This window comes from Muscardinus avellanarius, assembly GCF_963383645.1.
Source record: "Muscardinus avellanarius genome assembly, chromosome: 6".
Taxonomy (NCBI): domain Eukaryota; kingdom Metazoa; phylum Chordata; class Mammalia; order Rodentia; family Gliridae; genus Muscardinus; species Muscardinus avellanarius.
In genome coordinates, this window is record NC_137791.1 from 43638458 (window position 1) to 43710546 (window position 72089).

General features: G+C 41.1%; 2 protein-coding genes across 2 annotated transcripts; both read right to left on the reverse strand.

Annotated features, from left to right (window-relative positions):
- Window positions 1-27842: 27842 nt before the first annotated feature.
- Window positions 27843-34304, reverse strand: OSTC (oligosaccharyltransferase complex non-catalytic subunit; the record flags this gene model as incomplete). The annotated part of the gene is made up of 3 exons (XM_080698058.1): window positions 34157-34304; window positions 30250-30343; window positions 27843-28044 (listed from the first exon to the last, which is right to left on the reverse strand). Exons 1-3 carry the CDS (start codon window positions 34293-34295, stop codon window positions 27843-27845), a joined length of 435 nt encoding a protein of 144 aa, XP_080554184.1. The 5' UTR covers window positions 34296-34304.
- Window positions 34305-57164: 22860 nt separating this feature from the next.
- On the reverse strand, window positions 57165-60351 carry RPL34 (ribosomal protein L34). Its single transcript, XM_080697104.1, has 4 exons — window positions 60282-60351; window positions 60088-60187; window positions 58997-59100; window positions 57165-57347 (listed from the first exon to the last, which is right to left on the reverse strand). The coding sequence occupies exons 1-4, from the start codon at window positions 60344-60346 to the stop codon at window positions 57263-57265; spliced, it is 354 nt and encodes a 117-aa protein (XP_080553230.1). The 5' UTR covers window positions 60347-60351; the 3' UTR covers window positions 57165-57262.
- Between the last annotated feature and the right edge of the window lie 11738 nt (window positions 60352-72089).

A 72089-nucleotide genomic window follows, 5' to 3' on the forward strand; every position in this document is an offset into this window, starting at 1 on the left:
AAAAGGGAGACATGATGTTCTCTGCTCAATACTTCTCTTCCCTACTTGGCCATAAGTCCAAAGAGTAAATATTTACAGTCAGGTGTAGACCAGGATCATCTAGCGTAAACATTTGGCCCTTTCAGCTTCATGCTCAAGTTGCCTTGATTAATGTGCCAAAGAGAAAGGAGGAACCCCTCTCGGCAGTCAAACCAGTTGCTCAGGACACCATGGCAGACTGGTCTTCCAACAGCCTCTGGGGCTGGCTCATCCAGTTATCATACTTCATTACCTCTACTGTCTCCTCCCTTTCCCTTGCTTCTACAAGTGTCATTAATGCTCTACCTGTCTCTCCTGCTGCTGCTGCAAACCGCCATTAAAAAATGTAGGGCCAAGCAGGGTATGGTGACACAAGCCTGTTATCCCAGTACTTGGGAGGCTGAGACAGGAGGATCTCAGGTCTGAGGTCAGCCTCAGCAACTTAGTGACACCTTGTTTCAAAACAAAAAATAAAAAGGGTTTGGGATGTAGCTTAGATGTATAAATCCCCTCAGTTCAATCTTCAGTACTAAAAAAAAAAGGGAGAAGAGTATGTATGGTATATACGGTTACATTATTTTCAAAATTGAATATATTTCCTTTCTAGTAGTCTTAAGGTAAGCCACTAGGCAGTACCTGGGCCTTGGGTTCAGAGAGCCTCTGTGGACGGGCTAATATCGGAACAGCTGAGCCGCAGAATTTAGAACATGGAGGCCTGGACCTAAAGAACAGCCTGTAGCCATCTCTGTCTGAAGGGACCGTGTCAATGGCAGGCCAAATGACCTGTCCAGGACACACAGTTTCAACCTCTTAGCTTTCTTTCAGCCCTTCCATGAAAAACCACATCCTTCAGAAACATCAGGTGGAAGAAATTTCCAGAGCTGTGAGCATGCAGGAAGTAAGCAAAATTCCTGTCTTTTTCAGTTTATCTTCTTAAAACCCGAGCTTAAAATGTCCAACTTGTAGGATTCTCTGAAGGATTTAAAAGCGCTGTACATAGGACACCCGGTCTCAACTGACGCGACGTTCTTTCCCTTCCTGTGAGCGCACAGTCCCGAGGGCCAAGCCTGAAGGCAGGTCGGCCCCTCCTCCGCTAAGCCGCAGCGCGGCCACAACTAGGCCTCGATGAAGAGGGGCCACAGTGATGAGAATTTTGTTGAAAGCTTTACCTGTATTAATCCCTTTGATTACCATTTCCTTACCCCAAATCATCTTCCTTCCTTCATAAGTGTTACCTACCTGACGGTTTACTGTATTTGTTTGTTCAGCTATGTCCCCACCTGGAATAGAATCCCTATCAGGATGAAATTATATTGTTGATTGTTGTATCAACGTTTCTGAAAGAATACTTGGCAATTAGTAGCATTCATTAAACACTCGCTGAATAAATCTACCCCCTAGACAACGCACACACACACACACACACACACACCTATGCTATAGGTATTAGGATTACTCCTTTCTGGGGGGAGGGAAACCACACAAGTAGTCAAGTGAATTGCCTGATTCACAAAGCAAGTCAGTGTTGGACAAACTCAGACTCAGACTGACCCCGGTTGGCATCCCTGGGCTCTGCAGCTGTGCTCTGCGGCCTCTCGGCAGTTGCTGAATACTCTGGGAAGAAAGGCTTTCTTTCAGCCACTATTTCAGTCATATTCAGACCGGTTTAAAAGACAAAAAAAGAACTATTCTCACCAGGGGTAGTGGTACATGCTTGTAGTCTCAATGGGTTGGGAAGCTGAGACAGGAGGATCACGGGTTTGAGGCCAGCCTCAGCAATTTAGGGAGGCCCTGTTTCTTTTTTCTTTTTTCTTTTTTGAGGTACTGGGACCCAGGGGCATTCTACCTCCAAGTGACACCGCCAGCCCTACTTTTTATTCTTTATTTTGAAACAGGGTCTCACTAAGTTGCAGAATGTCTCACTAAATAGCTAGGGTTGGCCGTGAACCTGGATCCTCCTGTCTCAGCCTCCCAAATGCTGGGATTACAAACGTGCGCCACCACATTCAGCCGTGAGGCCCTGTTTCGAAGTAAAAACCAGAAAGGGCCAGGAGTGGTGGCGCACGCTTGTAATCCCAGCGGTTGGGAGGCTGAGACAGGAAGATCGCACAGGTTCAAAGCCAGCCTCAGCTACTGAGTGAGGCTCTCAGCAATTTATTAAGACCCTGTTTCAAAAAAAAGTATAAAATAGGGCTGGGGGTATAACCCAGAGGTAGAAAAGCCCCTGGGTTCCACCCACAGTACCACCAAAAACACCAAACCAAAAAAACAAAAAAACAAAAAGGGCTGGGGCATATCTCAGAGGTAGAATGCCCCTAGGTTCAATCCTCAGTACAAAAACAAAAACAAAAACAGAACAGAACTTTGGAACTGATCTGGAACGCATGCTGTCTGTGATCAGCAGCAGCACAATTTTTACCCCTTAAGCCCCTAACAGTAAGGAAAGTCACAAGGCAATCATGATAGCCCCAAACTGACTTGGTCAGAGACCACTGTCAGGTCCAATGGTCAGCCCTGGAACCTCAGCTAAGGTGAGATATAACAACGTCTCGAAACATTCGAGTAGATAGTCCTTCACAGAAGTTGCCTGTTGGTGCTAGGATCTGGAATAGTTCAGAAAAAGGGCCTTCTTGACAGCTGATCCATATTTTTCCAAAAGGTGAGCCACCAGTTCTTCATAAACAATAGGAAGAATGTGCCTCCTTGGTGTGTCCTGAGTGAGGAGGGCCAGGGCCATTTCATGTGCAGCCTGTTAAAAATTATCATGCCAAGCTTGTTTCAGAGGAAGATCCTTCAGCCAGTTCTAGGCCAACAGAAATCCTTCAAAGAACACAAGTGGCGTGTCCAACACAAGGACATGTTAGAATTGTGCAGTGACACTTTTGGTCACAGTAAATGTAGCCAGAGAAGGATAGTGGGACTGGGTGGCGCAGGAGGTAGTGAAGGAGAATACAAAAACTCTATACTTCTAACCCAATTTTTCTCTAAACCTAAAACTGCTCTTTTAGAAATCAAGTCTAGGCCGGGTGTGGTGGTGCACGCTTTTAATCCCCGTGCTTGGGAGGCGGAGACAGAAGGATCGCGCAGGTTCGAAGCCAGCCATGCTGGCTTAAGAGACCCTGTTTCCAAATAAAATATAAAATAGGCCTGGGAGTATAGCCTGGCGGTAGAAGGGTTTCCAGAAACCCCAGTTCCACCAAAAAAAATAAAAAAATAAAGAAAGAGAGAAAGAAAGAAAGAAAGAAAGAAAGAAAGAAAGAAAGAAAGAAAGAAAGAAAGAAGGAAGGAAAGAAGGAAAGAAGGAAAGAAAGAAAGAAAGAAAAAGAAAAAATAAAGAAAATAAAAATAATGTACTACTAAGGAACAACATGGATAATAAAAAAGATTTAATTAGGATCAGAATTATAGCATTTGAGCTAGACTTATATGGCTTCCCTTTCATGACAATTTGTGAAACATGATTGATATTGAAGGAATGTTAAGTGAATATTTTAGTTCTGGACCAATATCTATATTCTAACAAATTTATCTATCAAAACAATGTATTTATTTACAAATAAGTACATATCTCATTATCTAAGACTTACTACAGACTAATCTGGTATGAGAGATGAGGGAGTGGGAGTGTGCATTAACTAAACATGATTAGACATAAATTAAAGCATTGAGTGAGAAAAGGCTTATTGTCTATTCATCCTACTTTTGCCTGCATTTAGAACTACAGAAAAAGTGAGGAATAAGCAAATAATAAAACCAACCTTTAAACAAAATACTGAACCCCTCAGTGTATGCACAGTGTAAAAACAGGTTTTACCCTCAAAGAGTTTAACAAGGATTGAAGGGAAGATGGAGGCAGCCACGGTTGCACTGGCAACCGCAGCCACTGAAAAGGACATGCATTCCTTAGAGAAGCCCTGGACACCAGATTTTGGTTTAATATCTGAGTGGGATGACTTAAGGAGACATTTCCAGCCATGACTTCCTATCTAGAATACAGGAGAAAGTGGATAATGGCGGAATTAGAAGCAAGATGACGAGGAGGCACCCGCCATGCAAGAAAAGTGATTTTTGGAAAAACATCACAAAAGAGATTAGAAAAAAAGATCACTTCAGCCACACATGCTGGGGAACTCTTAACAACATACCTTGTAAGAAAAATGAACCGGATGTGGTAGAGGGAGCCCAGCAGTGCAAGCCCAGCTGTGTGTCCCGGGGAGCTCAGCGAACCTGGCTGTCATGCTCCTCTATGCTGCGCTGGGGGCCGTGGTGAGCTCGGAACAGCAGATCCTACTCTATGCGGTGAGGCTGTGGGTCTCCACTCTTGGAGGGGAGATAAAATTCATTGCTGCTGAAACCTCGATCTCACAACCTCTTCAAAGCACACATACTGTCTCCTCTTGTTAAAAAATATTGGAGAGGGGCCAAGATGGTGGCAGCGGCAGCCAGGATTCAGGAGATGCCGACAAATCCTATCCAATCCACCTTGAACTTTTGTAAAAAAAAAAAAAAATCTCTGCGAAGGGGGACTGCTCCTGCCACACATGCTTATTCTGGACATCATACCATTTAAGGAAGAAGCTCAGTGGAGAACCAGGAGGAAGGCGGCAGCAGCAGGGGCAGCGGAGGCCAGTATTTAGGAGAGGCAGAGATCCGATCCAATCCACCTTGATCTTTCAAAGAAATTGCCCCACAGGTAGGCTGCTACAACTACACATGCTTAGGAATTCTGGACAACTTGCTATGTGGGAAAAGTGTTTGGGAGAGAACTGAGATGGTGGTAGAGGCGGCAGTGGTGGTGGCGCCATGGCAGTGGTGGTGGCTAGTATTTGGGAGAGGCAGAGATCTGATCCAATCCACCTTGATCTTTGGAAGAAATCACCCCAAAGGTAGAATGCTACCACTGCACATGCTCAGGAATTCTGAACAACATGCCGTGTGGGAAAAGTGTTTGGGAGAGAATTGAGATGGTGGAGGCAGCAGCAATGGCAGTGGCCAATATTCATGAGAGGCAGAGATCTGATTCAATCCCCCTTGATCTATTGAAGAAATCGCCCCACGGGTAGAATGCTACCGCCGCACATGCTTGGGAATTTGGGACAACATGCTGTGTGAAAAAGGTGCTCAGAAGAGAATTGAGATGGCTGTGGCAGCAGCAGTGGTTGTCAGTATTTGGTAGAGGCAGATCCAATCCAACCCACCTTAAAATTTTAAACAAATGTCCTCAAAGGTAGACTGCTACTGCCTCAGATGCTCGGGAATTCTGGAAAACATACTGTGTAGGAAAGGTGTTCAGGAGAGAACTGAGATGGAATGGTGGCAGCAGCAGTGGTGGTGACCAGTATTTGGAGGGGCAGACAGATCCAGTCCAATCCACCTTGAACTTTTGAGGAAATCTCCCCAAAAGTAGACTACTCCTGCCACACATGCTCGGGAATTCTGGACAACAGGCTAAGTGGTAAAAGGGTTTGGGGGTATCAGAGGGAGCCCCTCATAGCCGGGATGGGCCACCATGCTGCATGTTCTGAGAGACATCAGCCCTCATGGCCACCGTGCTCCTTGCACAGAGCAAGAGGCCAGGGTGCACGTGAAGCAGCAGAACCTGCTCTCTGAAGTAAAGCTATGGACCTTTGCCTTTGGAGGGAAGACAAAATTTATTGCCACTATGTATTTGGGGGTCCCAGTTTTTGCAAAAGATATGTACTCCTTTCTCATATTTAAAAAAAAAATGGAAGAACACTGGGTGTGGTGGCACACCCTTGTAATCCCTGCACTTGGTAGGTGGAGAGAAGGATCACACATGCTCTAAGTCAGCCTCGCTGGCTTAAGAGACCCTGTTTCTAAATAAAATATTTTTAAAAAATAGGTCTCTGGGAGTGTAGCCTGGAGGTAGAAGAGTTTCCAGGAACCCCAGTACCACCAAAAAAAAAATGGAAGAAAAAAGGGAACATCTGTAGACAACCTGCTCATAGTGACAAAGACCAGAGCCCAGTGCAGAGCAAGGCCAGTGCCCGAGCTTCTGAGGCCAGGATAGGAGCCTGCTTGGTGGCGAGGCTGGTGCCAGGGCCAGTGAGACCAGGATCGGAGCCTGCCATGCGGTAAGGCCTGGTGCTGGAGCCAGCAAGGTTGGGATAGGAGCCTGCCTTAAGGCAAGGCCAGTGCTGGGGCCTCCAAGGCCGGGATCAGAGTCTGCCGGGTGGCCAGGCCAGTGCCAGGGCTGTCAAGAGTGGGATTGTAACCTGCAATGCAGCAATACACAGAGAAATATCACAGAAAATAAAAAATTAGATGCTTTCCCTAATATGCAAAAACTAGAAAGAAATGGGTAATAGGAGGAAATCTAGTTGAAGAAAGGGCCCTATGGAAGAGCAATTACGGTGACCTATATGAGGGGATGGGATGGGGAAGATGGAATCTCTTTTAAAGCACATGAAGTACTTAAACAAATATATCAAAGTCAATCACTAAATAAAGCATAGGATCGAGGGAGGGGGAGGGAATGGGATGGGGATTGGATAAAGGCTAATTGGATCATGTGTGTTTGTATATCCTCACAAGTCTTGTATTCCATTGAGATGTTTGACTACAATGCACAATAAAAAAATATATTAAATAAAAAAATAAAATAAAAAATAGGGCTGGGGCTGCAGCTCAGAGGTAAAATGCTCCTGGGTTCTATCCCCAGTACCGCAAAGAAAAAAAGAAAGTAAAAGAAAGAAAGAAAGAAAGAAAGAAAGAAAGAAAGAAAGAAAGAAAGAAAGAAAGAAAGAAAGAAAGAAAGAAAGAAAAAAAAAAAAAAAAAAAAAAAAAGAAAGAAAGAAAGGAGGGCAGGTAGCAACAGCAAGATGAAGTTGCTCTGTCTTGACTGTGTCCTGGAGTAGCAGTTCTCCAAGTGTGATCTGCAGACTCCTAGCCCAGAGATGTCTATAGGGAGCCTGTGAATTCAAGACTAGTTCCACAATTATATTAAAATAAACTTTGCATTTTTGCTCTTATCCTTCCATTATAGAACAAGAGAGTTTTCCAGGAGTCACATAACATGAAATACCATGAATAATTTAATATAGAAGCAGATAGGAAACTCTGTCATCTATTAAGTTGAGATCTGTCCCACTGTTTTCATTAAGTTTTGTTTCAGAAAGTGTTCATTAACAATATTGTTTGTGGAAAAATAAATAAATAAATAAAACTCAGGTCCTTTATGATCTCAACCCTAACCAATACAAGTTATGTATTTTAATGGTTATTCTAATTAATCAAATTCCTGATATTTAACCAATAAAAATGTAAACAAAAAAAGAGTTTAACAAACCAAAATCTAAAGTCTGTGCTATGTGATTTTTTTAATGGGGCTTTAGTGTGTGTATAATCCTGACCTATATTCTCAGTTACTATTTATTAGTCAACTTGGTGCTAAATGAAGCAGCTAATGATTGAAAAAGAAGCTTCAAATAATACTTGTTATATTATGATTTAGTGAAATCACCAAAGATGGCGGAACAGCAATGAGATGTTTTGGGGACATTTTCCCAGAAGATCACCTGGCAGATCTGAGAAGCTCCAACTGACAAAATCACTTCTGTAGTTCTGTCCCTCAGCTTTGCAAGATCAGAAAGATCATTTTGAGCATTCTTTGAAGTAACCAGTCTCAAGAAGATGACCAATTTTATAAGATTCTATTTGTAAATCCCAATTCCAGTTTCTTTTCTTTCTTTTATTTATTTTTTGGTGGTACTGGGGGTGAAACCCAGGGGCATTTCTACCTATGGGCTATCCTTCTAGACCTGTTTTATAGTTTATTTGGAAACAGGGTCTCACTAAGTTGCTGAGAGCCTCACTAAGTAGCTGAGGCTGACATTGAACCTGTGTGATCCTCCTGTCTCAGCCTCCCAAGTGCTGGGATTTTAAGTGTGCGCCGGCACGCCCAGCCCAATTCTAGTTCCTTGAGCAGGTGTATAACAGTGTTGGTCACACTCAAGATGGCCTTCTGAGCACCCACTCTAGGTACAGTTGATTGGATCACCAGTGGGAGTCTAATGTGAGGGTAAACAAGACACAAGGCCTGGCTTGAGACTGGAAAGGTGAATTAGAGGTATCATTTTGAAAAGATTAGAAAAAGAAATTAGAAGTATTTGTAATATAAGAAAAATTAGAAGTATCAAGTGAAGCTGAAAACACATAGAAACTACAAGGAAATCAAGAACATAAGGTGTATAGATTACACTGGGGAAATGAGGAGTCAAAGTAAATTCAAGTTATAAAGAAAAAGAAACGATGAGCAAGAAAGTTATTAAACAGAGAAGATGTTTTGTAAGAAAAGTGGTGCCAAGTAGTCTGGGATGTTCATAACAAATTAGCAAACACTTCCATGTATTTTGCTGAGGGGTGATTACTCTCATGTACTTATTGTTTACTGAGCATGAAACGTACCCTAGACACTGGTCTACATCTTGTCTTCATGTAGCTTATATTTTAATATAGATGAACAAAATGAATGAGTCAATTATATTGATTATCAGAGAGTAGTAAATGCCACAAAGAAAAAAGTAAGAAGGGTGGAAGCTGTGGGGATTTGGGGGGATGTTTGTTTATGTTGCAGTACTAAGGATAGAATCCAGGGGCATTCTATCACTGAGTTTTACCTCCAGCACCACCCCCGACCCTTTCTTTCTAGACCGGTCTCACTAGGTTGCTGAGGCTGGCCTTAAACTTAAGATTCTCCTGCTTCATCCTCTGGAGTCACTGGGGTTACAGGCGCATGCCACTGCACTGGGCTGGAAGTCGTGGGGGTTTTTTAAGGAGAAAAGGTAAGGCCTCACTGAGAAATGACCTCTGAACAAAGACGTGAAGGAAGTAAGGGAATGCACCATCTGCAAAAAAGGAGAAAAAGGCAAAGGCCTGAGGCAGGGGGTGATGTATTTGATGAACTAGGAAGGCAGTGTGACAGACTGAAGGACACTAGGACCAGGAGATGAGATCAAGGAAGAAATGGGTGGAGGTGGGAGGAGGGCTGTGTGAGCCTTTTGAGCTGCTGTTAAGGCGTGCGTTCATGAGTGTGTATGCGTGCGTGCATGTGTAACTTGGGATTGAACCCAGGGGCATCCTACCTCTGAGCTATATTTCTAGTCATATTTTTTTATTTTGAAACAGGGTCCTGCTAGGTCGATGAGAGTCTCAGTACTTGCTGAGGCTGTCCTTGACTTATAACCCTTCTATCTCAGCCTCCCAAATACTGGGATTACAGGCATGTGCCACTTTGCCAGTGGGCTTGGGGTTCTTTATCCTGAGAATTTTATCTGAATGATTTTAATCAGAGAAGTAAAAATTTAGTCAAATTAGGAGGTGGTGTTGGTGAATCGAGCTCCAGTAATGGGAGTTAGAAGACCCTCAAAATGCCTCTCAAATAAGTCTGAGGCACTTTTCTCATTTATTAATATCATTTTGCCAAGCAAGTCTACTGGCTGGAGACTCCTTCTACTTGGACAGTGCCAGAGATACTTTAGTTTAAAGATTCCTTCTTATGACATAAGCAGATTCTCCTCTTCCCTCTGCGCTGCCCACCTGCAGACCATCCACACTCAAGAGAAGGGATCTCCTGGGCCAAGATGCCAGCTACCTTGACCAGTGTTGGATGTTCACAAACTTCTTGTTCTATATTAATCTAATCATAGATGACTAATTACTTCAACTATGGGGATCTTTTATTATTTAATAAGAGGGCTCTCATTCTCCTTTTGTCTAAGTTCATAGTAACTTAACTTCATTGCTGAAGACCTGAATTACCTCCAGGAGCAAATTCTCTGATTCATGCCTGAATTTATTAAAAGGAAATATAGAAGCCACATTATGAAAAGCAAGTAAGATATGTACATGTAATCTATATGCAATTTAGGTAGAATTAGACTAACATGGTTTCAACAGAAATTTATATAAAAACAGACTTTTCTAAATTTCAGTGAAATGAGGCTGTTATATATCTATAATTAATACTAAGTGTAGCAAAGTAAACGTACTCTGTAAACTTCAAGCACTCTCCAAAGTTTTATCCACTTAAGTCCCTAAAAATATATTAAGATTATATGTCATATGTATTTATATTTATATATATGTATTCTGTCATCGGGTGCATTTCTCATATCCAAAGTCAAGTAAGACTAAACTGATAAAATACATTAAGAGCTATAACATGTGAATATAAATACATAGCAAGGGTATGGATCAAAAATTTTTGTAAAGAATTAAAAAAAAAAATCCCAGGTGTGGTGGTGCACGCTTGTAATCCCAGCATTTGGGAGGCTGAGACTGGAGGATTGCGGTTCGCAGACAGCCTCAGCTCCTTAGTGAGGCCCTCTGCAACTTAGTGAGACCCTGTTTCAAAATAAAGAATAAAAAAAAGGGCAGAGGGTGTAGCTTGGAGGTCAAATACCCCTGGTTTCATCCCCAGACCCACAAAAATAAAAAAATTAAATTAAAAAACCGAGTGTGACGCTGAACTTAAGCATTTTCAATCCAGTTGACTCTTTTTTATAGATAAAAAATATTCCTATTCCTCTAAGGCTGAATAAAGGTGTGTTCCTGGAGGGTTCCACTGTGTGGTTAAAAGCTCTGCGTCCAAACTGTAGGCTTGCCATATAGTATCTGTGCAACCTTTGGCCAGTGACTTAACCTCTCTGATCCTCAGTTTCCTCATCTGTGAATTGGGCTTAATAGTACTATCTTATTTTTGTGAGGAGGCAGTGAGTTAAAATGAGATGTTCTTGTGGCAATGTCTGGTGTACAATATGCTCTCAATAAGTCTTAGCTGTTTTTTATTACCAATTCTTTTCTGAACAAAGCTTTTCAATAATAAAAGAAAATCCTCTCAAGGAGAAGAATGGCAGTTAAAGGTTTAAAAGTTCCACACCACTGAAAGAAGACTAATGACTCAGCACTTCCCCTCCCTTGTTTACCCCTGTCTATGCAGAAACACTGATTAATATACTCAGAGGAAGAGTCCAAAATGAATCTGAATGAGTATTTATCAAAGTTTTGTGTTTTTCTTTGTGGTACTGGGTACTGGGAACCCAGGGGCAGTCTACCTCCCAGCTACACCCCCAGCCCTATTTTTTATTCTTTATTTTGAAACAGGGTCTCACTAAGTTGCTGAGGCTGGCCTGTGAACCTGTGATCCTCCTGTCTCAGCCTGGGATTGCAAGAGTGTACCAACGTGCCCGGCTATTTATCAAAGTTTTGCTTTAGGAACAACCAGATTATGTGACATTGTCCCAGGGGGCTTGCTGGGTAGAGAAAGAGAAAATGAATGCCTGTACCTGCCATCCCCAAAAGTACAGAGGTGCACCTGCCAGCCTGCCAGCCAGCCTGCCTTGTCCAGAAGAGAGGAGTGGACAGGAAGCCACACAGCTCAGGCATGAGTGTGGTGATGACCTGAGCCATTGCTCAACTTCTGGCCACCTCTATGAAGAGACATTTACCCACAGGGGGGACTGTCACTTGTCCAAAGGGACACAAGTCCAAGTCCAGTATGTGGAAGAACTAGAAGTGCTTTCGCGGCCTACCTCTGAAGGGCTGTTTAGACGTTTGACTAGTCTTTACTTGGTTGCTGGAGCAGTTTAAGTGGTGTTGCCCAGTCAAGTGAAGCTCCGTGACACCTATTAGAAATGCTAGCCAGGCGTGGTGGCGCACGCTTGTAATCCCTGCTCTTGGGAGGCAGAGACAGGAGGATCGCGCAGGTTCGAAGCCAGCCGCGCGTGCTGGTTTAGGAGACCCTGTTTCCAAATAAAAATGTAAAAATAGGTCTGGGAGTGTAGCCCGGAGGTAGAAGGGCTTCCAGGAACCCCAGTACCACCAAAAAGAAAAAAGAAAAAAAAAGAAATGCTAGAAGCCAGGTGTGGTGGTGCGCGCTTTTAATTCCAATATTTGGGAGGCTGAGATAGAAGGATGGAGGTTCGCGGCCAGCCTCAGCTACTACTTAATGAGTCCTGCAACTAGTGAGACCCTGTTTCAAATTAAAGAATAAAAAATAGGACTGAGGGTGTAGCTTGGAGGTAGAATGCCCCTGGGTTCCATCCCCAGTACCAAAAAAAAAAAAAAAGAAAGAAAGAAAGAAATGCTAAAGTACAACACAGAACTACCTCCTTATAAATTTAATATGAAGCCGGGCGTGGTGGCTCACGCTTGTAATTCCCACGCTTGGAAGGCAGAGACAGGAGGATCGCACAGGTTCAAAGCCAGCCACGCTGGCTTAAGAGACCCTGTTTCTAAATAAAAATATAAAATTGGTCTGGGAGTGTAGCCCGGAGGCAGAAGGGCTTCCAGGAACCCCACTACCACCAAAATAAATAAATAAATTAATTAATTAATTATGAATATTTAAAAATAATAATAATTGACATTTGAGAACCATAAAATCATTAAGATATATAAGGAGAAAGCAAAGTTTCAGAAAAATCTGGCTTTATTTTCCTGCAGTACAGGATGGAACACAGGGGCATTATACCTCCAAGCTATACTCTCAGCCCTATTTTTTATTCTTTATTTTGAAACAGGGTCTTACTAAGATGCTGAGGGCTTCACTAAGTAGCTGAGATGGCTGTGAACCCATGATCCTCCTGTCTCAACCTCCCAAGTGATAGGTTTAGGAGTGTGTACCACCACACCTGGCAAACATCTGGCTTTTTCTCCTCTCTGTTTTGAAGCATCATCTAATTGGTACTTAGGGGGATAAAAAGATGGTATTAGTATCATTTATAGATTAAAAGATATAAGTATTATAAATGTATTATGTATAATTTTAAAATGTATTAAATGTTCCAGCTTTTGTGTTCTATTTATGATTGCAACAGCTTTATTAAGACAGTTTCCAGCTGGGCCTGGTGGCGCATGCTTGTAATCCCAGCTTTTGGGAGGCTGAGACAAGAGGGCATTTAAAGACCCTGTTTTAAAATAAAGAATGAAAAATTGGGCAGGGGGTGTAGCTTGGAGGTCAAGTGCCTCTGGGTTCCATCCCCAGACCCGAAAAAAAAAAAGGAAGAAAGAAAGAAAGAAAGAAAAGAAAAGATAGTTTCCAACTCCTGAGTTCCTAGAAGGCATTTGAAGACCACAGAAGGTCAGACATACCCGCTCCCTCACACAGGAGTCCTGAACTGTGAGGCTATTTAATCCCAAGTCTCAGTCAGGGCAATGGGAAACATCTCAGTCATCATGCAATTTGGTTTTCCACAGAAAAGCTTTTTTCTAGTGAAATGATGGGTTATTTTGAAACCTTTACCACATGCAAAAATTATGTTTGAGATGGGCTTAAGAACATAATTACATAAACGTGAAGTAGCAGCGGGATTATGCATAGGCCAATGCCCAATACCTTTCAGTAGCCAATCAATATTTGCTTCTTATGATAATTAAACAACTGACAATCATCATCCAAGTGGACTTCTTAACAGAAGCACTATTCTGTTATCAAGAGCCCCATCTGCTGGTCGAGAGGAATTTATCCTATATCTGCAAATAGTGATTAGAAAACCCAGGTATCAGAAAATTAGAGAAGACTAAAAGGAATATCAAAGATTAAAGAAACATTAGCTATCATGTGATCCCAACCACTTAATTTACAAATGAAGAAGCTTGTTTCAATACTAACATATTCACATCCAGAAGAAATGGGGAAAGTCAAATAATTTACTGAAATTATAGTTCTACTATAGAGTAAGTCTGAAAAATACTGACTGTGATATAGACAATGAGTATGAAATTTTATAAGAAGAAAGTAATCCACATAATTATTTCTGCTTTAAAATTGCTTGCACACTTCTTGAGATAAAAGATGACATGGACCTTCCCAGATCTTCAGCAGTCCTTTCTGCCAGGCCTTCTCCATCTCCTCCAGAGATGCCACCACTCGGTCCCAAAGCCGAAGCAGCATTTCAATCCCCATTATCTATGGCTACATAAACCCCGCCCCAAAATTCAGTATCTGAAAACAACGGTTCACTCTTAGCTCCCCAAACTCTGCAGGTTGGCGGCTCAGCCTGCAGTGATCCCATCATAAGGATCTCATGCAGTCAGATGGCAGCTGGGGCTAGGCGTCCACAAGGGCTCATGAGCAGGACCAGCAGCTGGTGCGGCGGCCACGAGCTCAGCTGGTGTTGACAAGAGCATCTCCATGTGGTTTCTCACGCGGTTTGGGATTCTTATGATCTTGAAGCTGGGTTTTAAGAGGGCACATCCCAAGAGCCAGTATTCTAAGAGGCAGGAAGCAGAAGCTGCCAGGTCAGTTAAAACTATCCAGCACTGGCCTCGCATCACTCTTACCATCTTCTACTGATTAAAACAGCCACAGGCCAGCCACATTTCACTGGCTAGAGAAATAATCCCTACCTCTTGGTCATTGAGGTCATTCTGTATAAAAGATGAAGGTAAAAGCTGTTGTTAAGACCACTTTTTTAAACTATAATTATCTCAATCAAAATGGTATAGACAGTGCTGGGACTGAATTATAGCCCATCCAACCTATAACCTGGTGAGACCTTGGGGCTTCTTTGTTTAGACTGGTGCACATGCTCTGCTACGAAAAGAAAACTTTTTCTAAAGCAGAGTAATTGCCAACAGAAGAACTTACTGGTGTGTGTGAAAAAGGTTCATCCTCCACCAGAGGCTTCTGAAGAAACAGACTTCATGAAGAGGAGAGCCCATCATTTTACCAAGGACTGGAGGCACCACACTGCTTAGAAACTATTTCCATCCTGCAACAAATACAATGTAAGTCCTGAACACACTTTTTAAAATGGATATAAAAATACAAGAAGACATTCCATGCTTCAACTATGTTCCTCACACATGCCCGCAAGTGCACATTTCTACTGCCCCATCCCCAGAGAAGACGTATAAAATGCTTTAAATAAAGGATGGATATGAAGGGGGAATGACTACAGATTAGCTCAGAACCAGTGTTGATGGAGCACCTAGTACATTTCACAGGCTGCGTGCCATCTCATTTAATTCTCAGAACATCCCCATGAGGTAAGTACTGTTATCTTCATTTTATTAAGAAGAAAAAAGGCTTAGAGAATCGAAATAACTTGGTGAAGGTGCCACTGCTCATAATCGGAAGAACTAGCATATAAATCCAAACATGAGTGCCTAAAAACTCAACTAAAACTTGTCTAAATCCAGTAATGGTTGCAGAAACACTGATGTGAACATGGTTCAGCAGAAGTATTTAGCCATTAAATTGGTCTGAATCCCCCCCTCCTCTCTCTCTCCTGCTGCTGCTGGGAGACTGAACCCAGGGGCATTCTACCTTGAAGCTACACTCCAGCCTTATTATTATTTTTTATTTCTAAACAGGGTCTCGCTAAGTTTCTAAGTGCCTTGCTAGATTGCAAAGCTGCCTTTGAACCTGCTATTCTCCTGTCTCAGCCTCCCAAGTACTGGGATGACAGGTATGGGCCACTATGCCTGACCAATATGTATTCTCTTCGGGGCCTTAATTTTAAATAAACAAAGTTGATTTAGAGTACTGTTAGACCAGAGTGATCATAAAAAATAAAATCAGACCTCATATTTTTGAGCCAAAAAACTAGAAAGGGTTAACCTGAAAAAATGGACAGGCTTTTAGTACTTAAAAAGCTGGCTGTCATTATATAGTGTCAGACATGTTCTGTACACACAGGAATGGAACTAAAGCCAATTTACTAAAACAAAAACAAAAAAGATTTCTAAAGACCAAGAGATCTAAAGACAGAATGGGCCACCCAAGAGGGAAGGATGTTCCCATAACTGGTAACCTCAAGAGAAGCTAGAGGAGATCATAATTGGATAGTGAATATAAGACTTGAATTTCTTCACATACTTTATAGCAAAATTATCTGAACCAAACTTCATAAATTTGGTAACAATTGGATCTTTTTTTGTGGTACTATGGATGGAACCCAGGGGCATTCTACCTCCGAGATACACCCCCAGCCCTATTTGTATTCTCTGTTTTAAAACAGGGTCTCACTAGGTTATAGAGGGCCTTACTAAGTAGCTGAGGCTGTCCGCAAACTGTGATCTTCCTGTTTCAGCCTCCCAAATGCTGGGATTACAAGCGTGTGTTACCATGCCTGGCTAATAATTGTATCTTATAAAGAGATAGGAGCCAGGCATGGTGGTGCACGCTTGTAATCCCAGCATTTGGGAGGCTGAGACAGGAAGATCACAGTTTGCAGACAGTCTCAGCTACTAAGTGAGGCCCTTTGCAACTCAATGAGACCCTGTTTCAAAAATAAAGAATTTTAAAAAATAGGGCTGCTGGTGTAGCTTGGAAGTAGACTGCCTCTGGTTCCACTCCCAGTAACAAACAAGCAAACAAGGTAGCTGGACCCCTGGTTGCAGCAGAGTTTGGGTATGGCCAAAGAGGAGGGAAGAGATAGAAGTTTACATTCAAGAAGGTGCCCCTTTAGCCGGATGTGGTGGCACACGCTTGTAATACCCTGTGCTTGGGAGGCGAAGACAGGAGGATCGCACAGGTTCAAAGCCAGCCTCTCTGGCTTAAGAGACCCTGTTTCCAAATAAAATATAAAATAGGTCTGGGAGGTAGAAGGGTTCCATCCCTAGTACCACCAAAAAAAAAAAAAAAAAAAAAAAAAAGGTGTTCCTTTAAAAAGAGAAAAGATTTTTTAACAGCATTACTGAAATAGAACTGATAGTTTAGTATATATATATATATATCGGTACTGGGGATGGAACCCAAGGGCATTCTACTTCCGAGCTACACCCCCAGTCCTATTTCTTATTCTGTGTGTGTGTGTGTGTGTGTGTGTGTGTGTGTGGTACTGAGGTTCCTGGAAGCCCTCCTACCCCTGGGCTACACTCCCAGACCTATTTTATTTTTGGAAACAGGGTCTCTTAAGCCAGAGAGGCTGGCTTTGAACCTGTGCGATCCTCCTGTCTTCGCCTCCCAAGCACAGGGTATTACAAGCGTGTGCCACCACATCCGGCTGTTCTTTACTTTTTTGAAACAGGGTCTCCCTAAGTTGCTGAGAGCCTCAGTAAGTAGCTGGGGCTGGCTTCGAACCTGCATGATCCTCCTGTCTCGGCCTCCCAACCGCAGGGATTACAAACTTGTGCCACCACGTCCGGCTGTTCTTTACTTTTTTGAAACAGGGTCTCCCTAAGTTGCTGAGAGCCTCAGTAAGTAGCTGGGGCTGGCTTCGAACCTGCGCGATCCTCCTGTCTCGGCCTCCCAAGCGCTGGGATTACAAGCGTGCACCACCATGTCCAGCAAGTATACATATTTAAAATGTACAATTTGAAGCCAGGCATGGTGGTGTACGCTTGTAATCCTGCACTTGTGAGGCCAAGACAGGAGGATCAGGCAGGTTTGAAGCCAGCCGCTGTCTTAAGACTTAAAAAAAAAAAAGTATAAAAATAGGTCTGGGAGTGTAGCCGGGAGGTAGAAGGGTTTCCAGAAACCCCAGTACCACAAAATAAAATGTACAATTTGAGTAGTGGTGCACACCTGTAATCCCAGCATTTTGGAAGACAAGAAAAGAGAATCCCAGTCCGAGGCCAGTATATGGTAACTTAGACCCTGATTCAGAATAAAATATAAAATAGGACTGGGGATGTAGCTCAGAGATAGAAGGTCCTGGTTTTCATTGTCTGGGTACCACACAGACAGAAGAAAAGTCCAATGTGATCAGTCCTGACCTATGTGTACACCCCAGAATCCTACTTTGATCAACACAATGAGCATATGATGTAGAATCTAGAAGTCATACTCAGCAAGAGGAGTGGGGCAACTGGGGAGATGTTGGTCAAGAACACAAAATTTCAGTTTGACAGGAATAATAATCTCAAGAGATCTATTGCATATATCATGGTTAATAACAATATATTGTATACTTAAAAACTGCTAGAAAGTAGATTTTTTGTTCTCATCACACAAAATAAAATATTTAATATATATGCATATATATTGCTTTCTTCAGCTATTCCACAATGTGTATGGATATACGTGTGTCTCTGTGTGTGTGTATAAACATCACTTTGAATAATGTAAACATGAACAATAAAAATATTGGGATATTTTATTTTGGGTACTAAGTCTTTAAAACCTAATGTACATTTTATACACACAAGCATATCTCAATTCAGATTAGGAACATTGGCTATCATGTTAGACGGCTATGGCATATTTGAGTTGTACTTCCTCTTCAGATTGTTAATACTTTAAATTTATCCAGTTCTAATTATTGGAATTATATTGACCATTCTAATTTAAATTATTTAAAATTATAATGATTTAAAAATAACATCTATATCATTTAACCAAAAATATGTCATATTAGCTGGACATGGTGGTGCACACTTGTAATCCCAGCATTTGGGAGGCTGAGACAGGAGGACTGCAGTTTGTGGACAGCCTCAGCTACTTAGTGAGGCCCTTTGCAACTCAGTGAGACCCTGTTTCAAAATGAAGAATAAAAACTAGGGCTTGGGGTGTAGCTCGAAGATAGAATGCCCCTGGGTTCCATCCCTAGTACCGAAAAAAAAAAAAAAAAAGATATGGCATATTTTTAAAAAAACTCAGCAAATTTACTAGTGTTATAAGAAAAAAAAAAAGTAGAGTGAAAAGCCAGTGATATCTTCCCCCACTACTTACTACATATTAATCCTTCTAATAGCCCTTCAAATACAAGCCAACAACCAAATCTTATTCTGTAAATGTGTTTTCCAAAATAAAACTCATTCTTAATGGCAAATCACGGTGCGGCACAGTGGCGCACACTTGTAATCCCAGCATTTGGGAGGCTGAGACAGGAGGATCGTGGTTCATGACAGCCTCAGCTACTTAGTGAGGCCCTTTGCAACTCAATGAGACCCTGTTTCAAAATAAAGAATAAAAAATAAGACTGGGGGTGTAACTCAGACATAGAATGTTCTGGGGTTCCATCCCCAGTACCACAAAAAAAGTGGTGGATCAGTCCTTTTCGGGGGGAGCTTCTGGACTTAGAATCTATGCTGGAATAAAGGAAACTTCCTCCACTGTGGCTGGAGGCGTCACATGTAATGATCAAGATAAGGTAGCAGCATTGATTCTAACTACTCTGAACTAAAAGTGACCAATCTTACAGAGAAAAGCATGGCATAGATCCATAGAGTAGGTCAGAAATGGACAGTGGAGTCCTTATGTAACACATCTATTATTCTAGTACTCCCAGAAGCACTGCTGCTTTTAGTACCAGGACATACTCCTGTATCCCGACATATGACTCTCTGCTTAAATAGCTCAAGTGTCTCCATTCCAGCCAAGAGCCTTATACACAATAAGAAAACCGAGTAAAAGATGTTGGCAAGTGTTAGTACTTGAAACTCGTAAGCAGATTCATAACCCACTGCTCCAGTGATCCACGGCCTTCCCTCGTCCCAAATCTGGTTTTAGGTGTTGCTCCCATAGCAAAAGGAAGTCACCGCTGCAGTGTCCTTGCAGCACCACTCTGATACAGCCCAGCATCCGGCACATGCCTTCTTTGAATAAATTTATAGTGTGGTCACTGTGATCAGACCGATCTCTGCACCAGAAAATTGCACACAATGGAAACAACTTCTCTGCTGTTCAATGACCTGAATCCCACTTCCAGCAAAATAGGAAAATTTTCTTCCAGCTCTACCACTTTTTCCAGTTGTACCATTTACCAAGCACTTGTTATTTCACATTTTGCAATTGAGTTAAACATTGACAACTATAGCACACTCTTCCTAAGCAAGATATATAGGACTTTCTCATTTAAATCTATAAATAGGATGTTTTCTTAAGTTGGGCAACTGAGACATGCTCTTCAGATCTCCCTCAGAGGACTGGCTTCCTAGCTGCAAGGAATGTGGCTAGGTGACATCCTCTAGTTGCTGTCAACGTTCACCTCAGCTTTCTATCCAAGGCCATGCTAGTCCTGAAGTGAGCCCCAGCCGGTGACCTGACAACACATGGTGCAGTGGCCCAGCCACCTCCACCTGCCATACTGTCCTGACAGGCAGGATGCTTGAGCTCCCTATTGGGTTGATGGCAACTGTCAGTCCTATGGGGCTTTACCTGCTCCCCTGCCTAATTCCACTCCTTTCCCCTTTTATTGGACTTCCACTTCACTAATCAAATTGCACTGCTTACTATATTTCAGTTTCTTCTTGGAGAACTCTATGACAGCAATCAGTCTAGTCTACAATTTACTCTACACCCACTTATTTATGTAACTAATGCTTAGCAGGCTTTCCCCTTGGGCTGTGGCATTATGGTTTCATGTTCCCCAAAAGCATTTTAAACCTGTACAGGTATAACTGTTTCCTCATATGAACACTATACTTTAATCAGCAATGTATTTTATTGATTTAAAATATTTTCCAGTATTTACTATTTACTTTAAGATGTTACTTAGATATTGCAGTGTATTAAGTAAAGATATGACTGTCCAAAAAAATAAAAATAAAAAGCCTTAATAGAAACTGGAAAACACACCAAACCTTATAGCACCATCTGGTGGTACTAACAGGAACTGTTCACAACTCTGAGGAAAAACTGACCAGGAGCCCTACTGTCTTTCTGCGGGCTTCTCTCCAACCTAATTTGAGTGTGTGTGTGTGTGTGTGTGTGTGTGTGTGTGTGTGTGTGTGTGTGTGTGTGTGTTAGGCTTCTGTCCACCTGTGTGTGTGTGTGTGTGTGTGTGTGTGTGTGTGTGTGTGTGTTAGGCTTCTGTCCACCTAATTTGAGGTGTGTTTGTTAGGGATTGAACCCAGGTGCATTCTCTGAGCTACAGCACAAGCAGCTTTATATTTTTTATTTTCAAACAGGCCTTAAATTGTTGAGGTCAAATAACCAAAAAATGTAATACTGAATCAAAGTTGACCAATGCATAAGGGCCTTGTTTCCTTTCTCAGAGCTTTTTAATCTCTTTTCTCCAAGCTTCCCATCACTGTTAGACTATTCACGTTCACTTTGCTCATTTTTCTTTGTTGCTGTATCTGACAGTTTATACACATACACATATGTATACATATACATACGTATGTATATATACTGGGGATGGAACCCAGAGACAGTCGACCTCCAAGCTACACCCACAGCCCTATTTTTTATTCTTTATTTTGAAAGAGGGCCTCACTGAGTTGCAAAGCTTATATTTTTAATTTACTGATTTGGGGAGGGTATTAGATATCAAACCCAAGGGCAATCTATCTCTGAGCAACACCCCTAGACCTACTTTTCTAAATTTGGAAACAGGTTCTTCCTAAATTGCTGAGGCTGGACTTGAACCTGCAATCTTACCATCTCAGCCTGCCAAGTGCTGGAATTTCAGGTATGCACCACCATGCCTGGCTTCTACTGGTTATTCAATGGGCTCTATAAGAGCAGAGCCCTTATTCACCAGAATATCCTTGGTGCTGCCTAGCAAAAAAAACAGATGCACAAAACTTATTGAATGAGCCAGGCATGGGCGTGGTGGCACATGCTTGTAATCCAAGCATTTGGGAGGCTGAGACAGAAGGATCACAATTCACTGCCAGTCTCAGCTACTTTAATGAGGCCCTTTGCAACTCAGTGAGACCGTTTCAAAATGAAGAATAAAAAATAGGGCTGGGGGTGTACCTCAGAGGTAGAATACCCCTGGGTTCCATTCCTAGTACTGCAAAAAAAAAAAAAAAAGAAAAAAAAACTTCTTGAATGAATGAATCTTTAATGAACAGCTACAATTAAATCATCCCTGAAATTGGCAAGAGTAGGGGTACTCATCCAAGAGAAAATTTTACAGTAAGCTTAAAAGATTTTAGGGTAAAAATGAATTGAACCATTAGAGAAGTAAATGTCACAGCCAGTCAGGGAGAACTGAAAGGCCTGTTTAGAAGACATTAGGACAAGTCCAGAAAGGCATAGAGATGTTTTTACATGTGTTCAAAAGATGCCATGCAACCAGGCATGGTGGCATTCAGCTGTGTGTGGTGGCACGCAGCTGAGTGTGGTGGCACACACCTAAAATCTCAGTATTTGAGAGGCTAAGACAGGAAGATCACAGGTTCAAGACCAGCTGCAGCAATGTAGCAAGCCCACTTCAAAATAAAAAGGGCTGGGAGTGTAATTGAGTAGAATGACTCTTGGTTCAACTTCAGTACCAAAAGAAAGCCATCAACTGAAAATGAATTGCTGGACAGAACTTTCATCTAGTACAATAACCTTGTTGTGTGTTTCAGTGTGTGGTACTGGGGATTGAACCTGGTGTTCTACCTCTGAGCTACACCTTCAGCCTTATTTATTTTTATTTTGAAGCAAGGTCTCACTAAGTTGATGACAGTCTCACTACTTGCTGAGGCTGTCGTCAAACCTGTTATCCTCCTGTCTCATCCTCTTAAGTACTGGAATTACAGGTGTGCACAACCACACCTGGTTCATAATAACCTTTAGAACTCTGACATACACACACACACACACACACACACACACACACACACACACATATAATCAGTTTTGTAAAAAACATATAAAAAGTGTTCATTAGAAAAATTATTTATTTCTGCTCCTTTCACACATATTATTCAGAAAAACAGTCTTGCATACATATGTGAGCTATCATACTACCACACACAGTATTTAAAGGCAAAGCACCGTGAGTGAGGTGACCAGCAGTCTGGAGTTCTCAGCTTTCGGATCTTGCTTCCTGATTTTACCTTATTTTCTGAAAATCAGAACTACCTCCAAAAAATGTTTAGGGGGTTGTAAAAATAATCACTTTATTCAATATTACAGTTTTAGAAAGTGTAGTACATTTAAGAAATGAAAAACTAAGAAGAAATGCCACTTAACATCACTGGTACAGAAGAATAAGTCAGCAGGAAAAAATACTGTGATACAATTGTCTTTGATACTAGGAGACTCTGGACCAAGCTTTAATATGCTTCCCATGGTTTCACTTGATACTTCGTTTACTGCTGCTCTTTATTCTTTTCCTTATTTCACAGTAGAGGATTGGTACAGCCTTTAAAACTTCATTAGCAGGAGCAAATCCAGTATCTACTGATTTCTTCTCAAAAGGCACTCTAACCCATCAAATAGCCCCTGCAGAAATAAAATTTATAAGTACAAAGTGAAAAGGAAGCAACATTTCAAAATGCCCCAAAAAACTGTATGATGAATCAAATAACCTAAAATTTTAACACACATGTGAATATCTAGCACTATCAATCTGGGAAATGGGAGAGGGAGGCACCAAGAGTGTGTGCACATATGTCACTGTCAACATGATTTACATTATAATGTGTGACCATAATGCACCAATAAAAGCACATAAAAAAATAAAAATTTGTATGAATTTTCCTTATGGTTCTTATCTTGCCCCTTATCCTAATAAATTATTAGGCCTTAGTTCTATAATTCTTCCTCTTCAAAGTATTAAGTTCCAAAGCAATATGCTAAACAACACAGAGTAAGAAAAAAGTAGCTGGGCATGGTGGCACATGCCTGTATCCCAATACCTAGGAGGCTGAGATAGGAAGATCACAGGTTCGAGGACAGCCTCAGCAACTTAGCAAGACCCCGTTTCAAAAAACCAAACATAAAAATAGCAATAAAAATAGCGGGGAATATAGTTCAGAGGTAGAATGCCCCTGGGTTCAACCTCTAGAAACACCACACACACACACACACACACACACACACTCTCTCTCTCTCTCTCTCTCTCTCTCTCTCTCTCTCTCTCCCCCCCCACCCCATTACAATAACTTTTTTTTTTTTTTTTGGCGAGTCTGGGGGTGGAACCCAGGGGCATTTGACCTCCAAGCTACAGCCCCTGCCCTATTTTTTTATTCTTTATTTTTGAAACCAGGTCTCACTGACTTGCAGAGGGCCTCACTAAGTAGCTGAGGCTGTCTACGAACAGCAATCCTCCGGTCTCAGCTTCCCGAATGCTGGGATTACAAGCGTGCGCCACCACGCCCAGCCCCACTTTTATATTCTTTATTTTCAAACAGGGTCTCACTAAGTTGCAGAGGGCCTCACTAAGTAACTGAGGCTATCCATGAACCTAGATCCTCTTGTCTCAGCCTCCCAAGTACTAGGATTACACACCCAGCTCATTACAATAACTTTAATACAACCCAACATATCTCATCTCCCCCACCCTTTCAAACTGAATAAAAATGAAAAATAAAAAATAAAGAGGCCTTTGGATATATATTGACTTGGAAGACCTCACATAAATTTGCTACCATAAAGCCACGCATGGTGCCCATGCCTGTAATCCCAGTAATTGGGAGGCTGAGACAGGAAGATTGCAGGTTTGAGGATAACCTCAGCAAGTAGTGAGATTCTCATCAACCTAGTGAGACCCTGTTTCAAAATAAAGATAAAATAGGGTTGGGATGTAGCTCAGAGGAATTAACGAGTTCAATACCCAGTACCACCAAAAAATGAAACTAATAAATTTGCTACCATAATACTCAAAGTTTCTCTCTCTCATACACACACACACACACACACACACACACACACACACACACACACACAAGATGCTTTTAGGACTTAAGCTTTAGCTGGGCATGGTGGTGCATGCTTGTAATCCCAGGGCTTGGGAGGTTAAGACAGGAGGATCGCACAGGTTTGAAGCCAGACTCAACTTCTTAGTGAGGCTCTGAGCAACTTAGTGAGACCCTGTTTCCAAATATAGTATAAAATAGGCCCAGAGGTAGAAAAGCCCCTGGGTTCCACCCCAGTACTACACAAAAAACAAAACAAACAAACAACAACAAAAAAAAATACTTAAGCTTCAAATACAAAAAAGGTTCAAGATTTTAAGTATACCACACAGAAGAAGTTATACTAGCTAAAGCCTCTTTAAGAATAGTTTTCCTGTCATCTGTATACATAGATATGTGAATATACATTCCTCTCTCTTTTCTTTTTTCTTTCTGAGATGGGGTCTCACTACGTTGCCCAGGTTGTACTAAACTTGAGATCCTCCAGCCTGTCTCCTAAACTAGGATTACAAATGTGCTACCAGGCCTGGCTGTTTGGACCTCAATGTCTTGATAGTTATATATTGTGATATTCTTCCATGTTACCAGTTTGTGTGTTATGCTTATTTACTATAATTTCACAGATTACTCTCAACCTATATTTAAATGGAAATAACATTTAAATGGATCTATCCTATTCAAAAGTGCCAAATTTACAGAGTCCTACCTTAAAGAAAATTAGGAAACACTAAGAAATATTATATTGCCATAAAGATAGCAGGTTAGAGAAGAAAAAGAAAAAAAGAAATCAACACCATATATTTCTGGGTAAGAAATAAAGATGTTGGAATACATTCACTGTGGTTTTTATTAGAATCATTTAATCTTCTTATAGCTCAGAAATTTTTCCAATTTTTATTATATTCAGGCCTATAAAGCTTTAATTATTATATTTTATTTATTTATTTATTTATTTATTTATTTATTTATTTATTTATTTTGGTGTACTGGGGATGGAACCCAGGGAGCAATCTACCTCCAAGCAATATACCCATCCCTATTTTTTATTCTTTATTTTAAAACAGGGTCTCACTGACTTGCAAAGGGCCTCAATTAAGTAGTTGCTGAGGCTGGCCACAAACCTGTGATCCTCCTGTCTCAGCCTCCCAAATGCTGTGATTACAAGCGTGCCACCACCATACCCAGCTAATTATTATATTTAGACCTGTAAGAATTCTATGTATATAAAATTTATAGATGAGTACAAGCTGGGCGAAGTAGTGACCACCTGTAATCCCAGCATTTTGAGGCCCTTTGCAACTCAGTGAGACCCTGTTTCATAATAAGAAATAAAAAATAGGGCAGGGAGTGTCACCTGGAGGCAGAATGCCCTTGGATTCCATCCCCAGTACTGCAAATAAATAAATAAAATAATAGATAAGTACAATCAAAATAAAAGAAGAACTCAAAACACTACAGATTGGAGAAGCCACCACCTTTAAGACATACATCCTTTCAATATTTTGGTGTGTGTGTGGTACAGCACACATTATTACATTTGGTGTTTGCAACCATCCTAAAAAGATGTGTAAGGGCTGAGAACATACAGTTCAATGGTAGAGCTCTTACCTAGCATGCACGTGGCCCTGGGTTCGATTCTCAGCACTGCAGTAAGAGACTATAAAAGCAGTTAAGGAGCCAGGTGGCTAAGACAGAGGATTGTAGGTTTGAGGCCAGCCTCAGCAATTTAGGAAGACCCTGTTTCAAAATAAAAAATAAAATAGGGCTGCAGGTGTAGCTCAGAGGTAGAATGCCCCTTGCTTTAATCCCCAGTACCAAAACAAGTGAAAGTTAAGTGGTTTGCTCAAAACCCCTAGGCCACAAAAAAAAAAAAGCACTAAAACACAAGTCTCCTATGCTTATTCCACAACCTTCTCCAATGTTCCTGAAAATAGGAATCTCATTTTTTCTGTCCATTAAAATAAATCTTTTTAAAACACAACCAAATATGTAGGCTATGTTTCCTCCTATCAAAGAATAATTAGCTAACTGAAGAGGAAGGAAAGGATGAAACTAAAATAGATATACAATGATGACCAACAGAAGCAGTAAGTTATACTGAAAAACATCATTAGGTTTAAGTATAAATGTAAAATGACCCTAAATCAAGCAGACACAAGTAATACATAATGCTCGCAGTTTCCAGCAAGAGGTGCAAGCAGAGCAAGCATCCATCAGTTCCAGACTTGTGGGCAACACTGAAAGACTGGTTCAAAAAAGGCAAAAAAAATAGAAATAAATATTTGCTAAATACAAATGTGAACATTAAAGTAGCAATACAACAAACACTTTAGAGAATGTAATACTTGTAAAGTTTCAGTTACAAGAAGAATCACATATATGATTTGTTATTCCCTAAACAATGTCAAGTATTATTATAGTCTATTATTATAGAATACGACTGCAGGGCAAGCAATTCCAACTTGCTAAGTGAAGCCTGCCCACTCTACCCCAGATATGTTACACACAAGTACAGTTGATGTTTAACAAAGTCCCTAAAAAATAAAGTTACTAAGAGTTATTCTGAGCTGGGCATGGTGACACATGCCTATAATCCTAGTACATGAGAGGCTGAGACAGCAGGATAGGTTCGAAGCCAGCCTCAGCAATTTAGTGAGGCTGTCAGCATATTAGCAAGACTGTTTCTGCAATGCCCTTGGGTTCAATCCCTAGTGTCTGTCTGTCTGTCTGTCTGTCTGTGTCTCTCTCTCTCTCTCTCACACACACACACACACACACACACACACACACACACACGAAGTAAAAGAGTTAATTTGTGTGTTGTGCTGTCTGGAATTCCTATAGTTACTAATGCATGCACAGTAATGATATCACAATATGTGAAAAAGTGATCAGATGTGCCCTCATTTCAAGTCAGTGTTCTTGAACAGAATGGAATGAAGTTTCCAAAAAGTAAATTTAATTCTCCTCAAAAGACATTTTATTTTCTGAATTAAAATATTTAAGCTGGCGTAGTTCCTCACACCTATAATCCTAGTTACTTAAGAGGCTGAGACAGAAGAATCGCAGGTTCAGCCCACCTCAGCAACTTAGCCAGATCCTGTTTCAAAATAAAAAATAAAACCAGACATGGTGGTGCACACTTATAATTCCAGTACTTGTGACACTGAGACAAGAGGATCTGGGTTCTCAGCCAGCCTCAGCTACTCATCTGTTTGAGTTTTAAATTAAACCTATAATTTTTATGTTGTCCAAGTAATTATTCTTTCCAATTTGTAGCAAAAGTTAAATTGCTGAGTACACAAAGTATTTAATAACTTATATTTAATAACTTACGGTAGTTTCATTCTCATGAATACTCTAGCCATGAAAAAACTCAATAGGACACAGACGAATCCAATGAATAGGAGAAGAAATCTATTGAGTTTTGGAATATTTGGTGCATTGGATCGGTCCAGGATTATGAAACCTAAACCTCCCATTGTAAACAGGAAGCTGGATGCAAGTCCTTCCATAATATATTGTCCATTTACTCTGAAAAAAAAAAAAAAAAAGAAAGGCTATAACAAAACAAATGAACATTTTCAGAAAAAATGAAATGTTTTCCCCTTGGACTGAAACTTCTACTACTGCTTTATGCTAGAACATTTTTGTGCTAATTGTTTCTTATCCTTACAACTACTTATTAAACCACTGGACAATCATATGCTCATTCATTCAGCAAATACTTATTGAGAGGCCATTACATATCAAGCACAGTTCTAGGAATACAACAATGAACAAAATAGACAAAATTTTTTTGTCTTCACACAGCTTATGTTAAAAAGTTTTAGAACATTCAGCTAACACAGCTTTCTATATAAAATTAATACTGTTTTTTAATTATGAGCTTAACCCATTCTGTTCCATTGCCCTATATATAGGACACCTATAAAAACTTAAGTTGAGCAATTTTATAGGTACCCTATAAAATTTTATAGGTTTTTATAGGTGTCCCATATATAGCACGATGGAACACAATGGGTTAAGAATCAATTATTTATTTTATTTATTTATTTATTTATTTTTGTGGTACTGGGGGTGGAACCCAGAGGCTTTCTACCTCTGAGCTATACTCTCAGCCCTATTTTATATTTTATTTTGAAACAGGGTCTAAGTTGCTGAAAGCCTCACTAAGTAGCTGAGGCTGGCTTCGAACCTGCACTATCCTCCTGTCTCAGCCTCCCAAGCGCGGTGATTACAAGTGTGCGCCACCACACCTGGCAGAATCAATTATTTATATGAACTCTTTACTTTTTAAAGACCCTTAACTTTTTAAAGTTATGCATTTAAGTTTAATTCTGAATTGATTAGCAATGTTCCTTGAATTTTTTATCATAATAGTAAACTTACTGTTCCAAAGGAAAATATTTAAAAGCAAGCATTCTTACCTAAGGCCTCAAGACCCCAGAAGACTTCAGAAATTAACAAACCCTTATAATTATATACAAGTCTGTGCTTATGTATGTAGCTGATTTTTCTAGAAATAGATTTTATCAAATTCTCAGAGTTCAGGGAACTCTAAAAGCATATATCTCTATGAAAGAGATGGTTATAATACCTAGGTATTACAAAGAAGGTATATATTTTCATTAACTAAATGTTTTCACTGAAAACACTATACATGAATCAGGTTCAAAATTCAAACAGCATAAAAGAGGATATTATGAAAGGTCTCCCTACTACCAAGATCTTTTTTCACTTACCTCCCCACTGCACAGAACCATAATCTTTCCAGAAATATTCTATGCATATAATAGTACTTCTAAAAATAAAAATATACAGCTACATTTAAGTAGATATGTATTAAGTGCACTTTAGAAAGCAGCGTGTTAAGCATTTTCCAGGTGAGTGAAATCACACTAGAATGGTGTTAATTGGTGAAATGAAGCCCTTAAGTTTCAAAATTATTTTTCTTATTTAATGGTAGAGTCCAGGGGTCTACATTTTTTTTTCCCGTAAATTCCCATATAATAAATATCTTAAAGGCTGAGGACGCAGCTCAGGGACAGAATGCTTTCCTGGCATGTCTTAGCAAGGTCCTCGATTCAATTCCCAGCACCACCACAGACATACAACAACAAACATAAATATCTTGGGCTTGTAGACCTTATGGTTTGTGTCAAAATTTAGCCACTTTAGCTTGAAAGCAGCCATAGTCAGCATATAAATGAATATTACTAATTCCAATAAAACTTTGTTTATAAAAAAATGTTGAGAGTTTGCTGACTTCCAGAATAGTGTATGTATTTTAAACTGGCAATTTATCAATCACTATGAAATTCTTTCTTTTTTTTTTTTTTTTGTGGTACTGGGGATGGAACCCAGTGTCACTCTACCTCCAAGGTACATCCCCAGCCCTATTTTTCATTCTTCATTTCGAAAGAGGGTCTCACTGAGTTGCAAAGGGCCTCACTAAGTAGCTGAGGCTGGCTTCGAACCTGCGAGCTCCTCCTGTCTCAGCCTCCCAAATGCTGGGATTACAAGTGTGAGCCACCAGGCCCGGCTCTCTTTATTTTCTTACAAATGAATATATGTCTACTCTTGTCCCACTTCCTGCCACTTTGGAATTCCACATTTTAAAGCTCCTATTATCTAAATGCAGATGGGCCCCACAGGCTTTATATTTTTAAAAAAGCAGCTTTGCCCCAGCAACCTTCTTTCCCATCAACAAATCATTCAAAAAAAGGTATCTTTTACCTGTAGGCCAAGAAAGCTACTGGCCTCTGATGCCCATGCTCATCAGTCATAGAGCCAACACTTGGAGGTTCAACAATAACATCATAAATTATTCCTATATAAAAGACAACAGTACAGATTAGACTTGATTCCTAATTCTTAAAAATAGGATTATAATTTTCATTGTCTCTAAATAAGACTGCTTTGATTATATTATTATAATCAAATGATAACAAGCTAATTTAACCTTCCAGTATGTTATTCAGATATTCAACTCAGTTTCAGAATGACTTCCAAAACAATTTATTAAAGAGCTATTAATTTCATAAAGAAAATTTAATCAATAACATTAGCTAATACTCAGCATTATAGGCTCAATTTTAGTTCACAAAAATGTTTCACATATCCTTTGTTTCTATAAACTGAGAGGCAACTCAAGAAATTTCCTTGCTTAAATGCAAATTAAATCACGCCACCTGGCTGACTGGCAACATTAGAAAGTCACAATTATTGTTTTTCACACATGAGTGTGTGTGTCTGTCTGTCTGTCTGGAGACTAAACCCAGGGTACCTCTACCTTTGAGCCACACCCAGCCCTTTTCATCTTTTTCAATTTTGAAACAGGGTCTCCCTATCCATCATTATGTCATAGTATTATCGTGGATCATACTATTAATGTCCATCAACATTACATTTTTCTCAACTCCCACTGTCAAAATCTACTATTTAACCTTCTCTACTGTTCTTATAACATTCTCACCTCCAGCTTTTCTTAAAACAAGACAGCATAGCAGGCAGGCCCGTCTTCCCAGCCTGACAAAACTCATGTAGGAATTCCCTAATCTCCTCCCCACCAAATCTACAAATCCCTGGCACCTGCATCCATCTTCACCATCTTCAGTTAGCACTAGAAGAAAAGTCCCTCCTCTACCAATGGGGGATCTGTCTTGCCTTCTCAGAGACTATTTCTTTGGATATATCCTCTCCTGTCTTTTCAAGTTCTCCTTCCAGGCATCAACACTCCCTTGACTTGCAAGCCTCCTAATAACTTATTTCTACTCTTCCTTTTTAAATTATTTCCTCATTGGTTTATCTGGTTACGGTAATGGGGGCTGAACTCAGGAGCACTCTACCATTAAGCCACAACCTTTTTAATTCTTTTTGAAAAAGAGTTTGGCTAAATTGCAGATGCTGGCCTCAGACTTATGATTTTTCTATCCCAGCCTCCTAAATCCTGGGATTACAGGTGTGTGCTTGGTATCTATTCTTCCTTTTTTAAAGGGAGTCAGATTTCCTTCTACAAAGAATTAAGCAAACCTGCTTTCATACAACTGACTCCAACCCATCTTCTGCTACCATTGATAGTGCTCTTGCTAAAGTAGCCAATGACATCCATGTTGACAAATTCAACGAACACTTCAGTTCTTAGGAGGCTTCCCAGCACCACTCAATCCACTGTTAGCCCTGGTTTCTTTTGTGACACTCCTCTGAACGTTTTCTTGCCACTTCTCTTGCTGGGCCTCCTCTTCCAATAAAACCATTAAATGTCAGAGTCCCTTAGGGCTCGGCCCACTGTCCTCTATATTCTCTCCCTAACTAAACTTCCAGGACTTTGAACTCTATGCGCTAATGATTCTCAATATGCCAAAGTACCTCAAATAATGTTAATATCACTAAATTAGATATAAGCTCCTTAAGAACAAGAAATGTGTATGCTTCTCAATATCTGACTTATGGGAGGTTCAGAAAAGATTCAAATGACCAACTTCAATACGTATCTCTTTTCTCACTTCTAGCCTCATATCACTTCACATATCCAACTAATTATAACACAGTGGCCTCTGGTTCATTATTTCCTACCAAAAACACTTTGTTTCTTCAGTCTTGGAAAACACATCCATCTGCTTTAGTGGTCAAACCTAAAAACCAGTAAGATTTCTCCTGCTTCACTTCTGCTTCAGTCTTCCCTCCATGCAAGAGAGCTATCAGATCAACTCAATCTACTTCCAACGCACCTTTCGTTATGTTATCCTCCATCTCTACTGCCACCCAATCCAGTAGGTGTCAACTACACAAGCCACTCAACTGATATCTTGGTCCCACAGTTATCATTACTTTTCCCTCTGCCTACTAACCCTGTTCCAATCCTTTATATTGGGGCATACATGTCACTTCTTCAGGAACTACATTCTAATCTAAAAAATGGCTCCCAACTCTCTTTTCTGGTAACCTCTTGTTCATTTCCTTCACTGTGTTTGTGACAAATGTGTAATGGAAAAAAACCTTATGTGATATTTAACATGTTTCAAATATAATATTATAAGCTTCAAATCGGCAGGATCTTGTTTTGTTTGCAATTATCTCAGAATATAGTTAAAAGATGCTCAGGTATATTTGCTTTTCTCAGATAAAATATTGTTTATTTACAAAGGTACACTCACAGTTTTTAGAAGACTTTTCCAGTGGTTAAACCTATTTCCTATACAAGGTACCTCATGCCCTTGACCACTAAAAGGTGCCTCCTTCACTTCCCCCAGTGATTGGGGCAGAGATCCTCGCACCCCCATTATAACCACTAACAAAGAAAAAGTAGCCACAATCAAAACTGAAGCTTCTGGCAAAGGCTCTGACTCCCAGGGAAGGAAGTGTTATAGGAAACAGGCTGGTGGGTAGAATCTATTATTTCCCCCCCACACCCTTTTTTAAGCCAAAAGTATTTTAAGTTTCATTTACTCAATTATGCCAGTGTTGATATACTGAGCAAATGTTAATGCTAATAATGCAATACTAGGGAGTATCTTACAGATTTAAAACTAAATGAGTCAGGTGTCGTTGCACACACCTGTAATCGTAGTACTTGGGAGGCTGAGACAGGAAGATCGCAGGTTCCAGGCCAGCCTCAGAAACTTAGGCCCTCCACAACTTAGTGAGACCCTGTTTCGAAAAAAAATAAGTAAGTGTAGCTCAGGTAGAATGCCCTGGGTTCAATCACACACACACACACACACACACACACACACACACACACACACACACACACACATTTATTTACGTGAACATAATTACTATTCCAGAAAAAGAGTGAGGAGTAAACTCAAAGGTACTATCTAGAATTAAACTCAGCTTTGTATTTCGCCCCCTTCAATGCCAAGTATTCTTACAAAAGTATGAAAATTATAGCAATCTATTCCCTTAAACGTACAACTAACTACTGCTGATAATATGCATAGCTTTAACTTTCGAATTAAATATGCCAATTCCCCCACACGTAAAAAAGACAGCACGGTCATCAGTAGATCTTGGAATTGTAGGTTGAAGCAGTGGGTGGTGTCTCTGAAGAGACTACAAATTGCCAACTCACCAAAAGACAAGGCAACGCCCCTTTGCCATTTCTATTTGAAAAGGACAGGATGACAGATAACTAAAATGTGTTTTCATTTAAAGAAAAAAAAACTTCTTTACAGCTTTTTGAAATACAGTAACTTCTGAAAATCTTATCTCTAATTTCAAATATTAACCAAAACCGTAGTTTCAGAAAAAACTCCCTTCAAGTTACTGTAGGTCAGGCAAAGGCAGCAGAAAGACCTTGAGGTTTGAACCAACAAATCTACAAACCTAAGGACTGTGCGGTCCCTTCCAAGACCCAGAGGAGACCGCAAAGGTCCACGTCCTCTTGACCAGGCATGGACACGGTCGGATCAACCTGGCTTTCCCAAAACGTTTTCCCAACAGTTTATGACAAGAAATAAAAGACTAACCACCTGAGCTAGAAAAGCATCCTCAACTCGGATCTCTAAGAGGCTAGGCGAGGTGAGGCACAGGCGTAAGAACGAGTTTCCTCGACACAGGACACGCGTGAGGGCGAATAAGCCTCTGGGCAGGGACGCGGCCCGGCACCGCCCTCCACCTCGGAAAACCGCGCAGTTACCTCCGGTGATGAGGAAGTAAGACACCACCACCAGGGCGTACACCGTCATGGCCGACGGCATGTGCACCCAGGGCGGCTTCTTCAGCTTCAGGTTGGGACATTCGAGCACTAAGAACGGGACCCGGTACAGGGTCTCCATGTCGGCGGCCGCGGGCGCACTCGGCCTCCGGTCCCCGCGCCGCCCGGAAACGGGCCCGCCCTCGCGACCACGCGCCCGCACTGGGACCGGCAGGTCCGGAAAGCTCGCGGATAGTTTTTATACCATAGGTGAAAAAAAGAAACTACAGAAACGATCAAATTATATGGCTTAAAGTGTAATATTTCTTAATTTTCTTAAATTTAAATAATTTAAATTGGAAAGAGGGGCTCGGCTTATTGCCAAGAGCTAGATAGGAAATTATGCACCTTCAAGGACCTGCAAGGGCTCGACGTGGCCGAGCCGGAGGAGCGGAGGGAACGAGCTCTGGCTTAGCCCCGCCCCCTGGTGACGCAGGGGGCCTGGACGCTGATTCGCCCACTGAGTGCTCTAGGTTGACAGACCTGGAGGATGAATGGGAACCTCTGAGAAAGTCGGCTTTTTCTTTGGACTCCGCCCTTCTGCCGCCTCCCTCTCCCCGGTTTTACCGCTAGAGAATGGAGAAAGCACTAACCTTCTGAGTTTTAAAATCTACCCTTTGAGAGCCGGGCGTGGTAGCACATGCTTTTAATCCCAGCATTTGGGAGTCTGAGACAGGAAGATCCCGGTTCGCGGACAGCCTCAGCTACTTAGGCCCTCTGCAATTCAGTGAGACCCTGTTTCAAAATAAGGAATAAAAAATAAGGGCTGCGGGTGTAGCATGGAGGCAGAATGTCCCTGGGTTCCATTCCCGGTACCGCAAATAATAACAACAACAACAATAATAATAACAACAACAACAACAACAATAGTAATTAAAAAGGATGGATTGGAGCTCAGAGGTAGAATGTACCTGGGTTCAATCCCCAGTACACCCCCCACCACCACCAGAAAAAAAAAGCACTTCTCCTTGTGTAAGAGTGGTAACAGTTGTTGATAATTGCTAAAATAACATTATCAATTTTTTTAAAAAAAAAGAATCCAGCCCAGAAGTACCACAAATATCAGAACTGTTCCACTGGGCACATGGTAGTGATACCATGCCATAACCAAAATACTATTCTAGAGTAACTTGTTCTCTCAACTCTCTTCCCTCAGTCATCTCTGTCTTAGCAAACAGTAAAATCATTAGGGAAAAATCTTGAAGTCTTCTTGATTTTTCTCAGTTCCCCACTGCATTCAAAATATCATAGGTCTGTATTACCAAAATATCTTCTTATACATCTTATTTTCTTATAATATCTTATCTTCTCTTTGTTCCATTGCTACTGCCCCAGCTGCGCTACATTTATTTCCCACATGGATAAAAATGCATGCTGGAAATAGCCTAAAGGTGTGCTTGCACGTTCGTTCTCTCTCTCTCTCTCTCTCTCTCTCTCTCTCTCTCTCTCTCTCTCTCTCTCTCTTTCCCTCCCTCCCTCCCTCCCTCCCTCCCTCCCTCCCTCCCTCCCTCTCTCTCTCTCTCTCTCTCTCTCTCTCTCTCTCTCTCTCTTTCTCTCTCTCTCTCTCTCCTCTCTTCATTTACTTACTTATTTATTTTGTGATACCAGGGATTGAACCTAGGGGCATTCTACCTCTGAACTATACCCCCAGCCCTACTTTTTATTCTTTATTTTGAAACAGGGTCTCACCAAGTTGCAGAGGGCCTCACTAAGTAGGTGAAGCTGATCTGGAACCTGTGATCCTCCTCTCTCAGCCTCCTAAGTACTGGGATTACAAGCATGTGCCACCACACCTACCTGTATTTTTTTAAGATTCTACACATATCAACTTATTTTTGGAATAAGAGTTTAAGATGGCTGATTATATAGCCAAAAAGACAAACACATTTTTGAGCCAATGTTTTTGGTTTTGTTTGCCTGTTAGTGAACCATAGTTTTTTTAACCTGATACCATAAAGTGCACCTGCACTTTTAATTAGTTAACCCAATTATTGAGAAATGATTTTATTACTGAGGAAACAAATAAACCTTCTAACTTCACTTGCTCTTAGTTGACTTAAAAATCACTAATGTGGGGAGATCACATTGTTGGACAATACAATATTATCTACAGCAATATATCTGCTGTAGATAATGCCTGTAACATGTATGGCTTATGATTACCATTGTCTAGCTTACTCTTCAGGAACCCAAGGGATGCTTCTGCTGAAAACACTGACTCTTTACTTGGACCTGCAAATGTCCCTTGCCTGGGTAGGCATCCAGGAGTGGGATGGAAACGCTTGGCACCTCTGGCTTCATGCTGGGGCTTTCTTCTTCATTGCCTTAACGTTTGGGTCAGATTCCACTCAGCTCTGGACAAATAACTTGAACATTTGAGAAATGTTTTGTCTAAAACTACAATATAGAGTTAACTTGATCTAGATTCGCCTAGTCTCTCCCCACTGCCACCACCCTACCACCCCTGATTTAGGGCAAAAACATCTGGAAGATCTTCACTTTTTCTGCAATATCTCAATCTCCTGGGGTTAAGAAGCTAATTTGTGAGCAGAGCCCCTTCTTCTCCATTTTTGGCTACTGAATAAAGCCTTCCTTTCTCCCTAGCATTTTTCTCCTGGACATAGGTTTCTCCATGGGGGATGGTGTTGGAGATTAAACCAGGGACATTCTATCTCTGAGCTAAACCCATGGCCCTATTTTATTTGGAAACAGGGTCTACTAAGTTACTGAGAGTCTCACTAAGCTGCTGAGGCTGACTTCAGACCTGCAATTCTCCTGTCTCACCCTCCAAAATTCTGGGATTACAGGCATGTACCACCACACCGGGCATAATAAAAATATTTTATACCCAAATATACAAGCACCAAAACCAAAAATTGACTAATGGTATTCTACATCATTTCTATAGGTCAATTCTCTAACATGTGAGGTATCCCTTCCAGATAAAGGGCAGTTGCTATGTCTGGTCTTTTGACCAAGAAAGTTGTGCAATGCTTGGGAACCATTTATGATTTCAAAGGCAACATATACCTCAGTTGGTCAGACTGCTTTGACCTATTTATTGAGTAAGCCAATAAGCTTCTAGTTTGTTTGTTTGTTTTGTTGTTTTTGTGTGGGTGTGTGTGGTACTGGGGTTCCTGGAAAACCTTCTACCTCTGGGCTACACTCCCAGACTTATTTCATATTCTATTTGGAAACAGGGTCTCTTAAGCCAGCAAAACTGGTTTCGAACCTGCGTGATCCTCCTGTGTCCGCCTCCCAAGAGCTGGAATTATAAGTGTGCACCACCATGTCCGGCAAGTGTCTAGTTTTGAATTGTACCCAGAATTAGCAAATTTCTTGGCCCTTGCACCAAGTGCCCCAACAGTGTCAATATTACATGTAATGCCTGTGTCTGTAGGGCTTTCAATTGCCCTTATAGATGAACCACAGCAGAGAGCCCTGGGTGTTTGGAGCAAACATACACCATCCTCTGTAGGGAAATATTATTCATTGAGATATATCATCTAACTTGGCACTAAGTGTAAGAGAAAATTATTGACCACAGGCAACAAATTATCAGAACTCTGATTTATCCATCACCAATTTGGCATTGTCTAGCCTATCAACCCATAAATGTTGATGTATGCAGCAGCATCCCCTCAGGAAAGTGTTATGTATAAGATCGAGCTCAAGCAGTCCTTGAAGATGCAAAAAAGCTGTATGAGAAATAGTCCAGGGGCACGTGGCTTCCATTTCCACCACATTGCCTCTTCCTTCCCAACCTATATATATACCATTATAGAGAATGCCTTATGGCCTGCTGACTGGTCTGTTTTCCAGATAGTTCTGCCCACTATCTGCCCACTATGCCATAACAACCTGAAAATAGATAGCACTAGCTAATCATTTGGCTGGCTAGTCAGGGAATTAGAAGAAACACTACTGAAAAACTGTTGAGCGGGTCTTGAGGAGTGGCCTGTGGATACAGGTACAAAGAGTGAAGATATGTGTGCCAAATTAAGTGCTCACCAAGAGCAACCTGTGCAGAGAATGTTCACAATCAGGCACATAAGATGCTCCACCCTCATCAGTCAGCCTCTTTCCCACCCATTTTGTCCTTGCCCAGTGGGCCCCACACAAAATGGTAATGGCAAGAATATGGCGGTCTGCTTTTCACTCACCAAGGCTAACATGGCTAGCGCCATTGCTGCATGCCCGCCCCATCTGCCAACAAAGAAACTGTCAATGATCGCACAACATGGCTCCTTTAAGAGCCAGCCGCCAATGATAGGTTAATTACACGGTCTGATAAACTGGGTTTTCAAAGAGCCATTCCACCATTCCAAAAGAGCTGTTTCAAACTGATGGGTATAAAAAAAGGATGATCATCTCAAAAAAGGGATGATTATCATCCAAAAATTGATAAAAGAAGTTTGTTTCCTCTTTTGGGGAAAGAGCAAAATTTCGGTTGCATGAAGGAACATTACAGATCTTACGGGAAGCAGGATGTTGACATTGCTCTCATTTGAAAATTATGGTAAACCAGGCGTGGTGGCGCACACTGTAATCCCCGCGCTTAGGAGGCTGAGACAGGAGGATCACACAGGTTCGAAGCCAGTTCCTGAGAGCCTCAGCTACTTAGTGAGGCTCTCAGCAACTCAGTGAGACCCTGTTTCCAAATAAAATATAAAAATAGGTCTGGGAGTCCAGCCCAGAGGTAGAAAAGCCCCTAGGTTACACTCCAAGTACCACAAAAAAAAAAAGAAGAAAGAAAATTATAGCCGGGCGTGGTGGCGCACACTTGTAATCCCGGCACTTGGGAGGCAGAGATAGGTAGATCGTGCAGGTTTGAAGCCAGCTAAGCTGGCTTAAGAGACCCTGTTTCCAAATTTTTTTTAAAAAGTATAAAATGGGTCTGAGAGCATAGCCCAGAGGTAGAAGGGCTTCCAGGAACCCCAGTACCACCAAGAAAGAAAAAAAGAAAGAAGGAAGGAAGGAAGGAAGGAAGGAAGAAAGAAAGAAAGAAAGAAAGAAGGAAAGAAAGAAAATTATAGCATATGTTGTTCAAAACCATCCCATGCATGGGTGCCAAGTTGAACTGGAGTGCATTTATGCTATGTCAATTTAGCTAAGCCAGAATTACATTTCCCAGAATCTTTTTGACAAGTGGTTCTGAATTAATGTGGACTACAAGAGGCATTATTAGTTTTAAGAGACACTGTTTTTCAAACTAGAAAAAAAAATTCCATTTGCATTCCTCTCCCTCTCTAGCTAAGTTCACTTCTGTGTTTGTAAGGAATGGATAATAACACTTCCCATATTTGCTTGCATCCACGTGAAAGTGGTTGGATATTCATTACTGTGCACCACTGGACCCAACTATAGTATCAGAAAGTCAGCCTCTTGATTTCAGAAATAATATCTTTTTCATCACTGAACATAGCACTTTTCACAATGCTGGCACATAGTAGGACTCGCTAAATATATGTTGAGTGAATCAATGAATGAGTCTTTAACCCCTTTATCTCTTTTGATCCTCGCTGTGCCATCTTAACAATTGTACTTTCTCCATGTTTAATTTATTCCCTCTTCTCCATCTCTACCACCACTTATTAGTCCAGACATGTATATATCATCTACCTCTAGTTCTCTCCACATTTCAGCCAGGATGCTCTTTCTAAGAAACTGAGAAAAAAATCTCAGTTTCTTAGAAATCTCACTAGCTAGAGAAAATTAAGTAGCTAGATTAACAGTAAGTTTTTGTTTCCTTTTATTAATTTCTTTTTATTTTCTTACACTTCTTTCTGAATTTTAATATCTGCTTTGTGGAAATTATGGGTGTACTCTGAAAGCACCGGCATAATTTCCCACATTTTCCTTCCTTTCTCTGCACAGACAGAAATCAATGAGGTGGCAGTAGTGCTGGCGATGCCTAGGTTTATCATTCATTCCTCCATTCATTCCCCAAACATTTGTGGAGCATGTGGCAGGGATGAGCTCTGTACTAAGTGCTGGGGGTTCCAAAATAGCCAGTGCCTGCCTCCTGCCCTCAGAAAGCTGTTATGCTGGTCTAGGAGAAATGCACACATGATTATCAACTGGATTAATGAGAAGTGCACGTTTACTGGGGGTTTGGACCAATTGCCTGGAGAGACCTGGAGATGGACTGATCAACCTCACAGGTGGGGAAAGGCAGGCTTCCAGAAGAGCTCGGGTTTGAGCTGAGTATTGATGGAGGAGCTGGATTCCTCGCGGGCTGAGGGAAGGCTTTTCCAGCATGGGACCTGCATGAGCAGAGGCAGAGAGGGGAAAGATGACGAATGATGTGACAGAAGAGTGGCTGGAGATGCCACCTGAAGAGGAAGGAGACTTACTGAGGGGCCTTTCAATGCCATGATGCACTTAGATTTCATTATGTAGGTAAAAAAGAAATAATCAGTGTGTGTGTGTGTGTGTGTGTGTGTGTGTGTGTGTGTGTGTGTAAGACAGATGGGACAGCATAAAGACTTGAGGCAGAGAGACTTTTTAGGACCCTAATGTACAAGTCTGGATGACCAATGGTGATAGCAGGACATAGCAGGACCGAGTGAGCGAGTGAGGGTGGTTTAAGGGATAGATCATAACAGATCCTTTTTTTTTTTTTTTTTTTACAGATAGACTCAGTAGAGTTTGATTATAAAATGGACATGGGCTTGGATATTCTGGGAGAAGAGGGCCATGATGAAAGTGAACTGTGTGATGTGATGCTGGCCCCAGGCAACATTGTAGCTGTGTCTTAGAGCTGGACCAGAGAATGTTTCTCCTGGAACCAGAGGAGGAGAACTTGAAAAGGGCCAGGGTCAAGCAGCGCTTCAGAAAATAGCAAGACACGGTCAGAGCAGAGCTCCGTATGCCGTATGCATGACTCCCTGCCCATTACCCCACCCAACGCCTCTCAGAGGGGAGTGCAAGGAATGGGTGCCAGAGGTTCTGCCGTCTGCCTGGTGAGAACTGGCTTTCCAGAAGGACGCTCCAGGAGAATGCCATATGCGGGTTGGAAAGACTGGAGCACGGGAAAGAGATGCAGGGGACAGTGGATCTGAGCAATAGTGGTGGTCACAAAAGAGGACTGATGTGCTGGTTCTTTTTGGAAGGGTTAGGGTCTACCTTGCAGAGCTGAAAAGAAAGCTATGAAACTTCCTCCCAGAAAAATGCCCACAGCTACTGACCAAATGTAGTATATAATTACAGGAAGTTCCCAGACTAAAGTTAAAAGAGTGAGAAGACAGAGCGCTGAAGAGTGGTGCCAAACATGATTAGGAGGGTTCTACAGAGTAAAGACAGTAAGGTCAAAGGACAGAAGAGCCAGGGAAGCAGAAGAGCAGAAGGGAGTTTCCAGCAAGTGTGAAAGAAACCATTGGGTTTGACAGGTGCCTGCTGGTGGCCATCAGCCAGTAGGTGTGCCATCAACTGTGTGGCACTATAATAGCTTGAAAACAGATATCTTTTTTTTTTTTGGTACTGGGGACTAAACCCAGGGGCATTCTATGTCTGAGCTAAACCCTTAGTCTCTTTATTTTGAAACAGGGTCTTGCTAAATTACTAAGGGTCTCACTAAGTTGCTGATGTTGGCCTTGAACCTGCTATCCTCCTGTCTCAGCCTCCCTAGTACTGAGACTACAGGCATATGCCACCATACCCAGCTGGTCTAATTCTTCACTAGGCACAGTGTCTGGGATGTGGTATGATAGATGTTTGTAAATGTTTTGTGAGTTAATTCATTAATTTTGGTAGCACAATGACAGGAGAAAGCAAACCACAGAGGAGAATTTTAAAAATGATAGAGAACTAATATAGAATTGGTCCATTTGCCACCGCCAGGTATTGGTGGAAGAAGACAGCAGCTGTGGCAGCAGAGAGGGGCTTCTAAGAACAGTGAGACATGGCGTGTGTGTATAAAATGAGGGAGGAAGATCAAGGAGAGGGAAGGACAGAAGATGCCAGAGGGCGGGGAGCAGGTTAAGCAGCTAGAACCAGGGCAAGAAGGTATAAGACGGGAGCCCACAAAGGCAAACGTATCTTGGAAAGATCTGAATATCATCTAAAGAAAGAAAGAAAGCAGAGGTGCTGGAGGTGAAAGTCAACCAGCACTTAGTGTCTTCTCTGCCCAGGAATCGTGTTAGTTAGTTCTCAGCTCCTCCAGCAGCTCTCTGCAGTAGATGTTACTGACTTCACTGTTCAGATAAGGACACTGAGGTTTATAGAGAGGGGAACATGCTCCAGTTGACACAGGCAGAAGGTGGTAGAGCCCTGGCCTGCTGCCCAAAGTGCATGCTCTCATGTACATTAAAGTTTTGAGGTGCTGCCAGGCACATTTGTAGAATCCAGGTACTTTGGAGGCTGAAACAAAAGGATCATAGCTTTGAGGCCAGTCTCAGACATTTACCAAGACCCTGTTTCAAAATTTTAAAAAATTGAGCTGGGTATGGTAGCACACACTTGTAATCCCAGCGCTTGGGAGGCTGAGACAGGAGGATCACACAGGTTCGAAGCCAGCCTCAGCTACTTAGTGAGGCTCTCAGCAACTTAGTGAGACCCTGTTTCCAAATAAAGTATAAAAATAGGTCTGGGAAAGCCAGGCGTGGTGACACACGCTTGTAATCCTTGCGCTTGGGAGGTGGAGACAGGAGGATTGCGCAGGTTCGAAGCCAGCCACGCTGGTGTAAGAGACCCTGTTTCAAAAATATAAAATAGGTCTGGGAGTGTAGCCCGGAGGTAGAAGGGCTTCCAGGAACCCCAGTACCACCAAAAAAAAAAAAAAATAATAGGTCTGGGAGTATAGCCCCAGGAGTAGAAAACCCCCTGGGTTCCACCCCCCAGTACCACAAAAATAATAAATAAATAAATAAAATAAATAAATAAATAAATATTTTAAAAAATTTGGCCAGGTGTAGTGATGCGCACTTGTAATCCCAGCATTTGGGAAGCAGAGACCAGCGGATCAAGGTTTGCAAACAGCCTCAGCTACTTACTGAGGCCCTTCGCAACTCAGTGAGACCCGGTTTCATACATGAAAAAAGACTAAAAATTAGGGCTGGGGGTGTAGCTCAGAGATACAATGCCCCTGGGTTCCATCCCTGGTACCGCAAAAATAAATAAATAAATAAAAAATAAAAATAAAAATAAATATTTTAAAAGGTTCAAGGTGTAACTCGAAAGTGGAATGCCCTTGGGTTCAATCCCTGGTACTAAAACAAACAAACAAAAAGTTTTAGGTGCCAAAGAGGGAAACAGCTGCAGAAATTCATAAGCTCATATGTGATCACTGCTATTTTTTTTAATGTTAGAAGACTTAAGACAGACACTATTAAGTCTAGATTGCATGTGGCATTAGAGGGTCCAGATTAATATATATAAATAAATACACACAAAAAACATATGCGTGCCCACACACATATAGATATTGATGTTTTAAAGAAAAATAACTGTAGTTGGCCAATAGATTTTTATCTTACCTGACTGCAAAGCAACTGCGATTCAACTCAGTAACCACTTTTGTTCCCCTTCTGTAATTCCTTTCTGTGGCCACAGCAGGGCAGGAGTTCTCTTTTAAATGCATGATTTTACCCTGGTCAAATGTATTTTTGATAACTTGAGACTTGTAAACTATATTTTCAAGTATAGTAACAAAGAAAACTTATTTAAAAGAAACGTGCCTTCATGCCATGATCAAATAAGTGCAATTAAGCATTACATAAGTAGAAAAGGCTGCTTCCCATGGCATTCAAGCATATCTTTAAAATGCAAATGGTTTACTCTTTTAATGATGAAAGAAAAATCTCGTCAAAGTGTCATTTTCAGATGAATAAAATATCAAGCCCAAGATATATTTGATATCTAGTTGCCTTACAAATCATATAGATTAATAAATTTTTAAAAAATGTATTTGGTAAGTTTTGGTAACAGAATGTTTAAAAAATTATTTCTAGTTAAGATTTCAAAAGCATACTTATTAGATTTCATTTTTTCAGTACACAAATCTACAAAGAATAAATAACAAAAATGGCCTACAATATTACTATACTAAAAATTAAGATTACTGGTTCTAAATTATAAAATGAAAAGGATAAAAATATGAAAAGCAAATGCCATCTCTCTGTAGCATCATCTCTTCCCTATTCCTTTTCCCTGAAAATCACCACTATTAATAGATTCTTGGAACCAGGCATGGTGGCGCAGGCTTGTAATCTCAGCATTTGGGAGGCTGAGACAGGAGGATCTCTGTTCACAGACAGCTTCAGCTATTTAGTGAGGCCCTTTGCAACTCAGTGAGACCCTATTTCAAAATAAAGAATAAAAAATAAGGCTGGAGTGTAGCTCGTAGTTAGAATGCCCCTGGGTTCCATCCCCAGTAAAACATAAACACACACACACACACACACACACACACACACACACACACACACAGATTCTTGAAATTAAAGAATGTTTTTCTGAGGCATGTTTTGCTCCAAGATCAGGGATGAAATTTAAAACAAAAGACTTCAATCTCTTCAAAAGAATTTGAACCAAAAGCCAGGTTGCAGCAGGTCAGGATGACACTTGCCTGTAATCCCAGTACTCAGGGGCTGAGACAGGAAGATTGCAGGTTCCAAGACAGCCTCAGCAACCTAGCAAGACCCTGTTTCAAAACAAAATGTTATAAAAAAAAAAAAAAAAACAAAGGCTGGGATTGTAACTCAAAGTAGAGTGCCCCTGAGCTCAAGCCCCAATGCCACATACATGTACAAGAAAGAGAGAGAGACAGAGAAAGGAAGGAAGGAAGGAACGAACGAACCCAGGTTGCAATTGATTTGCACATGTGAAATGTGACAGTGGCCTCAGAACAAAGGGCCTGGGCAAATGGTCAGCAGCACCACCACCATATCACCACCATTCTACCAACACCACTTGGAAGGAGTCAGAAATCAAAGTGCCTTCTCACCTCCTGAAATTATCTTTCCAGAGGTAAGATTTGGGGTATGTTTAAACAGCAGCTGCTCCTGCTGTCTGCCAGAAGCCCAGAGAAAAGACCCTTGTCTCCAAGGCTGTCAATTTGGTTCTTTCACACACTGAAGTCAATTTAACAAAACAAAACAAAAATATTCTAGCTTAGAAATGACAAAGGACCCTCTAGACATTGATTTGGCCATACTCATACACACTGACGAGAAAAGTATGTTTTATATATATACTGAATGAAATATCTAACATTTTAAGAATGTTGTAAAATATTTCCATATGTATGTTATATCAAAGTACTTTCCCTCAAGTTCAGTTGAAAGGAAATACCCAGAGCATTAGGCCCATCAGAATAGATGTCTCCAGTTGTGGTTTTCAGATGCCCTAACACGCTTCTGCCCAGAACTAATCAAATACAGCTTGGCACTTCAGTCTGTGTGTGTGTGTGTGTGTGTGTGTGTGTGTGTGTGTGTGTGCATGTGCACACGCATATATGTGACTTTTTACAAAGAGAAAAAATATTTTGGGTAAAACATGATATAGGAGGGTATCAGTTGACTTTTCGGTTTATTACCTACATTATCAGTTCTCTTTAATCATTCAAGATGAGAGGGCTTCATCCTGACCATATTGATGCACTTTGCTCTCTACAGGTTTGTAAGAAGGCAGCTCTACCCTGGAGGCAGGAAAGAGAACTGTACTGAGCCTCCCAATATCGATGCCGCACTGGGCATCCCCATGGGGGGCCACGCTCTCTGCAGCACAGAGAGCATAGGCTATGTCAGTGGCCCACAGAAACTGTGTCCTGATTATTCATTTTTACAAGGGAGGTAACTAAGCTATAGAGGAGATAAGAAATTTGCTCCAGGTTGTCAAACTGGTTAATGATGGCCCTACAAAGAAATCCATACATATGTCAGCCAGGTGTGGTGGCACATGCCTGTAACCCCCATACTTGGGAGGCTGAGCCAGGAGGATATCAGTTTCAAAGCCAACCTTAGTAACCTCATAGTGAGACTCTCAGCCACCTAGTGAGACCCTGTTTTAAAACAAAAAATAAAATTGGGCTTGGGGTATAGTCTAGAGGTATGGGGTATCCCCAATACCAGACACACATACACACAAAATCCATATACATCTAACTCCAAATCATATATACTTTCTGCCATATCTGTGTAAAAAGGAAGTCCAGGATCCATCTTGGTGAGAATCAACTAAGAGATTGTGAAAATGCAGGTTTGGGACTTAAGTTTTAGAGATTCTGATAGAGGAGGTCTTCTTGGAGGGCTCAGGAGTCTGAATTTTAACACTCTTATGAAGCCAACATGTTGAAAACCATGGACTACATCATCAAACTCAGATTTTTGAAACAGAAAAGGAGATGTTAGAGGACAAGCCTCATTTGGGCCCCTGATGTCTGTTTCTGAGCTGCTGCAATCCCAGTGTGTTCCTCGTTGCTGACTCTGTCCTTTGTACTACCTGTCAGCTCTGGAGGTCTACTGAAGAGGGGGACCCTTGATCCCGAGCAGACTGGGGTACCAGCAGCACTGTGCAACATTCCCTTGGCAGAAGTTGCTCTTTCAACCACCATCAGGGATTATAAAACTAAAAATATAAATAATCCTTGAGGGAATGTATTGACTTATATTCACACATGGCTGAGGGTAGATGTGTTTTGAGATTACTTTTCTTTTTAATTTTACTTTTTAATAATTTGTTGGTGCATTGTAATTGTACACAAGAGTGAGTGAGATTCATGGTGATATATTCACATATGAATATAATATAATTTGGTGAAGAGAGAAAAAAGAAACCAGAAATAATGTATCAATTATCTAGTAGGTGATGGGCATACCAAAACCTTCTATCAACCTTGAAATATAGGCATTGTTATTTCCGTACAGGGAGTTCATAAAACACAGAAACTAAGTAATTTTTCAAGGAAGAAGCCATGGAGTATACCTTTGTTCACTACACCAAGCCACATACCTGCATCTGTGGAAAGAGGATGCCAGAAAGAGAGACAGGGGGACGGGACACTGTACACCCCAGAAATTCTCCTCAGGACCAGTGTCAGCTTAGTGCCTGGGACACACATGGCACACAATTCATGTTTGTTGAATGAATTAATGTGAATTCTTCCAGAGATCAAAGGGAACTTTCTAAATGCTAATGGGCTTAAAACCCTTTGATGTTTTCCAAATTGCTCATAGTAGAGGTTCACAAACTCATTCAGAAAGCAAAGCACTTAGAAACCATGATGCTCTTGGCAGAACATGATAGATTGCTATATTATGCTACAAACTAATTTATTATTAATCAGATTTTAGGCAAACAATATCTAGCACCAAAGATTGAAGAAAAATCTAAATCATCAAATTCACCCATACGTTTACTTCTTTTCAAAATGGGAATCTCAGATTACCTTGCAGAAGATCAAAGTTTTATGGATTGTTATTACTTTCTCCCCAAATATTGAATTTCTTCAGATTAATGTTAAGAAGAAAAATAGAATCTCCCTTGGTTTTACATGGTGGTTGCATTCCTGGAGATTTCACTATTTATTAAAACCATGCGAAAAATACTTTTTGTATTTATATTTAAATGGAGCCTACCAAGGCTTAGATAATAATAAACAGGCTTTCCACATACATAAAAATCTGATTGGATATCGGAAAGTCACGTAGGACTTGGGGTAGTTTGTGTAGCATGACTAAACTGTATATCAGCACCCCAGCAATGGGCCACATGCCTAATAGGTGCTGCCTTATCTTGAACCATTAACTTAAACTAATCTACCAGCAGGGCATGGTGGTGCGTGCCAATACTTGGGAGGCTGAGAAAGGAGGCTTGCAGGTTCAAGGACTGTCTCAACAAGCAAGAAGACTCTTGGCAATCTAGCAAGACCCTATTTCAAAGAATGAAAAGGGTTGGGGGTATCACTGGGAAGTAGAATGTCCCTGGGTTCAGTCCCCAGTACAGATAAATAAATAAATCATCTACTAACAGTCCTAAGTGGCTGAACTAAATGGCTAGACTAGAGTTTCTCGAGGGCAGTGGTAGCTATTTACCCCTCAGAGTCTCTCTCCCCCTCCAGGGCCTAACTTGGGACGGAAACCCAATTTATTAGCAGGGCAATAAAATGAATTAAGGAACTCGTGAGTGGGAGACTCTAGAGGTCACTAGTCCAATGCCCAGAACAAGTGACTGACTTACCCAATGTCAGACATAGTGGCGGAGCTGGGCGTGGTGGCACAAGCTTGGAGTCTCAACATTTGGAAGGCTGAGACAGGAGGATTGAGATTCAAGGCCAGCTTCAGCTACTTAGTGAGGTCCTTTGCAACTCAGTGAGACACTGTTTCAAAGAATAAGACATAGGGCTGGGGATGTAGCTTGTAGGTAGAATGCCATTGGTTTCCACTGCAAAAAAAGGAGGAGGAGGAGGAGGAGGAGGAGGAGGAGGAGGAGGAGGAGGAGGAGGAGGAGGAAAGAGAAGACGAAGACAAAGAAGAAAGGAAGGAAGGAAGGAAGGAAGGAAGGAAGGAAGGAAGGAAGGAAGGAAGAAATAGCAGCAAACCAACACCATAGTCCAGGCCCTTGAGCTTCACCCAGGGCACTATTTTCACCATATCAGGGGCTTTCAGATTGGGCTTCTCCAAACTCTTATGGGTATTTTAACTTCCAAGTTTACTTGAGGGTATTCTACTAAGGTTCTAGATGATCCACATGTTCTCTTTCCTAAAACTGATCTCCCGAGGTGTCCTGTCAGTTCCTTTCCATCCCTTTTTACAACCACTCCACCTTTCTCCCATCTCCAAGAAAGAAAACCTCAAACCCATCTGATGTTTCATGGTACACTTAAGTCTGGGCTAAATGAGTGGACAATTTTACATATGAGGTGGCACAGCCTCTTTCAAACAAAGCACCTCTGATGGCTTCCCATCCTCTCAGCATTTTGCAGGACTCATGGCAGGAATACAAATAGGGCCCTAAATCTTCTGTGTGAACATGCACATGGTATAAATCAATCTAATCAATGGTTCAACCAGGTACTTTCTTTTTTCTTTTTATTTTGATTTATTTCTTTTCTGTTTTCTTTCTTTCTTCTTTTTGGTATTAGAAATGGAACCCAGGGGCATTCTACCTATGAGCTATACCCCTAGCCATAGTTTTTATTCTTTATATTGAAACGGGGCCCCACTGAGTTGTAAAGGGCCTCGTTAAGTAGCTGAGGCTGTCCTCAAACTGCAATCCTCCTGTCTCAGCCTCCCAAATGCTGGGATTACAAGAATGTGCCACCACGTCCGGCTCAACCAGGTACTTTCTATCCTCCGACTATGACAAACATAGATCTTAAAGGCTGGTTTGACACTAGACTTCTCGGGCTCTTCAGATCTCCCTGCCCACACATGGTGGTGCAGGAGTGGCCTTCCCTGCCTACCCTGCCTTTTCTCAGACTTCTGGCTTTGTTTCTTCCTTTGGCAGGCCTCATGTGCAGATGTGTGGACAGCTAAGCACACACACCAAACCTCCTTCCACCATCCCTCAAACGACCTCCAGCTTTGGGCATGGACATCAATGGCACAGTCAATCTTCTCTCAATGGGCCAGGAAGGAGAAAAGCTCACGGTGTGAGTGGATTTAGGGTGCCGTGGGCTTGGGTAATGTCTAAAAAGAGGAAAGCATAGCAGCCTCTTGTTCTCTAGCCTCTGCTTTCAGGGTGTGGTATAAACAGAAGGAATTCTGGGGTGCAGAGCGGAGGCCCCTCTTGTTCCCCTCTGAAGGCCATGCTGCTCCTAACAGTGAACCTTAAGTCTATCCATCGATTCCCTCATTCATGTGTTTGCTCTCTCCTTGTGTGGCAGCCCTCACTGCAAGGGAATCCTCACTAAGGCAGAGATGTTTGTCGATTTTGTTTACCCTAGCACCCAAAATAGTGCATTGTACATAATTCACGTTTGACTGATCGTGGAGAAATAAATAACCAGTGGCAGAGTTTTGTGTCTTCGTCCACCTTACACACAAGGGAAGGCAAGGCCCTGGGGCGGGTTGGCCCGGCCCACAATGGGACACTCACATGCAGACATAATGTAGAATGGGGCGAGAGAGAATGATGATCATTTTCTTTTTCTGGGGAGTACTAGGGATTGAATTTAGGGGCATTCTACCTCTGATCAACATGCCCCAGCTCTATTTTTATTCTTTATTTTGAAACAGGGTCTTACTAAATTGTGGTGGGCCTAAGTAGCCAAGGCTGCCACACAGAACGAGAAATCCTCCTGTCTCTGCCTCCCAAGTACTGGGATAATAAGGTGCACCACCACACCTGGCTTCTTGACAATGATTTAAATTCCTAATGAAAAGTTTTAGATAATAATCTAAACCGTGTAAGAGTTTACAAACTTTTCAAAATTATTTAAGGGATATGCAAACTATTTTAATGGTATACTGCTCTGTTAAAAAAAAAAAATCACCTCAAAATGTAATGGGTTTTAGCTGAGCATGGTGGCAGTGATCCCAGTACTTGGGAGGCTAAGATAGGAGGATTGCAAGTTTGAGGACAGCCTCAGCAAGTAGTGAGACTCATCAACCTAGCAAGATCCTGTTTCAAAGCAAAAGTAAAATAGAGCTGGGGGTGTAGCACAGAGGTAGAATGCCCCTGGGCTTAATCCCTAGTACCCCCCCAACACACACAAAAGCAGTCGTTTTTTTCCCCCCACTGCACATTGGGCTGATTAAACAAGATAATTTTAAGCTGGTTTTACAGGAAGCCTATCATACAGTCAGAAGGCACGTGTGGCTGCAAATAGGGTCATCCAGAGCAGGGAAGGCCACAAACTAAAGACCTGAGGGCCAAATCTGACTTGATGTGAGTTTTCATAAATAAAGTTTTATTGGAACACAGCCATGCCCATTCATCCATGTATTGACGATGGCTACTTTCACTCTACAATGGCAAAACTGTTGTTGTGACAGAGACTTAATACGATGTACGCTAAGATGCGGTAAATATTTGAATTTTCTTCAAGTTCATTTGTTCTTTGAGCATGTCAAGCTATAAGCTTATCTCCAACCCTAGAGAGAGGGAGATAAGAGAGCAAAGCCCTCAGGCTATTTGCACAAGCCCAGGAATTTAGAAGCTGAATAAATACCAGGGAAATTTAATCAATACATCTGATCCTTTCCCTCCTTAATAGTGAGGTATGTTGGCATTTAATTACCCAGGGCATCGTGTAATTTAAATATCCCCTAACACAAAGGAGAGCTTCTTTGCTCTCCTTCTTTGAAATGCACAGTTTAGCAAAGCTTTTCTTTCGCTGGTCTCCCTTAGGATGAGAGAAGTGTTATAGGTCCTCTGGGCCCGGGGCCATGTAGGTGTATTAAAAGCCGTGTGCTGACAGGGATGCTCCTTAGTGATTGAGAACTTGTTCACACATTACAGACTTGTTGGGCTCCAAATACTGTGAGTGAACTGGATTGCATGAATTGTGCTTTTTGAAACAAGCTGTTTCTTAACTTCAGGCATTTGCCTATGTTGGTTCCCGTGTCTGGAATGTTCTACTTCCTTATCACCCTGCTAACCACCATTTATCCTTGCTCTGGGCTTAAACATCACTTCTTCAGAAAAGCCTCTTAACTCCCCATTCAGTTCCCTTCTTACAGTTTCACAGGTGTGGATTTTCCCTTTATCATTCTTTTAGTGGTACTGGGGATAGAACCCAGGGGTCTTCTACCTCTGGGCTACACTCCCAGACCTTTTATTTGGAAACAGGATCTCACTAAGTTGCTAAGAGCCTCACTAAGTTGCTGAGGCTGGCTTCAAACCTGTATGATTTTCCTGTCTCCCAGACTCCCAAGTACTGGGATTACAAGCGTGCACCACCACGCCTGGCTCCCTTTATCATTCTTATTCCAAAGCCTGCAATTAAAATAAATGTTTACATATTACCCTAAGATTGTCTCTCCTGGTACTGTAAGGCAAGAGAAGCCTAGTCAGCTTCCTTGGCTACTTTATTCATATTTATTTAGGAGTAGGTCCTGGCACATGGTAGGTTCTAGTAAGCATTTCTTGAGCAAATGAATTTGAAAGCTAGGGCAAATTATAAAAGAATGCGAAAGAATGGCAAAACTTATATAATCCTTCAAGTTGACCAGAAACATTTAAGAAACCTACTCAAAATCATTGGATAGTTAACATTTTGAAAACCAGGCAGCATCTCTTGATCCAGAATTATGACAGATCTTAAATCCTTTAATTTAGAAACTTAATTTAGAAATTAATATGGAACAGCCAAGTGCTGCGGTGCATGCCCGTAATCCCAGTACTTGGGAGGCTGACACAGGAGGATTGCAGTGAGGTCAGTCTCAGCCATTTAGTGTGACACTGCTTCAAAATAAAAACTAAAAACTAAAAGGATGGGGGTGTAACTCAAGGCAAAATGTCTTTGGGCTCAATTTCCAGTACAAAAAAAAAAAAGGACTAGTGTATTCCCTTGAAATTTCTACTTTTAATTCTAATCCCCAAAGTGACAGTATCAGGAGGTGGGACTTTGGGGAGGTATTAGGTATTGAGGGTAGAGCCTTCACAATGGAATCAGCGACCTTATGAAAAGAAATGAGAATTTTCTCTCTATCATATGAGGATACAGCCAAAGACAGCTAACTGCACACCAGAAAGAGTACTCACACCAGATGTGGAATCCGCTGGTACCTTCTTCATCTTGGACTTTTCAGCCTCAACTGTGAGAAATGTTTGCTGCTTAAGTCACCTAGTTTATGGTAATTTGTAACAGCGGCACAAATGAGACAAAAATATAATTCATGAAGATGGTAACTTTTCCACTCTTGGTTTAGAAGACAGTATTTATTTTATTTTATTTTTTTGGTGGTACTGGGGGTGGAACGCAGAGGCTTTCTACCTCAGGACTATACCCCCAGACTTTTTAAAATATATTTTATTTGGAAACAGGGTCTCACTAGGTTGCTGAAAGCCTCAGTAAGTAGCTGAGACTTAGTGTCAGCTACTTAGTGTCAGCTGTGCGATCCTCCTGTCTCAGCCTCCCAAGCGTGGGGATTACAAGCGTGTGCCACCGCGCCCGGCTAGAAGACAGTATTTATCACAAGGAATTATCATTTTTTAGAGATGAAACGTTCACATTTTCATGACTTTTTGTTTTCCCTATATTCACACATACAGAACTGGGTTCAATAAGTTCATTTTGGGTTTTATGAAATCAAACCCAGAGCATTACAGAATCAAAGTACTAATAAATATTTATAATAAAACTTTCTAAAGTGTAAATCATGATCAAACACGTACCAGATACATATACATAAGACACACACATATCAAAGTTCCCGATACAAATAGCATCTTGTGTAAATTCATAATAGACCACATCTAAGTAATATCCAGTGCTGCGCCAGTATTTAACACTTGTCTCTCAGAGAACAGAAGAATTTTGCAGCATCTGCCAATTTCCCAGGTGTAAATATACACTCACCCTAATAATTCCAGCACTAGACAGAGATGCACATAACTACTGGTCCTCACAAGCTAGGTTGAAGGGTATCTCCATCAGAGCATTTGTTGTAGTGATAATAGATAATTAAAGGATAATTATTACCAGTAATAAGTACCTTAGAGAAAAATCCCAATATTTAGTTATTATGTCACAATCTTACTGCACAGATTTTACATGATTTTTGTATAGCTCTATCAATTTTGGAAACCCAAGCTCCTAACAGAGTAAAAATGGTTAAATGTTATTAAGCTGGTGAAACCAAACTTGATTTGCTTATTTAAACATATGGAGATTTTCTTTTAAGGGTAAAAGACCCCCTTCAACCTTCTAATATAATTTATAAGCAATTCAATAGAAAGAGAAATACTAGACTTTAAAAAGAAAACCACTGACTACACTCACATGTCTCTTCAGGCATCTGTCAAGATGACTTTGTCACACACAGAACTGGATTCAATAAAACTGCTCCGCTCTTTTCAAAATGAAAACCTAACAGTTAAGAATCCATTTTGGTCAGATGGAAGGAGTTGATACTACATTCACACCAATCACTGCTCTATGGTATTCCAGGTACTGTACTTCAACACCAGGTGAGTGTCCAAAGGCAGCCTAAGTGAAATAACCAAATAAGTAAGAACACAAATTTTAAAATAGAAAAATAAAAATAGGTCAAAAGAGAGTTTATTTAAATCATGGCACATGGATTTGCTGGCACGCACAACCACTAAAATAATTTTTCAAATTAATCTCAGGGGTTATGCGAGGGAGGAAGCGTTGAAAATTTATGTACACAGTATGCTTCCAATTTCAACTTTTATGCCTTAAAAATGTGAGGGAAAACATTTATTGGAATTAAATAAGATTTTCATTATATTTTTCCATACTCTTCCAAATTGTCTACAAAGATGTTTTATAAAATAAAAAAACTTTTGTGCCAGGCGTGGTGGCACACGCTTGTAATCCCAGCGCTTGGGAGGCAGAGACAGGAGGATCGCGCAGGTTCGAAGTCAGCCGTGCGCGCTGGCTTAGGAGACCCTGTTTCCAAATAAAAAAAATGTAAAAATAGGTGTGGGAGTGTGGCCCGGAGGTAGAAGGGCTTCCAGGAACCCCAGTACCACCAAAAAAAAAAAAAAAAAAAAAAAAAAAAATAATAATAATAATAATAATAATAATAAATAAAATAAAATAACTTTTAACTTAGAAAAGGCTGAACTATTTAACATATCAATTTTTTGGAAATTACATATACTTAAATGCTTCAGCTTTCTCAAATTTCTGAGTTAATCCACTTCTTTAGCTGAAACTTGATAGTTCCCACTAGTTAAAAGCCTGTGTTCCATCACTTTCCCCAGCCTAACTTGTAGTGGTGGTGAGGGAAGTCTGGACCAGCAAGAACTCATGTTGATGGCAAACTGAAACTTTCCCCTCCACAGGTACTTTTGAAAAACTATAGCCGGGCGTGGTGGCGCAAGCTTGTAATCCCAGCACTTGGGAGGCGGAGACAGGAGGATCGCGCAGGTTCGAAGCCAGCAGTGCTGGCATAAGAGACCCTGTTTCAAAAAATAAAATAGGCCTAGGAGTGTAGCGTGGAGGTAGAAGGGTTTCCAGGAACCCCAGTACCACCAAACAAACAAAACCTATATCTCAAGCCTTTTAAAAATTAGTCTGGAGCAAACATGTACGTTTTAAGGCGCATTGTTTGAGAGTTATTATAAAGTGTCTTAGATTCTTATACCAATATCACAAGACACTGCAGGATCACAGACCACCTCAGTGTAGAACATAGTAGTGTGTCATGGGAAAATAAGTGGTTTACCCACCTTATAGATCAAGGCTTTCAGGGGCAGTCTACGTCTGAGTTACATCCCCAGCCCTTTTAAATTTTCAGTTACACTGACCTCAAACTGGAGATGCTCCTGTCCCAGCCTCTTAAGTACTGGGGGTTACAGGTTTATATGCTACCAAGCCTAGCAAAAATATCCTTTAAATGTTGTGACTAAACACAATGCAGGATACTATTATCCTGGCTGCTTAACAATTTTCAGGATTGGCAGGTATTTGGTATCTCAACTGCACATTAATGTTAAGGCTCCCCAGTCAAGACTCCTAAGCTGTGTGCAGAAACCCTAGCAACAGGTACAAATTCTCTGGGTACACACTTGTGTAAATAGGGGTATAAAGGTGCCATAAAATTTTGGAAGACTAATGTTTGGTTCTCAGTCAAGTATAGGCTGCCACTGTGGTGCTACTTACCAAATGTACCTATGAAATCCTCAAAATTGTTCAAATGCCATTTAGCTACTCACTAGTTGTGACCTCTTCTGCAAAATGTTTTAAAATTTTTTACCTAGAGCCAGGTGTGGTGGCGCACACTTGTAATCCCTGCACTTGGGAGGCGGAGACAAGAGGATCGCCCAGGTTCAAAGCCAGCCCTGCTGGCCTAAGAGACTGTTTCCAAATAAAAAGTATATAATAGGTCTGGGAATGTAGCCCAGAGGTAGAAGGGATTCCAGGAACCCCAGTACCACCAAAAAAAAAAAAAAAAAAAAAAAAAAAATTTACCTAGAACTTAGGGTTTCTGCCTTTTACCCTTATACATATTCCTTGGCTTAAACAGTCAGTGCAGTAGTAGCACATGCCTATAACCCCAGTACTTGGGAGTCTGAAACAAGATTGCAGGTTCAAGGAAAACCTGAGAGAGTCAAACCCCATTTCTAAATAAAAAAGCTGGGTTAACTCTTAACTCACCTGTCCATCCTCAGTACCAAGAGTTGCCAACAGCATTAGGTAGTTATTACAAAGAAAATGTAAAGCCCACCTTTTTTTGTATGGTACCGTAAATGGAACCCAGGGGCATTCCACCTATGAGCTACACCCCCAGCCCATTTTTTAATACTTTTTTTTAATTTTTGAAACAGGGTCTCAACGAGTTGCAAAGGGCTTCTTTAAGTAGCAGAGGCCATCTGAAAACCACGACCCCTCCTTAACGGTGGGATTACAAGTGTGTGCCACCATGCCCGGCAAAACCCATCTTTTAATGTCTCGACCTGGAATACAGATTCAATGCAAATCAATATTTCACTAGATCCATGTTTTATATTTAAATCCTCAACAACTTAGCAAGATCCCGTTTCAAAAGGTGGGGTTGGGGGTGTAGCTTGGAGGTAGAATGTCCCCTGGATTCAATCTCTGGTATATATAAAAGGTAACCAATTAAAAATCACGAGTCCTCAAGGCCAGGTGTGGTGGCACCCACTTGTAATCCCAGCATTCAGGAGGTGGAGACCAGAGGATGGCATTTCGCAGACAGCCTCAGCTACTTAGCAAGGCCCTTCGCAACTCAAGTGAGACTGTTTCAAAAACAAAAAGAATAAAAAATAGGACTAGGGGTATAGCTTGGAGGTACAATGCCCGAGTTCCACCCCCAGTACCGCAAATAAATAATAAATAAAATCATGAGTCCTCCACGAGCAGAGAAACCAAACCTTTAGTAACTAATACAAATCACAACAGAAGCAACACACAACAAGCATTTTGATTTTTATTACTTAAAGAAGATCCATTTATTTAGCTTTCTGACTCTGTGCTTGTGCCTTCAACACTTTCACAACGATTTTCTGCTCCTCAATAAGGAAAGCACGCTTGATTCTAGAAAAGAAAACATTTAATGAATATCTCTAAAAGATGAGATTCATTTACTACTAAACACAGGATAAGAATAGTATTAAAAAAACAGCAAACCAATCAAAGGGCTCAGCAGAGCAAATGGAACTCACTAGAGTGAAATCCCAAACCTGCTCTTCCCTGCACTGCTGTTTAGCAGTTAACTCCTAAGTCAACGCTAGGACTTCCAAGTCAGGATACACTGTAAAAGCATGCCCACAGATCACTACCACTTAGGATAGTTTTTCTTTTTGTGGTACTGGGGATGGAACCCAGGGGAAGTCCACCTGTGATATACACCGCCAGCCCTATTTTTTAAACAGGGTCCCACACTAAGTTGCGAAGGGCCTAAGTAGTAGCTGAGGCTGTCCGCAAACCGCAATCCCCGTTCAACCTCCCAAATACTGGGATCACAAGCGTGTACCACCACACCACGCCCAGCTAGGATAGCTTCTACTTGGTAATTTCTTTATTATTAGAATCCAAAACATACTATTATTAGCCAAATGTTTAGAATGTTTTGGCCTTATTGAAAATTTTTAGTAAAAGCCAACCAATTGTTGAAAACTAATAAACTATGATTAAGGGGTAAAAGAGTTAGGGCCAGAGAATTTTATCTTTTTTGAGGGTACTGGGGGTTGAACCAAAGTTGTACCTCTGAGTATATCCCATCCCTTTTTATCTTGAAACAGGGTCTTGCTAAGTTGATGAGGCTGGTCTCACATCTACTGTAATCTGCCATTTCAGCCCCCCAAGTAATAGGATTATAGGCTCACACCTTTAGCTCAGCCTAGCGCTCATATTCCCTTATGCTTAGTAAAGAGAAATTGTATGTGCCAAATCTTTTGTTGATGGCGAAGTCATTTTGTTAATAACTTCACCATCAATTCTGCTGCAGTTTGCTTCTGGCACACTGAAGACTTTCTGCACTAAAGTACACCAACTCTCACATTAAAAAAAGCTTGTTTTGAAAAACGTAAGGCCGTCCACAATCTGACTTTTCTGCTTTTGTTTATCACCTTACAGCCCTCTGCTCCAGCCACACTATAAATATATGCTGCTACTTTGCTCCTAGGGTTTAAGGCTTTTTGCCCTACCTCTACCTATGATCCAGCCAATATAAAATTTCTTGCCTTCCCTACAAATCCTTTTAATTTCTACATCTGGCATGAAGATGCTGCCAAATTCTGACATGATCATCTATTGCTTTGTATAGCCCCAACTGTCTGCAGTCAAGGAAGGATTCTACAACTTGTTGAAAATGAGTTTTCAACTATTCTAATAAAGACTACACTTCTAATAATGACTACAATGCCATGTAGCACGCGCGCACACACACCATTTGCTTAAAAAAAAAAAAAAACCTCATTTCAGCTGAGTGTGGTAGTGCACGCTTGTAATCCTAGTGCTTGGGAGGCTGTGACAGGAGGATCGCGCAGGTTCAAAGCCAGCCTCAGCTACTTAGTGAGGCTCTCAGCAACTTAGTGAGACCCTGTTTCCAAATAAAGTATAAAATAGGTCTGGGAGTATAGCCCAGAAGTAGAAACGCCCCCCTGGGTTCCACCCCCGGGACCCCCCCCCACACAATCAACCAACAAAAAACAACAAGAAACTAACGTAAACATTTTACTTACCTGTCGCGGACACATTTAGCACACATGGAACCACCATAGGCCCTGCTGACATGCTTTTTTGTCTTAGACAATCTCATAAGAACCTTAGGTCTCACAGCACGAACCTGCATAAGGAAAACATTGAAATTATCGTGTGATGCTTTAAAAGAAACAAACCTTCCCTGGATTTCTCTCTCTCTCTCTTTTTTTTTTGCAGTACCATGGCATCTAGGAGCACTCACATCTCTGAGCAACATCCCCAGCCCTATCTTTTATTTTGAAACAGGGTCTCACTGAGTTGCAGAGCCTACGTAGCTGAGGCTGTCTGTGAACCGCGATCTTCCTATCTCAGCCTCCCAAATGCTGGAAATACAAGCATGCACCACCACATCCAGGTCCTTATTATAGATGGTAACTCAAATCCTAAATTAGGCTGTAAATAGAAATGGCATACTGATTTTTCTGAAAGGCTTCACTCCACTTCTCATATTGGTATTTTAAAAGGATCTAGCGGGGCTTGGTAGCGCAGGCTTGTAAGCCAGCATTTGGGAGGCCCAGACCAGAGGATCATGGTTCACAGACAGCCTCAGCTACTTAGTGAGGCAATTCAGTGAGACTGTTTAAAAAAAAAAAAAAAAAAGACTATACTTCTGCAACTTAATAAGATACTGTTTCAAACTAAAAAATAAAATAGGGGTAGGGGTGTTATCCTAGAGGTAGAATGGTCCTGGGTTCAATCCCCAGTACAAGAAAAAAATAAAAAGGTCTATATTTGGTTGGGTATAGGTATGCACGGCACCTCCAGCACTTGAGAAGAAAAGATAGGACTGCAGGTTCAAGGGCAACCTCAACAATGTAATGAGGCCCTGTCTCAAATGAAAAAAATAAAGGGCCGTGGGTGTAGTTCCATGGTACAGTCAATGTCCTAGATTCAGTCCCCAGCACCACAAAATAGAAACAAACAAAATACTATATTCTTGGCAGATTTGGATCTTGGATGTTTAGCTATGTAGCAATCCTCAATTGTCCTAGTGGTGGTGTCTCCTTTACTATACCCACAGGAATCCATGCACAAAGCTTCAACTCTTAACATGTCTCAGAAGAAGACTCACCCCACGCAGTCGGCCTGGGCACACGCCACATGCAGATTTTGGAGCTTTCCCAACCTTCTTGGTATACAGGTAAACAATCCTGTTGCCAGGGGTTCGGGACCTAGGAAGAGAGATGACAGCCAATAGCTCAGCACGGCGTAGAGTAAATGAGTAAATGACAGTATATGTTTAATTTAATTTTGGAAAATACTTACAGCCTTGTTTTGTTAGAGGCTGTATTGTAGGAAAGCCTACGACGATATGTCAAACGCTGGACCATTTTGGGTGCCTAAATTGAAAAATGTAAAGAAATTAAGTTTTCCTACTGTAAATGGAATTTAAACCTCAAAGCATCATCTCAAATTTTCTCTATCATCCCCACATATAACACACCCATATAAATATATACATACATAGCAATAATAACTGATAGACATCTTAAAGTATTCCACGTTTTAAAGCTGTAACTAGAAATGACTGACAGAGACATCGAATGTTGGTTTTTCTTGTGGTAATCAAACACGGTGCTTCGCTAAAATTCTGTTTACCAGGCTCTTTAGAATCCGATTTATCGGCAGTGATATACAGAAAGGTAATACCAAGCAAGTAAAAGAAACACCGGCTTCAATTACGAAAATAAATGAGCTCTGAAGCTGAAACACGACTGTGCCACTTTCTGGCCACACAGCGCGCGGAGGCTGCTCCCTTTCCTCTACAGTGAACTTTCTTAGTTTATACAGCTGCTACGATGATTAAACGTCAACTACCTCTTAATGTAAGGCAAATTTTGGTATTAGAAGACTATCTTTGCAGCACACGTCGTCTTCCTCCACTTACAAATTGGAAATACTTGTTACTCATAAACCGGCTACACACACACAGCTTCCTTGTAACTTGGAGCATGAGCAATACCAACTTTTCTTCATAACCTTGTAACCACTTTACAGAATTTTTAAAGGAAACTGCCTGCATTTGTTGTCACAAGCTCCTTAGCAATACTGACCAAATCCTAGCTAAGAGACACCAAAACCAATACGGAAGGCCAATGTGAGTCTCGAGAGGCCCCTATTTGGTTTGCATCCTCCCTCTTGCAGTAAGTCACTACCCGGGACGGCAGTCCCTCGCTCCCCAAAGCCTAAGGACACCCACGTGAGCGCTAAGCTATGAAAACTCCCGCGACCTCCCCACTCCGCCCGGCCGACCACGGCTGCAGTCACCCCACAGCCCCGGATGGCGAGCTCCGGCTACCCACGGCTTTGGCAGCGCTGCCAGGATCGAGGGGTTTGCGGAGGTAAAAGTAGCCCTCGCTCGTCAGCTGCCCCCCACTGCGCCCCTCACCCTCTACGCCGGCTCAAAGGACTGTTCCCGAGCGCTCGCTACTCCCGCAGCTCCTTGGATGGCGACCGATTGTACACGGAAGATAAACTCAGAGAAGAAGCAAGCTTCCATACCTGTAGACGCCGTCCCCGGAAGAGGAAAAAGAAAATCTTGCAAGTGCAAAGGTCAAGTGAGACTGCGCACGACAGGAAATGACGTAAGGACCAGCGACGGCGGCAGAGAGTGCCGCCATGCTGTACGGCAAATGCCGCTTCTTCCCCTCCCCCCGCCCGGGAGGCGGGATGCTTAAAGCCATCACGTGGGCGGCGTGGGCGGGGATGTACCTTGACCGCGCAAAACCGTGTTACCGGAAAGGTTTTGGAAATAGTTAGAGAAACCAACACAAATCGCAAAGGTGCCAAGTGGATCGATCGGGACAAAAATCAACTTCCTTGAGTTTTATGGGCTCTACGATGGGTCAATCCGAAGGAGCACCAGCTCTGGAGTTAGATTTGGGATTAAATCCCAGTAGACACCTAGCTCATTAGGTGACCCTTGAAGACCTTCCCTTTCTTAAATGTCCTTGTCATTATTCAGAGCACAAGTTTTACAAGCAAATTAGGGGTTTAATCCAGTGTCTGCTAATTACTAGCTATGTTACTTTTGGCAAGTCCTTAAATCTCTAAAAGGAAGATATTAGTAACTGCCCTGCAGTGTTATGTCGGATCAAAGACATCCTGAAGTTAATGCACTTAGCACAGGGTTTTACGCAGAGATAGTGCTCAATAAATGTGTCTAATCTTATGATAATGTACAGAGTTTCTTGAGACTTTAAATGGGAGGTAAAGTTTTGAGCTTGGCGGTAAAGATGAAGAAAAGGGGGGAAACAATCTCTAAAATAGTATATTAACGTTTATATTAAGGGTCTATGTGTGTTTTTTTAAATTAGATCCTTAATTTTCATCCTATTGTCGGAAAGATTCATGGCCTTCAAAAAAGTACTGAATACCTCACATGGACTCTTAAGAGAGAATGCTAAAAAGAGCCTTTAGTTTTTATTTTACATGAGGTTCATTGGAAATATAATGAGAGACTTGAGTGTTAGTTTATTGGAGAGTGCCTTTAGAAAATACAGCCAAAGGGCCGGGCGGTGGTGGCGCAAGCTAGTAATCCCCGCGCTTGGGAGGCTGAGATGGGAGGATCGCACAGGTTGAAAGTCAGCCTCAGCTACCTAGTGAGGCTCTCAGCAACTTAGTGAGACCCTATTTCCAAATAAAGTATAAGAAAGAAAGAAAGAAAGAAAGAAAGAAAGAAAGAAAGAAAGAAAGAAAGAAAGAAAGAAAGAAAGAAAGAAAGAAAGAGAAAGAAAGAAAGAAAATTCAGCCAAGCCAGGTGTGGTGGCTCATGTCTTTACATCCCAGTACTTGGGAGGCTGAGACAGGAGAATGGCGGTTAGCAAATAACTTCAGCTACTTAGGCCCTCCGCAACCTAGTAAGACCCTGTTTCAAAATAAAGAATAAAAGATAGGGCTGGGGGTGTAGCTCCAAGGTAGAATGCCCCTGACTTCCATCGCCAGTACCACAAAAGAATGAGAGGAGGAGGAGGAGGAGGAGGAGGAGGAGGAGGAGGAGGAGGAGGAGGAGGAGGAGGAGGAGGAGGGCTGGGGGTATTGCTGAGAGGTAGAATGCTCCTGGGTTCCATCCCCAGCACCACCTCTCCCCACCCTCCAAGTACAGCTTAAGAAGTGGAGGAAGGCAGGATCAGGTGACTCAATGTGGCTGCCTCTCTGGCCTCAGCTTTCTAACAGGAAGTCTGGGGTTAGAATGAGTCCTAATAGGCCCCAAACAGCAAGGGGGCTCGTCTGTGCCCCACATTGGCCAGTCCTGCTGCTCCTGGCCGCGGCCTTTCCTGAGGCTGATGGCAGTATCCAGAGAGGAGCGCACTCAGAGGCCAGAATATGGATAGAGTATCCCAGCACCCACTCAAGTATTCCTTAGGTTTTCCAATCCAACTAGAGGACCGAGAAAGCTGAAAAATGACTGAGGTCAGACGCAGTGCCCACGGAGGTGTCTGTCCTGGCCTGTATGGCCTGTTAATTCCATTGTGCCCCACATCACTGCCATCTCGATGGGGACACCAGGTGAGGGCCCTGGTTACACCCTTTGCTCTGCTCCCTCTCCCAGAGCTGCTTCTCCCGTAGTTCTCCCAGAGCTGCTTCTCCCGTAGTGCTCCCAGTGAACTGCTTCCCTCCTCCTGCTCCTTTGACTCTTGTCTTCTGCAATCCTTTTTCTTTGTTCCAGGCTTTGGGATGGAAGCTAGCACAGAGAGTCAAACGTGTTTTTTTAAAGTAAGTGAATGAATGAATGCATGTATTGACTTAGAATATGTTCTCTATATTTCTAGAGAGACTTTGCTGGGCAGATGCAAAGATGCAACCTATTTGCACAATGTATTATAGATTATATTTCTATCTGTGACCTCTCTCCACCTTAGCAGAAAAGAATAGCGCCTCAGTCTCACTGTTGTAGATTTCTCTTATTATACTTAACCCAGTTCTGTGATGTGTTTTTCCTCTCTTTTCTTCTATATTTGCATTTTTTCCCAATCATTCTTTTCAGAGATATGGTGACCTTATTAAAAATGTCAAGAAAACTTGTTTGATTTTTTATTAATCTTTTTCTATTTTACCTCTCTGTTCATTTATTTCTGTGTATACTTACTAAATATTGTATAAAATTTTTTGAAATTAAAATAAGATGAATCCATCTCAGATATTTTTCTGGCTCAGACTAGAAACCTTTGAAGTTCAACATTTATTTGTTTAAGGGGTTTTTAATAAAGGTTATTCATTTTATCGTAGTCAAATTCATCAATCTTTCCTAACTTTGTGCTTTTTATGTCTTTAAAAAATCCTTTTCGCCGGGCGTGGTAGCCCACGCTTGTACTCCCAGCGTTTGAGAGGCTGAGACCGGAGGATTGCGGTTCGAGAACACCCTCAGCTACTTAGTGAGGCCCTCTGCAACTCAGTGAGACCCGGTTTCAAAATAAAGAATAAAAAATAGGGCAGGGGGTGTGGCTCGGAGGTGGAATGCCCCTGGGTTCCATCCCTAGACCCGCAAAATAAATAAATAAATAAATAAATAAAACCAAAACAAAACAAAAAAAATAAAAAATCCTTTTCTAGTTATTCTTTTCTAAATCCCTTTCTATAAGATATTCACCTATATTTTCTAATAAATAAAGCCTTATCAAGGACTTACTTAGAGTTTTATTTTTAGAGTGAGTTAGGGCTACAATTTTTCTCTTTCCATGTGAATAGCCCATTTTTTCCATCTTCATTGTGTTGTCGCTCCCTTCACGCATCTGAGAGGTCACCTTTTTCACACACCAAAACTCCACCCACTCACGGTATATTTCTGGCTTTCTGTTTTGTTTCACTGATCACTTGGTCTTTTCTTGATCAATTCCACATTTTTTTTGTTAGTAAGTCCTAATAACAAGCAAAGCAAATATTTACCACCTTTCGTTCTTCTACAGAAAGGAAGTGCTTGGCTTTTTCTTTTTTAGATATGATTTAGAGTTGGCTAATCAGAATTTTGTTTGCATTTACACTAAATCTGTGGATCAATTAGAGAAGAACTACTATTTTCATGATATGAAGTCTTCCTATGTATAATAACAGACTCTCCATGTGTTTAAGTCATCTGTAATGTCTCTAGTTTTGTAACTTTTCTAAAGAGTTTTACATGACTTTTTGAGGCTAATTTCTAGGTGTTTCCATCTACTGTAAATGGTACCTTTTAAACTATGAATTCCAGCTATTTGTTGCTGACTTATTGATTGAATATTTTTAGTCATCTTGATAAATTCCTCTATTATTTCTCATAATTTTGTGAAGATTCTTTTTGGGTTGTCTAAGATTCTTTAAAAGCAGTAGTTCAAAATGTTTGCATAAATAATAAGCATATAGCTTGATAAATTTTCACAAGTTAAACACGCCTGCATCAAGACAATATCATCAGCACACCAAATGGGACCTCTACCCTTCCTCTCATTCCCACCCCTTTCTCCAAGGATAACCACGATCCTGACTTCTAACCCCATAGAAGGTTTCTCCTATTTCTATACTTCATACAAATGACAATTCTTTTTATCTGGCTTCCTTTGGTTCACCATGTGTTTATAGGATTCATCTATATTACTTTTCATTCTTACTTCTGTTGAGCAAATTTACCCACTGTTCTTTTACTGAGAGCAATGGATGACTTTTAAGTTTGGGCTATTATGAATAGTGCTTCTATGAATGTGTAAGTACATATCTTTTGGTAAAGATAATGTATACATTTTAGTTGAGTATATGTCTAAAAGCAGAATGGATGGATCACAAGATATGCATATATGACAAGAGGGATTTTGCAGATGTAACTAGATTTACTAATAGGTTGACTACCAATGAAGTCAGAGTTTGAGAGGGCCGAAGGAATATGTTGCAAGAGATCAGTGGCTTCTGCTATGCTGAATATAGAATTAAATATTGCCAGTTTTTTTCTTTCAGTTCTTTGAATATACCTAATATTTTGCTTCTATCGTCTAATAAAAAGTCAGAAAGTATTTTTATTTTTACTTTTTTAGAAGGAACTTGTGTTCTCCCTATAGCAGTCTTCTGAAATATTTTCTCTTTAGGTTTGGTTCAAATTAGTTTTTACCTGATATGCTCAGGTATGCTTCTTTTTAATTTATTCTGGGTTTATGGGGATGCTGCTGCTGCTAATGATGATGAATTTTGGTCCTGGAGGTTGAATCCAGGGGCATTCTACCTCCAAGCTACACCCTCAGCTCTGTTTTATTTTTTATTTTCAAACAGGGTCTCACTAAATGGCTGAGAGACCTCACTAAATTGTTAAGGCTGGCCTCAAACTTGTAATCTTCCTGCTTCAGCCTCCCAAGTACTGGGAATACAGGTGTGCGTCACCAAGCCGGCTTATGGAGACTTCCAAATCTGTACCTTGAGGTTTTTCATGAGTTTTAGAAAATTCTTGCCCATTATCTGTTCAAGTATTGCTTCTTCCCCATTCTCTTCTCTCTTGGAACTCCATTGCACACTTATCCATTTCATCATATCTCTAGGTCTTTGTTGAAGTCAGTTGCTACATAACGAACTATTGAAAACTTAATGCCATTACATAGCACCCATCTTAGTATGCTCATGGATTCCACAGACCAGGAATTTCTACAGGTTGTTGTGGAAATTGTTTGTCTTTGCTACATATGGATAGAAGCTCATTCTGGATGACTTGAACAACTGGGATGTATTTGGATTCTCCAGAGACACAGTACCAATAGGTTATCTGTTTATTGATTGATTTATTATAGGAACTGATTTATGTGATTATGGAGGCAGAGAGGTTTCATGATTTATAATCTGTTGCCTGAACAGCTAGGAAATCCAATGGTGTAAATTCCAGTCTGAGGCAAAAAATCCTAAGAAACAGGAGTGCAGAATATGGGGAGAGAAGAAAATGAATGTTCTAGGCTAAATGAGACAGCAAATTTACTTTCATCCACATTTTTTCTACCCAGGTTCTCAACTTAACGGATGATGCCTACCTGCATTGGTGTAGGTGATCTGTGTGTGTGTGTGTGTGTGTGTGTGTGTGTGTGTGTGTGTGTGTGTGTGTTACTGGAGATTGAATACTTTTGAATACAGGGGCGTTCTATCTCTGAGTCACACTTTCAGCCCTATTTCATTTTTTATTTTGAAACAAGGTTTTGCCATGTTTGATCACTACTTGCTGCGGCTATCCTCAAATCTGCAATTCTCCTGTCTCAGCCTCCCAAGTAGATCTTTACATAGTGTACTGGTTCCAGTGGTAATCTCTTCTGGAAACATGGTCACAGACACAAGATAGAATCCTTTAGCCCAGTCAAGTTGACGCATAAAGTTAGCAATTACAGGAAGGTTAGAATCATCTGGATTTTTTTTTTTGTGTGTGTGTGGGGGGGGGTGGGGGTACTGGGGTTCCTGGAAGCCCTTCTACCTCCGGGCTGCACTCCCAGACCTATTTTTTACATTTTTATTTGGAAACAGGGTCTCCTAAGCCAGCGCGCGCGGCTGGCTTTGAACCTGCGCAATCCTCCTGTCTCTGCCTCCCAAGCGCGGGGATTACAAGCGTGCGCCACCATGCCCGGCTCATTGGATTTTTTTTTTTTTTAATGCTTGGGTTGGAATAAAACCAGGGTCACCCAGAACTGTCAACCAGCATATCAACATATAGTTCTTTTATAAGGCTTAGAATTCTCACAAATGCTAATTTGGTTCTGTGTGTGTGTGTGTGTGTGTGTGTGTGTGTGTGTGTGTGTGTGTGTTACTGGGGATGGAACCCAGCGGCGTTCTACCTCCAAGCTACACCCCCAGCCCTATTTTTTATTCTTTATTTTGAAACAGAGTCTCACTGAGTTGCAAAGGGCCTCACTAAGTAGTAGTTGAGGCCATCCTCCGATCTCAGCCTTCTGAATGCTGGAGTTACAAGCATGCGCCACCACACCCGGCTTGGCAATTGGGTTTTGAAAGGGAGGCTTTCAAGAAGAAGCCTTATAGAAAGCAAGCATTCTGAGATAACTAGAAGCTGCATGGACTTTTATGATAGCCTTGGAAGTCACACAACACCACTTTCATCATAATATCTTGGTCAAGCTGTCACAAGCCCAAACAGATTCAAAGGACATGGAAAGCCAGGCGTGGGGGCACATGCTTGTAATCCCAGGAGTTGAGAGGCTGAGACAGGGGGACTGCAGGTTCCATCCTCACTAAGCAAGGCCTCAGCTACTTAGTGAGGCCCTCACAATGAGTGAGGCCTGTTTGAAAATAAAGACTCAAAATTAGGGCTGGGGGTATAGCTCAAAGGTAGAATGCCGCTGGGTTCAATCCCCAGTACATTAAATAATCCCCAGCAAAGAACATCGAAATATATCATCACTCTTGCATAGAGTGTCAATGATTTTATGACTGTATTTTTAAACCACCACAACTCCTTACTGTTTCTTTAATAATTATAACTTTTTGTTATTCCATGCTTCATACTATGTTCTTTTATTAATTTTTTCTTCAGCTCTGTCTAATGTGCTATTAAACCCACCCACCAAATCCTTAATTTCAGTTACTGTATTTTTCAGTTCTAAGCTTTCCATTTCTCTGTTTATACTTTCCATTCTAGGTTGAAATTTTCAATCTTGACATATATTTCCTTTATTACTTCAGTATTTAGCATAATTATTTTCATGCTTTGTGAATTATAATTCCACTATCTGAATTCCTAAGAATATCTTTCTATTGTCTAATGTTTCTTTTTTGTTCTTTTTATTTTTTTTTAGTTACTGGGGATGGAACCCAGGGGCATTCTACCTCTGAGCTACACCCCCATCCCTATTTTTATTCTTTATTTTGAAACAGGGTCTCACTGAGTTGCAGAGGGCCTCATTAAGTAGCTGAGGCTGTCTGCAAACCACGATCCTCCTGTCTCAGTCTCCCAAATGCTAGGATTACAAGCATGCACTACCGTGGCTGGCAGGCTTCTGTTGTTTTGTCTCATTTTATTTATTTATTTGTTTGTTTGTTTATTTATTTGTTTATTTATTTATTTATTTATTTATTCATGGTACTGGAGGTGGAACCCAGAGGCTTTCTACCTCTGGTCTATACTCCCAGACCTATTTTATATTTTATTTGGAAACAGGGTCTCACTAAGTTGCTGAGAGCCGAACCTGTGTGATCCTCCTGTCTCAGCCTCCCAAACACTGGGATTACAAGCGTGCGCCTCTAGGCCCAGTCTTTTTTTTTTTTTTTTTTTAATAATTCCAGTATAAATCGGGTGTGGTGCACATGCTTGTAATCCCAGTACTTGGGAGGCTTAGACAGGAGGATCACAGGTTCAAAGCCAGCCTTGGCAATTTAGAGAAGTTCTCGGCAGCCTAGTGAGACCCTGTTTCCAAATAAGAAATAAAAAATTGGGCTGAGGGTGTAAGCTTGGAGGTAGAATGACTCTGGGTTCCATTCCTAGTGCCACAAAAAAAAAATGATTCCAGTATACTTTATATGAAAAATTAATAATAATTTTAGGCCTGGGGTAGCTACTCATTTCCCAAGACAACACCATTTATTTATTTATTTATTTATTTATTTATTTATTTATTTATTTATTTATTTATTTTTGTTTTGTGGTACTTGGGATCGAACCCAGGGGCAGTCTACCTCTGAGGTATACTCCCCAGTCCTATTTTATTTTTTTATTTTAAAACAGGGTCTCACCAAGTTGTTGACGGCCTCACTAAATTCCTGAGGCTAGACATGAACCTGCAGTCATCCTGTCCCAACTTTTCAAGTACTGGGATTACAAGGGTATGGCACCATGCCCTATTTAAGACATCATTTTAACTTAAATGATGTCTTGTAATATGATTTAATATTTAGTAGGATTTGCCCCTCTCAAATTGCACTACTTTTTCGGGAGTTTTAATGACAGTCTTCACTGATTATGCATACAAATTTTAGAATCAATTTCAACTCCAAACAAAAACTTATTAGTATTTTTATTGTGTTAATTTATATAATTATGTAGGGAGCCTTTATGATGTTTGGGTCATTCTAATGAGAACATGAAATATCTTTTTATTTGCCATGTTTCTTTTTAAAGTTTTATCAAATCGGCATCGTATATTTCCTATTAAGTTTATTTCTACATTATTTTATCCATTTTGTTGTTTAATATAAATAACATCTCCTTTCTATTAGTCTTTTTAACTATTTTCTAAATTGAAGGATATGGATTTTTGTTTATTCATGTATGTCCTGCAACCTTACTAAATTCTCTTTTTATTGATATTTAAAATTGATTTTAAAGGATTTTCCTAGGTATATTATTCACATGTATTACGTTTTTCTTTTTAGTTCTTGTATCTCCTGTCTAATTGCATTGGCTAAGACCTCAAATATAATGTGTTACATCATAGTGTATATAATGCACATTTTTGCCTTGTTCCTAACTGTTTAACTTTAGCAGGAAAGCTTCCATTGTTTATTTATTAAGTCATATGTTAAGAAAATAGTCACTATTTCTGATTTCTTCTCTCTGCCAGGTTGGGTATTGAATTTGTAAATTTCCTTCTCACTACCTACAAAGATGATTTGTGTGTGTGGGGGGGGGTACTAGGGATTGAAGCCAAGCTACACCCTCAGCTCTTTTTATTTTTTATTTTGAAACAGGATCTTGCTAGGTTGCTGAAAGTCTCACTATTGCTTCGTCTTCTTGTGTCAGCCTCCTGAGTACTGGGATTACTGATGTGCACCACTATCTCCAGTTCTAAAACGATAATTTAAATTTTCTCTTCAGATGGACTAATGTAATTCACAATATTTTGTACAAAGGCACCATCATGCTCATGTTTCACTGTCTAGTCCTCTATTCTCCCAGGTCAGCATACTTTATTCTTATCTTCTGTCTTTGTTCAAGGTCACTTTGCAGTAAGACTATCTCATTTAAATCACACATTGCAATGCTGATGAGGATGTGAGGGAAAACAAACATTTACACACCACTGGTGGAATTGTACAACTACTAGGGAGCATAATCCCTGTGGAGATCAGTACAGAGGCTCCTCCCGGTACTAGAGATGGCACCGCTCCATGACCAGCTACACCACATCGGACCCATTCATACCACTCCTCAGTATCTTGCCAAAAGAATTGGAGTCAGAATACTATAGTGACACATGCATATATATTCACAATAGCCAAGTCATAGAACATATCTAAGTGTCTGTCAATAGATGAATGGTAAAGAAAATGGGCTATGTACACACAGTATAATTTTACTCAGTCATGAAGAACAAAACTATGTCATTTGAGAAAAATGGATAGAACTAGAAAACATCATGCTAAGTGAGGTCAGCCAGGCTCTGAAAATCAAGGACTACTTTTCTCTCACATGTGAAAAGTAAAAGAAAAATAGGAAAGCAACGGGACCTCATGAGAATGAGAGGGGAGACGAGTAGAACAGTGGAAGGGGGTTAGGGAGCAGAAGAGCGGAGGGAAAAGGAAGCCTGGGGAAGGAAAAAGACCAAATAGTGTTATAAGTGTTTACCACTATGAGTGTGTGTGTGAGTCTGTGTGTGTGTGTGACTATAAACCTATCATGTGAGAAGGGAGAGGGAGGGAAGTGGTGTAGGGAGGAAAGCACAGTAAAGTATTGTGTGCATGTGTGAATGTATGAATGTACCACCTTGAATCTTGCTATGATGTATAATTATACTGCCCCAGTAAAAATAAAATAAATTGCACATTCCTGCCCTCCATTGGCACCCCGAGGCCTCCTAACCCATTTCTTTTTATTCGCACTTACCTCTTTCTCTCTATCTTCCCTTCTTCCTTTCTTTCTTTCTTTTTTCTTTTTTCTTTTTTTCTTTTTTGGTGGTACTGGGGTTCCTGGAAGCCCTTCTACCTCCGGGCTACACTCCCAGACCTATTTTTATATATTTTTTTATTTGGAAACAGGGTCTCTTAAGCCAGTGAGGCTGGCTTCGAACCTGCGCGATCCTCCTGTCTCCGCCTCCCAAGCGCAGGGATTACAAGCGTGCGCCACCACGCACTTAACACTTTCTAGCATACAACACATATTTTTTGATACTGGGGATTGAACCCAGAGGTGTTATC

What these genes read in the sequence shown, in the direction of transcription:
- RPL34 (XM_080697104.1), bottom strand. Translation starts at nt 60,346, where the DNA reads ATGGTCCAGCGTTTGACATATCGTCGTAGGCTTTCCTACAATACAGCC. An exon ending in GCCTCTAACAAAACAAGGCT is followed by an intron (nt 60,188 to 60,281) that starts GTAAGTATTTTC and finishes CTCTCTTCCTAG; the next exon opens with GTCCCGAACCCCTGGCAACA. An exon ending in GCCCAGGCCGACTGCGTGGG is followed by an intron (nt 59,101 to 60,087) that starts GTGAGTCTTCTT and finishes TTCCTTATGCAG; the next exon opens with GTTCGTGCTGTGAGACCTAA.